Here is a 72,089-nt window from a genome sequence, read left to right as displayed (position 1 = left end):
AAAGGTATTCCTATTTTCTAAATATACATCAATAAAGAGTTTATTTCAAACAAGTGCTTAATAGGAATAAAAAAAATAAAGAATCTGGTATTTTTCCTCAACATGTTGAGATTCTGCATTTAAGACAACAATTAGATGACTTTCAATACTATTGATATTATGAAGTTTCATCTACATCTGCTGAGATTTCTCTTTAACTTCAGCCATCAGTTTCTTGCCTGTTGTCTTAGTATTAAGAACCTGTCTTTCATACATTCAGACTGAAGTGAGTCACTGTCTTCATCTGGTTGACTTCAGCTCAGCAAGTACACTTGAGCATCAGCTATGCTCTGAGGTCTGTGCCGAAAATAAGGGCTTTGAGTCTAGTCTTTCCTCAGTTCTGCATTGGAGTGATAAACTTCTGTTCATGCCTGGTGAAAGTGCAATTAAAAAAACAAAACTGGCAGAAAAAGAGAATGGCTATCATATGATCACCCTTGTATGTGGAATTGAAAAAGAAATGATACAAATGAACTTCATTTGCAAAGCAGAAACAGACTTATAGAACAAACTTAGAGTTACCAGGGGGAAAGGATGGGGAAGTGATAAGGAGTTTGGGATGGACATGTACACATTGCTATATTTAAAATGGATAACCAACAAGGATCTGCTGTATTGCACAGGGAACTCTGCTCAAGGTTATGTGGCTGTGTGGATGGGAGGCGGGTTTTAGGGAGACTTGATATGCATATGCGTGTGGCTGAATCCCTGTTCACTCGAAACTGTGACAACATTATTAATCAGCTATATCCCAATACAAAATAAAAAGTTAAACAAATAAAATGGATAACCAACAAGGACAGCACTGTTCAACACAAGGACCTCTGTTCAATGTGGCAGCCTGGATGGGAGGGGAGCTAGGGGGAGAACGGATATGCACATGTGGATGGCTGAGTCACTGCTGTGTGCCTGAAACTATCACAACATTGTTAATCAGTTACACTCCAATATAAAAGAAAAAATTTTTTTAAAAATTTAATTAAAAAAAACCTCTGAGAACATAGGGAAAGGACCAAATGTCTCTGCCTCTGTTTAAGCTGGGCTTAAAAGAGTGAATAAAGTTTTACCAACTCATTTGCCCGTTCCTCTCACTGCCCTCCCCCTTTTCTTTTTCCTCGCTGTGAGATTTCATGAAGGAATATAAGATTATGCGCTTCCCGGCTTACATTGTCTCGCGACTTCCCGTGGCACTTAGAGTAAGATCCAGTGTCCTCTCCGTGGCATGCAAGGCCCTCCACCATCTGGCTTTGGCTGTTTGCTCCAGCCTCATCTTCCCTGGGTGCCTGCTCTGTCCCAGCCAGGCTATTCTATCAGTGGAATCCCAAACCTGCAGCAGACTCTGGCAGCTACCTTACCACCGCTGGAAATCCCTCCCGATCACTACATTTTCAGATTCCTTTTCCATTTTAAATAATAGCGAAGAATCTGGTTGAGTTTTCTTTGTACAAATACGTATACCAATTTAAATTTTGGTATAATTTTACCAACATAATGATCAGATTTTAAAAGACGGCCAAATCTAATATAAATAAATAAATAAATAAATAAATAAAAAGATATAGGAAGTGTTCATGGTGTCTATTCCTTGGAGCCCTTGGCCAGTGCTGTTGGTCTTTGTGGCACTAAATTCACAAATGTAAGAAAAATTAAAAACAAATTACCTTCTCCTCTTTTTATGTTTTCAACATTACCCTTGTCTTTGAGTGTTCCCCAATGGGGGTGCATAGGGTCAGTTGGCACATAACTAGCGAGGTTTTAGCACTATTTCAGTTTTGTTGCAATCTTCCCTTTATGGGAAGGCTAACATTCCAATATTATTAAAAATGCAAACCAATAAGACATGAAATGGCTTGCTTATTGCTAACATTTATGCAAAACCACTTAAAATGTTAAAAAATATTAATCTCCTACCCTATGTAGCAATTAATGCTGCACAGATGATGACAATTGTTTTTTCCAGTGGAAAATCACCAGCAATCCACATTCTCTTCTTCTGCTTAATTAACACAACTATATATATCCGTCAAAGTCACAGGAAACGGGTGTAATTGCTTTTGTAAATTCAACCAGTCTCCAGTGAAGAACTGATTGGTAAATTAAATGCAAATAATTTGGAGCTTAAAAAAAATCAAGAATATAGACATTCTTGCCCTGTAGTATGAGGTGATACAAAGGTCAGGGAAAGAAAAGAAAAAGTAAAAATTCCTGGACCTGTCCTTGATTCTCTGTTGCGATATTAGGTACATTTTAAAGACCATTTGTCAACCAGACATCATGTTATATAGAACAGTTATACTTTATAAGCAGCCACTACATTGTTGTGAACATAGATGTGTGCTGAATTCATTTGGAATCAAAGATTGTGTGTGCGTGTATGTGTAAAGTAGCCCTAAAGTTTTTGAAAAGCAGAAGAAAATAAACACTGCAGAAACAATGTGGAAAATAATTTTTAAAAGTTTTACTTGTATTTTTATCTAGAGAAGATTAAAGACAGGACCATGAGGAAGTGGGAAAGGAGATGGGCAGAAAAACAGAGATCAGAGATGAGATGCACACACACATAATCCATCCTCATTATTTATGGATTCTGTATTTGTAAATTTGCCTACTTACTAAAATTTATTTGTAACTCCAAAATCAACATTCTGGGCAATTTTATGATCATTTTCAAGTATATACGTAAGAACAGTGAAAAATTTGAGTTGCTGGACACTCACATTCCCAGAAAAGGCTAAACAGGTGATGTTCTGCCTTCTTATTTCAGTTGTCATATTGTAAACAAGTATCCTATTTGTGGTATATTTAGTGGTATATTTTTGTTCTTTTTGTTTGTGATTAACTATTTAAAATGGCCCACAGGCATAGCACTGGAGTGCTGTCTAGTGTTCCTAAGAGCAGGAAGGGGGTGATGTGCCTTACAGAGAAAATATGAATATGAGATATTCCACTTAAGCATGAGTTATAAGCTGTAGGTTATGAATTCAATGTTAATGAATCAACAGTCTGTATTGAATCAAGCATCTATAAAGATTAACACACATAAGATAGATTATGTGTTGATCAATTGACAAAAGTATTGCAACCAGAGGCTCCCAGGAACTGAGCCCTGTGTATCTCTTAGTAGCAATGACTCAGTATTTCCTAGTTCAGTTCTGCAGTGGCTTTATAAACATAACTATTGTGAATAATAAGAATCAACTATGTGTGTGTGTGTGTGTGTACAGTTGATTCTTATTCTCAGTGGTAATATTTGCATATATAGAGAGAAACAGAGACAGAGAGAAAAGGTGAATGAAAGAGTTATGTCTTAGATCAAGTGTGGATAGCTTATCTGGAGGCCAAATTAAAGTGCATAAATAAAAAGTAACATGATTAAATGAACAGGTAGGTGTTTAATTCACAGTGGAAAAAGACTGAGTTAATCACAGGCTGTACAACAAAGACAGAACTTTGACCATATGCCTGTTTAACTCTTTTATTATGCAGAAAGGGGATGTGGAGACAGGCATGGTGGCCAAAAGTAAGACTCTGGGGAGCTCTCCTGGTGGTCCAGTGGTTAAGACTCTGTTTCCACTGCAGGGGCCTGGGATTAAACCCTGGTTGAGGAGCTAAGATCCTGCACTTCTGGTGGTACACACCCCTCCCCCCCAAGAAAGTAAAACTCTGGCATCCCATTCAAATCTCAGTTCTCACTGTCTTAACTTCTGGGTTATCTTCTGGGTTCTCTTAACTTCTCATTTCATTATCTGTGAGGTGTGTATAATAATATGCTTCACAGGCTTGTAGTAATTAAATATGATAAGAAATCAAAGATTGTAGATGAGTGTGTCATACATTAAAACATTCAGTTAATGATGTAATTATGAGTATGCAGAGTCCAGGCTTGCATTTACTTAGAATCTTGCTGGTGGAAACTAGTAGTCATGTCCTCTTGTCCCCAGCTTAACGTTTTTTCCACTGCGCCATTCTGGGGCCATTGAGAGACCGTTTGCGCTGCCTGACCTCTAGATGCTATCACGATGGTTGGCATGGCGAGGTCTGTGTTCCCAGGGTATGCTTTTTTTTCCCTTTATTTTTTATTAGTTGGAAACTAATTACTTTACAATATTGTAGTGGTTTCTGCCATACATTGACATGAATCAGCCATGGATTTGCATGTGTTCCCCATCCCGATCCCCGCTCCTGCCTCCCTCCCCATCCCATCCCTCTGGATCATCCCAGTGCACCAGCCCTGAGCACCTGTCTCATGCATTCAACCCCCAGGGTGTGCTTTCATAGCACAGAATACAGTGTTGAAGAAAAAGCAATGTAAGCAGCAGATAAGAGGAAGAGTGATGTCTACCTCAGTTTACTGCTAGAAGAACATCACTTCCAAAGAAGAGAAGTAAGAAATCATGCCAAGTTTTACTCATCTACTCCACAATCACCTGTATTCATAAAACAGAACAGACTTTATTCCTACCAGGAGAATAAAGCAAATCAGTGTAAAAAGAAAAAGGTTTGACTTTTTTGATGAAAAAAAAGAAAAGATTAGCTACATCTTCAAGGCTCAGTTTCTTTATATACACATGGAAATAGTAATAACAACTCTATAAAATAATGTTAAAATCCCTAGAAAATATTTATGATTGAATATCCTACCAAAGCTAGAGATAGAAGTCTATTCAAAGTAAAATTATTTACGATGTAAGACAACTTACTTGGTCTCAATTTTCACTACTAGGGAAGCCTTAGAATGAAATAAAATTGCAGTGCATTACCTTTCATGTCATATCTACATTTACCTGCATAGGAATTCTGTTCAAGATGCTATTAATACTAATAGAAGGATCTATTGCTTCACATGTCAGAGGGAACAATTCAGGATACAACTATTATTTTAATATCCTCAGCCAATCCTTTTTATCAGCTTGAATGACTGGTACAGAACTGGTAAATGAAATCTACAGATTTTATAACTTTAAAGTTCCAATTAGAACAGATAGCATTCAAGAGTACTTCAAAGAACGTTGCTTTTATTTTTTTTCCCTCTCTCTCTCAAAAGGATTCTGGCAAAGGTTCATATTTTCATCTAGAAAAGCTCACCATTTAATATAAATATATATTTTATATTTAATAAATATATTTTAAACCCATTAGTTAGCTGCCCACATTTGTGTTAAATACAAACTGTTTCATACAATTCTTTCTAAAGCTAATGATGTGTCTGTAATATACTTCATCATAGTAGATTCATTGAAAAGATGTGACTTATTTTACATTCTAGATCAAACAATGGTACATTTTAGCCATTTCTGTTGCCTTTGATGTAGGTATAGTTCCATCAATAGAATATATTTATTCTTTAGGAGTTGACTAACAAATAGCACTTTAGTTGAATAGTATTTCTTGGTGTTAATTTTAAAAAGTATTCCATCAAGTAAAATACCATTGTTGTTGTTGCATTGCTGTTTTTTAGTTTCATACTATACAAACTGGTGCATATCATGAAAGGAAACAGACCTATACTTCAGTAAGTTGTCCCAAATAAATACTATTTATTATATATTTGAAGGTTCCATTGTAGCTAATGAACTCTGAGCCATAAAACTTCACCTCACTGAATTTCAAAAATATTATAAATAGTTAAGGGGATTCTAAATAAATTGTTAGATTTACTAAATCTAAATGTTTATTTTTATCCATTTCTAGAGTAAGATGAAGGCATTTCTCACCGTCAGAGTGGAGGGTTAATGTATGAGAAGACCATTAAACTCCCATCATTTAAAGATGATAACTGCCTCATCTGTCTACATAATGTTTCAAAGCTATTTTTAAGCCATTTAAGCTTTTCAATTTACCCTAAACATCCACCAAGAGATTTTCTATTAAATTTAGTGCAATATTTTAAATGATCAGCACAACTCGATTTTAAATAAATTTTAGAGTAAAAGTAATTTCTAAGACATAACTTACATAATTTTCCTCAATGCATCATTGGTTCTGAATAGTGGCTTTCAAGTTTAAATCATTAAAAATCTTTTAGAATCCCCAGGCAGCTACACTTTGTATATAAATATGGTGTAAATTCAAAGGAGTTAATTGGTGCTAAAAAGGACAAAATAAGTTTGGTATACTCACATGTTTCTGGTTGCTGCAAATAATTTAAACTAGCAGGTATTTCACAGTATTGTATAAAAAACAAGTAAAACACTCAAAAATTTTCCGGTAAGAATTAGGATTATTCCTGTATCCTGATATAACTTTTGATCTGCTAAGAATATTACTGGCTAGGATATTATGTGAACTGGTGCATCCTTGGGACGTGGGATTTTGTGACTGGGAACTTGGGAATTTCACCTGGAAAGAGCAGATGAGAATTGGGAATGAGTGGCCAACTCCATGAAGACAGAGAGCTGAGGCAGTGCACAAAGGAGCTATTGACGGCTTTTGTCTGTGGCAGACAGAAGCCTGAGGGCAGGGTGACTGCTCTCTTATAGTGTCATGAATGTCACATGATAGAAAGTTTTATGTTTGTTTCTGACATTAGGCAAACAAAAACCTTTTGAATGCTGAATTAGGCTCTTGTTTTGAGCCTGCAAGCTGCTACTCATTCCTATTGATGAGGACTGATCTGATTGCAGCCCTTTTATTTTTATGGTGTTAACTGTGCTTGCAAATGTGGGTAGAAGGCCTGAGACCAGACCACCGACCTTATCCTCCCAGAGTTCACATAGCTTTTGGATTTTTCCTTTTTCGGGGGGATGGGGAGTGTCTTAGGAGCTTACCAATTTCTTTGCTTAAATGAACAATATGAGTTAGTCCTTCTGAAACCAGTTTAGCAAAAGACTCTTTTTTTTCTTTTCCCTCTGGAGAAGGACACAACACTATCACCACGATTCAGCTTTGCTCATCGGGGTCTGTGCAAATTGTGAGGGAAAGAGTGCTTTGAGGGAGCCCTTCCCGGTCCCTTTGGTCCCTGTGATCTGTACTCACTTGAGGTTTTGAGGTGCAAAATTTGATGACTTGGCAGGAAAAGATAAATCCGTTTTTTAAAGGCATGGTGAGGATTGTATTCTTGTTGACGGAGTTACAGATTGGAAAAACTGAATCCATTTTTAAAACCCTTGATTATGGCAGACTTTTAAATATATACATTCACTTTGAATTAAAAGAATCCAGAGAAATGAGAATAATTTCTGCTTTCTGTAGCTAGACTTTGAAGTGGAGAAATGTGGAACTAAAAGCAACTAGCATAACCTGTTTTAATCAAAAGGAGTCTAGTAAGAAACAATCAATTAAAGAACAGTCTGATTCTCTGCGACATCAATGTATGAAAATCTGTTAGACGCCAGATTGTGTCTCAAGACACATATGATGAACTGAACAAAATGACCTGCTAATAGCTTTTACGGGTAATAAATGCATCATGTTATTGGTAATTCTGCAGATGGTAAATCAAGCTAATATCGAAGCTGAAACAAGCTACTTGTTAAATATAGTTCAAAATGATCTTCTCTGTTCATCATCTGATCTTCTGTTATTCAAAAACTGTATTGCACAGAAAAGAAAGATGATTACTCCTTATATTCCTAAGCATCTCAAAGTGCATAAACATTCCCATTCTGCCATGAAGGCATTTAAAATGTTAAATCCTTTGGAGAAAGCATGCCTGAAATAAATGTAAGCTGAGAAACACTATGTTTATTTAGATTATGAGCAGGAACAAAAAACATAAAAACGTAAAACCTGTGCTGAAATTGAAGTGTGACTTTATTGTATATAATGCACATTAGATGATATTTCCAATCAGCACGTGGAACACTGACCTGGCAAATTTGAACATTTGAGCCCAACACATATTAACAAATGATGGGGGGAATGGACAGGGCATTCATATTATAGACTCTTGAATTGTCTCATTTGCCTAAAGAACACTTTAGCTTCAATTTTGTTGTTGCTGTTATTGTTGTTATAAGAGCTAAAGTATGTAGCAACACAATTCTGAAAAGGATGGGAAGCTTAGGAAAAGGGGAGCCAGACAATCGTCTGAGAAGCCACTCCTATAGGGAAAAAAATAGGGGGAAAAAAAAAACCAAGGCTGTGACTGACCATGATATACTAAGAGAAAATCAATCAATTGGAAGGAAAAGTTAACTTTGTAGATTGATAGGTCAGGTATTTCCTTCCCAGAATGGGCTCTTTCATATCTTTGAGATGGTTATTTTTAACCTTAAATCATTTTGTTTGCCCATCTATATGTCATGTAAGTAAACTTGCTTATTTGCACTAACTGGGGATAAGATCAGTTCTAGGTATTAAGTGGATTATTTTTCAGATATACATATAGAAAAACTCTAATAAGATTTGTTTTTAAATAAATGTAATTTAAGATGTATTTATGTGTTTCTTACATATACTTATATATGTGTATACATGTATACACATATACACACACATGTACACACACTAAAATTTTATGAGCTGCAAATTACATTGCAATTTTAGGAAACCACAATAACTTGTTTCTTAAGTAAAAGAAAAATATTTTATTTTTCTCTAAGGCAGTTATATGTGTCCAATGAAATCATATTCTAGTATCAGATAGACTCAACAATCGAGAGTCTTTACAAATCAGACAGATTTTAGTTTTGGATTTACTTATTACCTGGAATATCTTGAGAAAAAAAATCAGTGCCTAAAATTTCCAGTTTTTTAGCAGTAATTGATATTATCCTAAAATGTTAGCTCTTTATCAGCTCTCTGATATAACTTTGAGGACAGTGACAGCAATCCTATCTTTTAGCAATTAAAAAAAAGGGGGGTAAAATATCACCTTGCTGGAGGAACAGATGTTTGCAATCCATTAACATCCATTAATTCACTGTAGAATCAGAAATTTATAATAAAACTAATCCTAGGCCAAATTATGGAGCTGGGGATTATTACAGTCAGCAGTCCTCTAAATTCCCCTAAGTAGTCCTTTTCACAAACACTCCCTGACGCTTTCCTAGTTCCCCACCTCTGTCTTCCCCATTTGTTCAGTTAACTAAATCACTATAATAAAGACATGAATATGATAATATCTCTGCATTTTCTAGGCTGTTTTCACCATAAAGTAATGGAAAATACAACTAAAAGTCGTCTAATCAACAAGGACATATACTATTTCATATACCAAAATGTCTAAAGGTAGGTCACTTCCAAGGTTCATTGGTCGTCTCAGCACTAGCATCTAAGATCTGTTTTGTGTCATTCACCAAAATAAGTTTAATGCTAAAATCAAATTATAAAATGTTTTATTTATACATATTTGATATCTTGCTATATAATTAAGAAAATCGTATTTCAATCAAATTGTGCTTAGTTGCTCAGTCACTTCTGACTCTTTACAACCCAATGGACTGTAGCTCGCCAGGCTCCTCTGTCCATGGGGATTCTCCAGGCAAGAATACTGGAGTAGGTTGCCATGTCCTCCTCCAGGAGATCTTCCTGACACAGGGATGGAACCAGGTCTCCCACGTTGTAGGCAGATTCTTTACCATCTGAGCCACCAAGGATGCCCCAATCAAATATGCAAGGATGTAATTCTTTCTCACTTTTCTCTGGTCTAAACGCTTCTCACTGTCAAGAAATATTCCAAGATAGAAGGTGGAGAGTAGCAGATTTAACACGTGTTAACTGGTGAATCTATGATGCTAAATAGTAATCCTACATAGTCTTGCTGTGTTGAAACACAGTCGAGGTGCTGACAGAACTGGGGAACTGTGGGGTGAGAGGCAGCCCCAGAACTTGAGGAACTCTGACATTTCTCCCTACAAAGTGCATCCAGTAAAGGATATTTTGAGAGAATAGTCCTACAGTCAACACTAACAAGAAAGAGAAAGTCAAGAAGTAGTGACAATGTGGACAGAGTATGGGGTTCTTATTAGCAAGATCTGGCACAAGTAAGTGTTTGGAAATCTTAGTTAGAGAAATGCATGGAAAATGTCATGCAGTATGTGTTGGACTCCTCACATGGGCAATCTACTTTCCTGGATCATGGGGCACAATTAAATACTCCAGAGTATAACATTCATATGGCATCAAAAAAGACCCCAAAGAGGTTTTTGCCAAAGCAATTTTGAGAAGGAGGAACAAAGCTATCGGTATCAGGCTTCCTGATTTCAAACCATATTGCAAAGCTCTGATAGTTAGAAGAGTATGAAACTGGAATAAAAACAGACACATAGATCAATGGAACAGAATAGACAGCCCAGAAATAAACTCACACTACATGCTCAATTAATTTTTGACAAAAGCACCAAGAATATAAAATGAAGAAAGGATAATCTCTTCAATAAATGGTATTGGGAAAACTGAATATCCACATGCAAAAGAATGAAGCTGGACCCTTAGCTTACACTGTACACAAAAATCAAGTCAAAATGGATTAAAGACTTGGACATGAGGTCAGAATCCATAAAACCATAAAATATTCCAAATTGTACAAGGAATTCATACAACTCAATAGCAAAAACAAACAAGCAAGCAAAAAACCCCACAAACAATTCAGTTTAAAAATGGGCGAGGACTTAAATTGGGCAGTTTTCCAAAGAAGATATTCAAAAGGCCAGCAGGGTTTCTGGTGACTTTTTCAGTGAGGTAACTGTAGTCATGAAATTAAAAGATGCTTGCTCCTTGGAAGAAAAGCTATGACCAACCTAGACAGCATATTATAAAGCAGAGACGTTACTTTGCCAACAAAGGTCCATCTAGTCCAAGCTATGGTTTTTCCAGTAGTCATGTGTGGATGTGGGAGTTGAACCATAAAGAAAGCTGAGCGCCAAAGAATTGATGATTTTGAACTGTGGTGTTGGAGAAGACTCTTGAGAGTCCCTTGGACTGCAAGATCAAACCAGTCAATGCTAAAGAAAATCCTAAAGGAAATCATTGGAAGGACTGATGCTGAAGCTGAAGCTACAATACTTTGGCCACCTGATTTGAAGAAATGACTCTTTGGAAAAGAACCTGATGCTGGGAAAGATTGAAGGCAGGAGCAGAAGGGGCCGACAGAGGATGAGATGGTTGGATGGCATCACTGACTCGATGGGCATGAGTTTGAGCAAGCTCCTGGAGCTGGTGATGGACAGGGAGGCCTGGCGTGCTGTCGTTCATGGGGTCGCAAAGGGTTAGACATGACTGAGCAACTGAACTGAACTGAAGTGAGGGAGATCCTGGCCCAGCTGAGGACATCAGATTTCATTGTCCTCTCAACTCTTTGTCCCCTCACTCAAGCCTCTTAATAAAGTGATTTGATCCCAAAACAAACAAAACAAAAAAATGGATGGGCAACTGGTACATGAGAAATTGCTTGACATCAGTATCCATCAGGGAAATGCAGATAAAAGCTGCAATGAGATATCACCTCACACCTGTTAGGATGTCTAGTATCAAAATGACAAGAGATAAATGCTGGTGATGATATGCGGGAAAGGGAACCCTTGTGCACTGTTAGTTGGAATGTAAATTTGTGCAGCTACTGTGAAAAGCAGAATGTAGGTTCCTCCAGAAATTAAAGATAGAGCTACCATATGATCCAGCAGTCCCACTTCTGGGTATGTGTGTACTCAGTTGCTCAGTCATGTGACTGACTCTTTGTGGCCCCATGACCTGTAACCCACCAGGCTCCTATGTCCATGGAATTTTCCAGACAAGAATACTGGAGTGGGTTGCATTCCCTACTCCAGGGAATCTTCCCAACCCAGGGATCAAATCCGCATCTCTTGCATCTCCTGTATTGGCAGGCCGATCCTTTACCACTAGCCTTTCTGGGTATATATCCTGGGAATCCTTTCTGGGTATATATCCAAAGGAAATAAAGTAAATATCTGAAGAGATATCTTTACTCCCATATTCATTGCACCATTATTCACTATAACCAAGGTACTGAAACAACACCCATGGACAGATGAATAGAAAAAGAAAATGTGGTATTATATGTGTGCATATATAATAGAATATTATTCCAGTTTAAAAAAAGGAGATTCTGTTATTTGTGATAACATGGATGAACTGAACCTCTAGGGTGTCATGCTAAATGAAATAAGCCAGACAGAAAAAGACAAATACTTCATTCTATCATTTAAATGGGTAATTTAAAAGAAAAAAAGAGGCAGAAAGAAAGACTGAAAAAAAAAAAAAAGTAAGGGAGAGAGGGAAGGAGGGAGGGAGGAAGGAAGAGGCAAATTCATAGAAACAAAGAGCAGGATAATGGATGGTTGCCAAGGGATGGTAGCGTGGGGAATGCAAAGTTGTTGGTAAAAGGTACAAACTCTCAGTTATAAGTTGAATAAAAGTCTGAGAATCTAACGTATAGCATGGTGATTACCGTTAATAACACTGAATGGTATATCTGAAATCCCCTGAAAGAAGAGTTTAAGTTTTCTCAACAGATTAAGATAATAAATACATGAGGTGATGAATATGTTGTTTGTATGAGATTTCTTTCACAACGCATACATATATAGTATAGTCATATTACATGCTTTGAATATATTGCAAGATTAGTTGTTAATTTAACCTCAGAAAAGCTACAAAAAATTACCCCATAGTAAACCATACCTAGAATGAGCTCTCTTGACAAGCTCTGTCAAGAAATGTAGATATTCAATGGGTTATTCTTCTGATTAAGAAAATAATAGAAATATTTATTCTTATCTGTGTTTCTGACAATTAGCGTTTTACTGTGGTCAACCAATTATTTGGTGCTATGTGTCTATTCATTCCTCTCAGTTCAGCTCAGTTCAGTTCAGTCACTCAGTTATTTCCAACTCTTTGCGACTGCATGAATCACACCACACCAGGCCTCCCTGTCCATCACAAACTCCCAGGAGTTTACTCAAACTCTTGTCCATTGAGTTGGTGATGCCATCCAGCCATCTCATCCTCTGTCGTCCCCTTCTCCTCCTGCCCCCAATCCCTCCCAGCATCAGGGTCTTTTCCAATGAGTCAACTCTTAGCATGAGGTGGCCAAAGTATTGGAGTTTCAGCTTCAGCATCAGTCCTTCCAAAGAACACCCAGGACTGATCTGCTTTAGGATGGACTGATTGGATCTCCTTGCAGTCCAAGGGACTCTCAAGAATCTTCTCCAACACCACAGTTCAAAAGCATCAATTCTTTGGCACTCAGCTTTCTTCACAGTCCAACTCTCACATCCATACATGGCCACTGGAAAAAACATAGCCTTGACTAAACGGACCTTTGTTGGCAAAGTAATGTCTCTGCTTTTTGATATGCTATCTAGGTTGGTCATAACTTTCCTTCCAAGGAGTAAGCATCTTTTAATTTCATGGCTGTAATCACCATCTGCAATGATTTTGGAGCCCCCCAAAATTAAGTCTGACACAGTTTCCACTGTTTCCCCATCTATTTCCCATGAGGTGATGGGACCAGATGCCATGATCTTAGTTTTCTGAATGTTGAGTTTTAAGTCAGTTTTTTCACTCTCCTCCTTCATTTCATCAAGAGGCTTTTTAGTTCCTCTTCACTTTCTGCCATAAGGGTGGTGTCATCTGCATATCTGAGATTATTGACATTTCTCCCGGCAATCTTGATTCCAGCTTGAGCTTCATCTAGCCCAGTGTTTCTCATGATGTACTCTGCATATAAGTTAAATAAGCAGGGTGACAATATACAGCCTTTTCCTATTTGGAACCAGTCTGTTGATCCATGTCCAGTTCTCACTGTTGCTTCCTGACATGCATATAGGTTTCTCAAGAGGCAGGTGAGATGGTCTGGTATGCCCATCTCTTTCAGAATTTTCCACAGTTTATTGTGATCCACACAGTCAAAGGCTTTGGCATAGTCAATAAAGCAGAAATATATGTTTTTCTGGAACTCTCTTGCTTTTTCGATGATCCAGCGAATGTTGGCAATTTGATCTCTGGTTCCTTTGCCTTTTCTAAAACCAGCTTAAACATCTGGAAGTGCATGAAGTACATATTGCTGAAGCCTGGCTTGGAGAATTTTGAGCATTACTTTACTAGCCTGTGAGATGAGTGCAATTGTGCGGTAGTTTGAGCATTCTTTGGGATTGGAATGAAAACTGACCTTTTCCAGTCCTGTGGCCACTGCTGAGTTTTCCCAATTTGCTGGCATATTGAGTGCAACACTTTCACAGCATCATCCTTTAGGTTTTGAAATAGCTCAACTGGAATTCCATCACCTCTACTAGCTTTGTTCGTAGTGATGCTTCCTAAGGCCCACTTGACTTCACATTCTAGGATGTCTCCTCTAGTCAACCACAAAAAATATGCATAAATATATATTCTATGTTGAAAAATTATATCATCTGCTAAAAACAATTCTCTGAGATACATCAAGAAAAGAAAAACATGAACTGAAAGACATTAATAAATGTTTTAAGACAACAACTTAACGGGATGAGTTGATTGATAAACCATTGTGCTTAGTCACTCAGTCGTGTCTGACTCTTTGCGACTCCATGGACCATAGCCTGCCAGGCTCCTCTGTCCATGGGATTCTCCAGGTAAGAATACTGGAGTGGGTTGCCATAGCCTCCTCCAGAGTGTCTTCCCAACCCAGGGATGGAACACAGGTCTCCCGCATTGCAGGCGGATTCTTTACCATCTGAGCCACCAGGGAAGCCAAACCATTGGGTCGTGTATAAAGGTGACAGATGGAGAAAAGTAAATATGATGAGATGAACAAAGAAAATTTGGCATAGAGAATTTTGTTAGCAGGCTCTCATTTTAAGACTTCGGTAAGAGCTTAGTAGCCTTGGGACTTCCCTCCCTGGTGTTCTGGTGGCTGAGAATCCACCTGACCACTCGGGATACGGGTTTGATCCCTGGTCCAGGAAGATCTCACGTTAGGGGCAACTAGGCCTGAGCGCTACAATGACTGAATCCACGTGCTGCACCTACTGAAGCCTGTGTGCCTAAAGCCTGTGCTCCACAACAGGAGAAGCCACGGCAATTAAAAGCCTCACTGCAACTAAAGAGAAGCCCCCACTCCCCACAACTAAAGAAAACCCTTGTGCAGCAACGAAGACCCAACACAGCCAAAAATAAATCAATATTTAAAGGAAAGAATAACTGAAAAGCTTACTGTCCTTGACCTGCATTATTTTTCTTTTATTTACATGTCTAGTGCTGTGGACTGGAAAGGAATCCTCTCCAGGGGCCAAAGAACTGCTGTGGTTCATGGTAGACAGGGATTCTGCTTCCGGCTCCTTTGTTCATATTGGAAATATTCCAAAGCTGATTCAGATTTCTCTTGAAAATGCAACAAAGCTAAATGTTTCAAACATCATAGTGCTATTGCTGTTTTTGGTAACAGTACTAATAATTGTGCAGGATCCCTTGGACAGAGGAGCCTGGTGGGCTACAGTCCATGGGGTCTCAGAGTCGGACATGGCTAGTCTGCACACATACAATGCCACTGTTTTTAGTTTCCTCTCCTTACAATGCAATTTGTTAAAAGCCAGAATTCAACCTGGGATGTGTTCATGGCTTTAGTTTTTCCAGTAGGAGTTTGTTGATGACAAACAGAAGGATGTCAATATACACTGGTCTCATTTCTAAGAACAATTCAGGTTATGGAGTCTGAGGGCTGTTATGTGGGAGGCTCCATGTTATTAGTAAACTTTTTATCACTGGGGTAAAAGTAATTATGAGGCATCTTACTAATCCTTCTGGCATTTATGAGATATTTGTTATGAGTTATTAGCAATGAACAATGAAAAAATGAGCTTTTGGCAAAAACATGAAAAAGTTTCCAACTTTTGTCTCTTTCTTCTAACATTGTGAGGTTTTGCTGTTACTGACTGATGTGGAGGTAACCTATTTACACTGAATCAGACTTGTTGACATTTAAGTGTTAAAAAAAAACACTATCTACACAGTAGAAGAATATAGGAATGACATTCACGGATATTTCCAGCTGTCAACAAGTCAGGTTTTCTTACTAACTGTGAGCCCTTGAAGTATTATGTTCTTTGGATAGAGTGAGAAATACTGTTACTGCAGGGTTTTATTTTGTATCCATATACTTGTCCATACTAATTAGCAAAATATCAGAAGTCTTACCACTCCTTCCATCTTTGATGTCATAATTCTCCTTTTAAACAATAGCAGAAAAGAACTTTCATGAATTTTTTAGAAAAATGGAATAAATTGATCATTCACCTAAAGCCAAGGAAGGACACCAGCATCCTATAAGAAAGAATTTAAATAAAGATCTATTCTTAGTAACAAATACCAGGAATGGTAAAATATTCTTAAATATAACCATGGGAACAAAAGATTAAACAGGAGTATCACATTCCTTTTATCTTTGTGAAGAGAATGTAGTTTCTTATACGGTCTTAGCTTCACCACTTACTAATTGTATAACCTTGGCAAATTACTTGGTTTTCATGTTGCCTCAGTTTTTGCATCTGTGAAATGAGGGTTATAAAAACACCTACTCAGTGATTGCTGTGGGGATTAAATGCATTAGTCAGTAAAGCACTGAGAACAATGTCTGGTGCATACTAATCACAATTTTGCTTACTACTCCAACTTTTCCTTCCATGTCCTGGCCTCACCCTTCTAGATGCTTCATATAATTTTGAAAGGTGTCATGTGCATACAAGTGCAAGCTCAGTCATGTCTGTCTCTTTGCAACTCTGGACTGTAGCCCTCCAGGCTCCTGTGTCTATGGGATTTCCCAGGCAAGAATACTGGAGTGGGTTGCCATTTCTTCCTCCAGGGGATCTTCCTGACTTGGGGATTAAACCAGCCTCTCCTGTGTCTCCTGCATTTGCAGGCAGATTCCTTACCACTGAGAGACCTGGGAAGCCCGAAGGTGTCATCTTCCAAATGTTTGAAGAAGTTAATCAATTGTGTGTCACCCTGGAAACTTGAAAGAGATAGGTTTAACACTAGAGATATGATAATTATTTTATGCAGGATTTAGCATTTTGAGGATACACATGATTGGAGGATTTCTGAGTAATGCCCCACACTCCAAAACTCTCTTTCTTTCTATTTAATTTTTTAATTTATTTTTAATTGGAGAATAATTGTTTTACAATGTTTTATTAGTTTCTGCTACACAACTGCATGAATCAACCATAAATGTGTGTGTGTGTGTGTATATATATGTGTGTGTGTGTGTGTGTGTGTGTGTGTGTGTGTGTGTGTGTGTGTGTGTGTGTGTGTGTGTGTATTCCCTCTCTCCGGAGCCTCTCTTCCACCCCATCTCTTTTACTTTCTATTGGAGTATGAGTTACCTATGCACATGCTAACATATGCATGGTGCAATAAATTTCTCTGCAACTTAAAACACCATTTAAAAAAAATCTTTCAATTCCTATGGGCATAGATCACCTGGGTGTTTCTAGCTCAAGCTCTCTGATGAATCTGCAGCCTGTCAGCAGGGTTGTGGTCTCATCTGAAGGCATGACCAGGAAGGGACCGTGTTCTTAGATCACTTATATGATCAGATACAGTTTCTCAAGGCAATCCTGTGGAAAGACCTATGTGTTAAGTATCCAAGGTTTTCTGAAAACCACATTCACTTCATAGATTAAAGAATTTCCAATTGAATATTAGACTTTTTTGTTCCTTCAGGTTATTCTATGACTAAAGTTTGTCCTGTGATAATTCACATTGACTGGGATCAAGAAAGAAGTGACTGGTTGGTCCATCTTCATGTTTCCTCTCATCTTTCCTCCTCCTCATATGCTTCCCTCTAGCATCAAATTTATCTCAGTATGCACAGCAACTAAACAACCTTTAGAGACTGTTTCCACTCTGATCATTGCATAACCCAATTCATTAATATGCTGTGTAAGATCAGAATATCTCCTATTTAATAGACCTCTACCCCACTGGAAAACAATTATTGTTTTAAATAGAACCTATTTTTCCTTCCATTAAGTACAAGATTTACTTAAGGTTTTTGAGTTGTTAGTTTTTACCTTTGGGATTTCTGTGATCTTAAAGCTGAGAATGTTGGGTATGAGTTGATTCAATTTTTATTGTTATAAAGTTTTAATTACACTGCTGCCAACCATATGCCTATTTATAATGTTGTGGAGCTACAAACATAAGGTTTCCTAAGTTTTTATTTTTTCAAAATGTTCTTGTCAGTTTCATGTCTCCAAAATGCTTGAAATGTGAACAGCTGAATTTATATCAGATACTTGATTTTGAAGACAAGAACAATGAACAAGGATTAGAGAGAATGTCTTGATATTTTGTCACATTCTCCAGGCTCATTTAATTATACATCTATAGGTATAACCTCAGCCTTTGTTGTGCTATTTATCCTAATCTTTATCCTTTGTGGCCAAAGTTGTGTTTTATCAACTCTTCTCTTTTAATGCATTTGTTAAGTTTAAAATATATATTATCTTTTTCAGTACCATAATTGCAAATTACAGTAAGAGAGTTTAATTCATTCTCCACCTTAAATTCAGTATTTTTTTCTGTTTGAGAATGTTATTTGTTCCCGATCCTTGTATAGTATTAAAAGAAAGTTAATGATAAATTGGTCTCCCAACATCACACTCCTCTGTTCCTCTCAAATCTTTTGGCTGTAGCAATTGGAGTGGGGATCTTTATTGCTTTAGGAATCTACCATGAGTTCAAAGTCTCAGGTAAAGAGAATTAGCAACTCTAGTACTTGATTGAAGAGATAGTATGGACCACACCTTGGTGAGTTTTATCTGGGTTCTCTTGGATTCACAAGGGTTCTTACTCTTCAGAAAGTGTTTGATGGTATAGGTTCTGCTTTGATCTGAAAGGACCAACTTGCAGTGGCACACACATCTAAATATGAAAGATACTTCCAAAAGTAACTGTGTGTTGCATTTTCCTTCTCAGCTTTTCTTTCTTTTTAAATGTATTTTTAATGGGAGGATAATTGCTTTACCAAATGTTATATTGGTTTCTGCCATCCAACAATGTGAATCAGCCATAAACATACATATGTCCATTCCCTTTTGAACCTCTTTCCCCCACTCCATCTCCCCTTAGATTGTCACAGAGCACCTGGCTGAGCTTCCACTCAACTAGCTCAACTTCACACTAGCTATTTTGCATATGGCAATGTTTATGTTTCAATGCCAATCTCTCAGTGAATCCCGCCCTCTTCTCCCCTTGCTGTGTCCACAAGTCTGTTCTTTGTGTTTACATCTCTATCCTGCCCTACAAATGTGTTCATCAGTACCATTTTTTATATATGCATTAAATATACAATACTTGTATACTTCTCTTTCTGACTTTTAACTCTGTATAACAGATTCTAGGTTCATCCACCTCACTAGAACAGGCTCAAATGCCTTCCTTTTTATGGCTGAGTAATATTCTATTGTTTATATGAACTGCAGCTGCCTTATCCATTCATCTGTTGATGGACATTTAGGCTGCTTCCATGTCCTAGCTACTGTAAATAGTGCTGCAATGAACGTTGGGTTACATGTGTCCTTTAGAATTGTGGCTTCCTCAGGATGCATGCCCAGTAGTGGGATTTTGGGGTCATATAATAAAGAAAATATTTCTTTTTTTTGGGAATTTTAAATCACAATATTCACAGAAACATATAGGCAAAAAATAAAATATTTTAAAACAATCATACAATAGAAGAACAGAAGGGATAAACCAAACAAATGTATTATTTAGCAACAGAAAAATTAACATTAACATGTAAGATAGGAATAAAGCAGTTTACAAAAATTAAGCATGGTATTACCAAGAAGAATGCTATAAACTTTCAGTTTCTTGATCATATTTTCACAACAAAATAAAATTAAATATCCTAAGTATTTTAAATAACATTAATCACTACACTGCTTTTCTAAGTACTTTTCTGAGCCTAGAGATTAAAGTAAACTTTTATTTTCAGCTTTTCTAATTATCCATACTATTACTTTTTAACCTTATAAAGTCAAATAGATTTTTATAATTCTTTAGAAAGTAACAGTAATGACCTAAATTCAATTTCCATTTTTGACATTATATTTAACTAACATACTTTTAAATTCAAAAGGAAAAAAATAATAGAAAAGGGCAGGGTAATATATTAAATTACCTGAGAGGAAAAAAAAATGGGAGGGGGGAATTCATGTTCACACTAACTTTTGAAATTCAGGGCAAAAGTGATGGCCTGAGCTCTTTGCTAGATAGTGTCTTCTTCAGAAAATGTGAACAGTGCTCCATTTTAAAGTAACTTTCTCTTTTGACAGTCACTGAACTGTACACTTAGACAGAAACCTTTAAGTGCCATCATCTATACATTCATCTATTGAGAAAGTCCTAGGTTTTATAAGAAAAAAAAAAGATTATTATTGATAACTTTCATTCTATTTGAACACAGAACATGAAGTAGGATTTTTGTTTTTTCCTTTCTCTACTTATTGATTTGTTCCCCCACTAGAAATACCTCACTTAGTGTTCCTAGTGAGGTTTGCTAGCAATGTTTCTTGAGATGAAACTTCTATTGCATTTTTGTATTTCTTACTCATGGTCACAGGAAAACGGAGAATAAATATGCTAACCTAGCTGAAAAACATGGGTTCAGCTTCAAGAAGTAACCTACCCAAACTCACTGCCCAGAGATTAGTTGTTCAGACTTTCAGCTCCCAGGTGACTTGGGTATACAGAGGCCAATGTCATGAGCTGATTACATGAACACATATTAACTTAGAGAATTACTAGCAGACACCAGAAGAGTTCACAGATTTGAAGCAAGAGGACCTTTGTGACTGTAATGGAGGATGGGCCGCTGCCAGGACCCTCCTGTCAGCTGTCTCCCATTCTTTCTGTTTCTGCCTATCTCTGGGTGCTAGTGTCATGGTCACTGGCATCTCTGGAGTCATGTCCTAATAGTTCTCTAATCTGAGAGGAAGATTTTTCCTGCCATCTCCAACATGCAACCTTCAGAAGACACAAAATAACAATATAACCAATAGTTTATTTTAGGGCACTATGTGTGCTAAGAACTTTACAAAGTTCCTAAGAGCTAGTTAATTAAAAAAATTATTTATTTATGGCTATTCAGTTCAGTTCAGTTCAGTTCAGATGCTCAGTCGTGTCTGACTCTTTGTGACCCCATGAATTGCAGCACACCAGTCCTCCCTGTCCATCACCAACTCCCAGAGTCTACTCAAACTCATGTCCATCGAGTCAATGATGCCATCCAGCCATCTCATCCTCTTGTCGTCCCCTTCTCCTCCTGCCCCCAATCCCTTCCACCATCAGGGTCTTTTCCAATGAGTCAACTCTTTGCATGAGGTGGCCAAAGTATTGGAATTTCAGCTTCAGTATCAGTCCTTCCAGTGAACATTGGAAGGATCATCAGTACTGACTGATCTCCTTTAGGATGGACTGGTTGGATGTCCTTGCAGTCCAAGGGACTCTCAAGAGTCTTCTCCAACACCACCGTTCAAAAGCATAAACACTTTGGTGCTCAACTTTCTTCACAGTCCAATTCTCACATCCATACATGACCACTAGAAAAACCATAGCCTTGACCAGATGGACCTTTGTTGGCAAAGTAATGTCTCTGCTTTTTAATACGCTGTCTAGGTAGGTCATAACTTTCCTTCCAGGAGTAAGCGTCCTTTAATTTCATGGCTGCAATCACCATCTGCAGTGATTCTGGAGCCCCCAAAAATAAAGTCAGCCACTGTTTCCACTATTTCCACTGTCTATTTCCCATGAAGTGATGGGACCAGATGCCATGATCTTAGTTTTCTGAATGTTGAGCTTTAAGCCAATTTTTTCACTCTCCTCTTTCACTTTCATCAGGAGGCTCTTTAGTTCTTCTTCACTTTCTGCCATAAGGGTGGTGTCATTTATGGCTATACTACCCTGTGTCTTTATTGCTGCTCACAGGGTTTCTCTAGTTGCGGCAAGCAGGGGCTATTGTTGCAGTGTGTGGTCTTGTGTGGTGGCTTCCCTTGTTGCAGAGCAAGAGCTGTAGAACTGCTCAGTAGTTGTAGCGCACGGGTTCAGCTGCCTTGTGGCACATGGAATCTTCTCAGAGCAGCGATTGAACTTGTGTCCCATGCATTGCAAGTCAGATTCTTAACCACTAGACTACCAGGGGAATCCAGAGCTAGTTATTTTTATCTCCATTATTTTTTAACAAAAAAAGAAAACAGGCTTAGAGAGGCCAGGGAACTGGTTCAAGATCCAATAGTTCAAGATGGTTGTGCTGTCTTTCCAACTAAGAAAGAGTGAAAAAATACACCCTCCCTCTAATAATTGCTCCATATATACTATTAACTATTGGCCTAGCTTGGGACTCATGCTCATCAGTGAGACAACTAGTATGGCTAAGTCTAGTGCTCAGACCCACAGTCAAGGGACTGAATTCTGCTACAAAAAGAGTTGACCATCTCAAGACTTTCTGAGATTATACCTGCAGTGAATAGAGGAGCTGACTAGGAACCTAGCACTTCCAGGGTCCAGACTCTTCCCTCATCTATTCGTATTGCTATCTCATTTTACAAATGCGAGAATCAACACAGTGAAGTCAAAACATCTTCAAAATTAACATGGCAAGAGGTCGGGGGGAAAGAAAGCTTGATGCTACTTTTCTCTGCCATTCGATCTAGTGTTTTGTCCATCCAACTATTCAGCTCCAAAGCAGTAGGTTATGGAGTGTTCTCATTATACTCAATTCCGAAGAGTGTTGGTCCAAAGCCCTGTGCAATGTAGAGAGATGGAAAAGTATTAGGTACAGCAGCAAAGTCAACTGTGTATTTAGTTTCATATTGGCTTAGTAGGGTTGCCATAACAAACTATCACAAATTGAGTGTCTTAAACAATAGAAATTTATTGTCTCATTTTTCTGAGCTTAAGGAGTCAGCAGGGTTGGTTTCTTCTGCAGGCTGTAAGGGAGACTGTTCTATGCCTCTTCTGTAGCTTCTAGTGATTTGATGGTCGTCTTGGGCATTCTTTGGTTTGTAGATACATTGCCCTCATCTCTGCCTTCATGTTCACAAGATGTTTTCTCTCTGTGGGTGTATCATTGTGTGCATGTACGTGTCCCAATCATATTGATTGGGAGGTGTCCACACTATCCTAGTATGACCTCAACTTAATCAGTTATAACAACTACAACCCTATTTTTAGAAAGGTCACATTTTGAGGTCCTGTGGGGGCTAAGACTTCAACATAGGAATTTTGCATGAGACATATTTCAACCCATAACAGTTTCTCTGGTAAGAAAGAAACTAAAAGAAACAAACATAGCTCTCCTATTAATGCTAAGGAAGACTTTTAATCTAAGCTAAAGAAGGAAGTAGTTAGAAAACTAGCCTCATTGGACAGTCTGGAGGAAAGTTAGAAAAATGGGATGTGATGATAGAAGAAAGGGATAGTCAATAAAGAGGGTATGAAGTAACGAAAGCACACTAAGTTGGCCAGGACAGTCGTTAGAAAAGCTTAGAATCAACTTCATGGTAATTGGGTTCTGATCCAAGACACCATTGAGACTATAGAAAGTAGGTGGTTTAGCCAAAGCCAACAGGTATAAAAAGTCAACTTTGGCCTCATTATTGAAAATTAATCATTGAAGTAGGTGGTAAAAACACTAGGAGAATGAGAAAAATCCAGAGATCAAAGATTAGAATGCAGAGTCATTCTTGAATTCATCAAAAGGGTTAGCATCATTATGAATAACATCTTTGGAGCTACTTTTGTTCAACAAACCACTTCTGAATATTTAAAATGCAATTAGTGATTCAGTTTTTTGATATACATTTCCTAGAAGCCAATTGGATATAATAAGCTCTGCCTAAAAACATTTTCTTTAGAATTTACAACTAATGATGATCCATATAAAATAAACTGAAGCCTCATTACTCGTGGGGTTCTTAAATGAACTAATATATGCAGCATGCTTAGAATAGTGTCTGGCACATAGCATGATACGTGTTTACTAGTATTATTAGATGACTTTTAGTCCCTCATAGGACATGGGAAATAGAATAAGGTGTAAAAAGATTAGAGGAGATTTGCTTAAGTTCTTGCCACATTAATGAGTTTACTTTCAGATGCTTCTCTGTCACTTAAATAGTGTAGTGATGAACAAATCTCCATTTTCATGTATAAAAAATAACAAAAGCAGTCCTTATGCTCTCCATTCATCCAATCATTCAACATAAAATTGGAAAATTAAGTGCTTAGCATTTTTAGCTGTCTAAAACTCTTTAGCAGTGGATCACTTAAAGTCATCAAAAAACACAAAAAATATATAGTGGCAAAAAATATTGGTTTGAAATAAATGTTTCAGGGTGTGAAAAGCAAATATTGATAATTTTAATTGATATTAATTTTGCATAGATAATTGTGCACCTTGGTCAATTACCATGAGAAAGCATATTAAGTAATTGTGTAATACCTAAGCTTCAGCCAACATACTATTGTAATATAATATATATTACATATGTAATTTCTTAGGGCTGTAGTGTAATCCATAAAGAGGTTGCAATGAAGCATAAAGCATATTTCATGTTATTGCTATTAATCACTTTTAGCATTATTATGTAATGACTTTACTGAAAGTTTATACCAAGCTTCAGGTAATCATTTGTATAATTTTAGTATAAATCTGTTTTCATGTTCTTTGTCCATCTTAGATGTTCAGTGAATATTGTTAATATTGCTATGTTTATGTTTATGTAGTTGTAGATCTGTACAGTTTAACCAATTAATATGTATATTTTAAAGCCATCGTTTAAAGCCTGTGTATCAAGGCATCTGATACTTATAAAGTCATACAGACAACAATACTAAATCTATGTTACATTTCTCTGCCTCCTCATGCTTAATTTTATATGGTGGCCTCTATAAGTGTGCAGAACTAATATTGAGATCTTGCAGTAGATTTCCACTTGGCTGTACGCTGGAATTATCTGGGATGCTTAAATTATTCTGCAATGATCAGGGTCCATCACAGATCAAATTAAGTCACAGTATCTGACAAACAGCCCTGTGCACGGGCATATTTAGCAGTTTGTGTGTGATTCTAATGTATAACTAGGTTGGAATTCACGTAAACAATATCCTGCTTTTAAGAGTAAATATGTGTCAAATGAGGGCTTCCCAAGTCATTCAGTGATGAAGAACCTGCCTGCTAATGCAGGAGATGCAGGAGATGTGAGTTTGATCCCTGGGTCTGAAAGATCCCCTGGAGGAGGAAACGGCAACCCATTCCAGTATTCTTGCCATGAAAAATTCCAGAGGAGCCTGTTGGGGTATAGTCCACGGGGTTGGAAAGAGTTGAACATGACTGAGTGATTAACACGTCACTTCAACCAGTATTCACATGGGTATTAGGAACTGATGAGTTAATAATATCTAGGCAAAATCAGTTAAAGTAAACATTGCTTTGAAAATACCTTTAATTATCTGTAAAATAGAATGCACATGGCTTTGTGTATATATAAAATAGTTATGCGGATTATTTCTAAGGAATATATGGATATTTCAGAATTATTTTCAATGCTCTCAAGACTGAGAGTATAGCAGGGACTCCATGCACTTATAGAGTGAAAAAGCTGGTAGAATCTCCTATACATTTAAAAATTATTTTCCTTCTTCTATCCTCAGCATAACTTTTAAAATTAATGTGAAAAACATGAGTTTATGAGAAAACTGCATAGCATTCTAACTTCCTTAATAGCTCTGTGTAAACACGGAAGCAAAGTGGACTGAAAACTAACTACCATAATACTCTTACTGAAAAAAAAAATATAGACGCATGATCTCATTTTCCTTGCTTTCCTAAGTTAGCACTTAACGGTATCAACAAAACCTGTTTCACCAAAGTATATACTTAGAATGTTAAATGGCCAAGAAGAAGGCTTGTACTTAGTTAAAATTCTGGATGACGTTTTTAGTCAATATATTTTTTTTTCTAGCATATTGAAAACAAAGCTTTTCTTGGTTGCCAAGGTCCATCTGCTTCAGTTCATTAATAGAAACTGTTCCTAACAGCGTAAAGCAAATAGGACCATGAAGTAGAAATGCAAACAGCCCCTTAATTCTAAGTTAGAACCACTTCATGCTCTCTGACTAGATAGGAAGAACTCTATTAAATATCTCTTTTAACCTCCAATGAGTGAACAAATTTAATATCCCTTAGGTTTAAAGCAGCTTTACTTCAAAAAAAAAGTGGTCTTCCACATCGATTCCTGGGAAAAGAAAACCCCCAAATCCCTCTTGTAACTCTTTCAGAATGTTTGAAATTTAATGGTAGGCAAATCATTTACTTTCAAAAAATGCAAATAGATTTAAAATGCTACTTCAGAACCCTAAATTTTTGCTATAATAAGTTGGTTCAGACTCTGAGGAGGAAGGGAGCCATGAATTTCTATTTCCCTACTTAATTGGATAAAAAAACCTAGGTAAAGCACTAGTAAAAGAACTGGAGACTCTCTTTAGTACTTTTTGAGGCTTTTTCTTTTTTCTTTCAAGTTCTGAGAACTTGGTATCCTTGAGACCTACCCTGATATTTTTTTCTGTTTCCATCATCAAAAGTCCCAGTGACCTCCGAACATCTAAGAAAAAGGTAATCTCGACTCTGTCTTCTCAACTCTGGGAATATTATTCTTCTCCCTTCATTTACGCCAACCTTTCAGGGGCAGGTCCCAAACTTCATTGTTCAATTGATTTTGCACTTCTAAGATGAATCTTTTCTGTCTCTGCTCATCCTTCTTTTCACCCTAGTCAGTTTCATTTCCAAAGACAATCCTTGAAAGGAGATGGGAGTTGTTGAGAATGGGGAGAAGGAGGAATTGTATTGTGGAAAGAGTTTGAGCTTTGGAATTAAATTGTCCTGGATTTGAACTCCCACTCCTAAAACACTGTTTAACCAGGAGACTTTGGACAAATCACTTACCCTCTGAGTGTCACAGTATTCTGGGCAATATAATAAAAAAGAAGTAATGGTGATCTCATTGCTTCTCCCAGAGGAGCAGTGAGAATAAAATCCTAGGCATCTTTTTCATTTCATCTTAAATAAATCTGAGGTCCTTCCCTCTAGTAGTTCCCTTCACTTTACCTCAAAATTTACTTAACTTTAACCTCCATCAAGTCTTAGCCCAGGATCCTTTCCAACATTCTGTTTTCTACAATATGTTTTTCCTCTTGAGAAGCATGCTCCAAGAACAAACTCTTGAAATACTGTTCTCATTAGAGGGTATTTAAGCTTTACTCTAGGATATTTCACAAAAGAGAACACATAAATTTGCTAGTTTCAACTCAAGAGTAGAGATTTTAACAAGATTTTTCAAGAAGTGTTATGAAAAACTGGTTAAGTATAGTCTCTGAAGATTATTTGATTAGGAAAGGTGATATAATTCCTTAATTACTACTCCAAGTTCTACAACTGTAAAATGGGGATTAAGCAGTATCTAAAACAAAGTTGTTGGAAGTCTAAAAAATAGTTCTATGTAAAGTACTGTAATAGTCTTTGGTGGGTTAAGTTTTACTGTTTTTACTTAGTATAACTTAATGTGAGATAAATTAATTTGAGTCTAGAACTAGATTTGATAAGTTAGAAATTCTATGTCACATAAATATACTCAGTTTGGTTAAAAATGCATCTTTTTTTTTTTTTAGTATTAGCAACAAACAATTGGAAATGAATGTAAAAATAAGATTTCATTTTAAATAGTACCCAGCTACCTAAAATACAGTGGAATAACACTAACAAAAGACATGTAAGAAACCACTGTTAGGAAAGCTTTAAATTACTGCAGAGAGAGGCTAAATAAGACCAAGTAAATGGAGATGGATTGGAAGACTGAATATTACCAAGAGGGTGATTGACTCAACACAACCCCAATAAAATATGTAAAAATTGACAAATGATTTAAAAATTTATATAGAAATGAAAATTATCCCAAACAACTAATAATGTTTAGAAGGAAAAAGAACAAGAATGAAGGACTAACACTGCTTGACTTTAAAACTTTTAAAGCTACAATAATCAAGGTAGTTTCTGATTTGCTAACAGATGAGCATGTTGATCAAAGGGACTCAGTAAGTAATCTGAAAATAAACCTACACATGTATGGTCAATTGATTGTCAATAAAGTTGCCTAGGCAATTCCAGAGAGAAAGACGAGTCTTCTTTACAAATAGCTCTGGTAAATCTAAAGATAACACCAAAACCCATAAAATCTTTTAGGAGAAAACAAAAGAAAAGGACTTTATGACCTTGGATTAAGCAAGGATTTCTTGTTTAGGGCACAAAAAATAAAATAATTAAATTTTATCAATGCTAAAATGGCCTTTTATTTCTCTACAAATAAAACATGAAAGGACACGAAAACTGGGAGAACATTTGCAACAAAAATATTAGAGAAAGGATTTGTATCCAAATTATACAAAATACTCTTACAACTCGATGATAAGATAAATAACCCAACAAAAATCAATGGGCAAGACATTTGATCATATATTTCATCAGTAAAGGTATGTGATGGAAAATAAGTACAGACATACTTAGCAGTATTATTCATCAGGTAATGCAACTTAAAGCTGCAACCAAGTTACCCTTTCAAGAATGTTGCTAGAATAAAGAAGACTAACCATGACAGACATGGTAAAAATGTGGAAAAATGGAAATTTTGATACCCTGCTGGTGGAAATGTAAAATAGAAAAACCACATTGGAGAATAGTTTGGCAGTTTCTTAGAAATAATACCACAAATTTAGTCACTTCATTCCTAGGTTTTTACGTAAAGGATTAGAAACATACCCATGCAAAAGCTTGTACACAGATGTTCATAGCAGTTTCAAACGTAATAGCCAAAAACTGAAAATAAACCAAAAGTAGAGCAATAGGTGAATGGGTCAATAGATGGTGTTATAACAATACAACAAGATGCTCTTCACTAGTAAAAAGAAACAAATACAGATGCGTGTGACACCATGGATGAACCCAAAGAATCATTATGCCAGGTGAAGGAATTCAGACCCAAAATGCACAGGTAAACTAATCTAGAGTAATAGAAAGAGATTAGAGGTTGTTTGGGGACAGAAGTATAGAGAAAGATGGATTGCAAAGGAAGCATAAAGAAACCTTGTGACATAGTGGAAACATTCAGCATTTTGATTGCTGTGGTAGTTTCATGGGCCAAACTCATCTAACTGAACACTTTTAATATATGTTATTTATTGTATATAAATTATAGCTCAACAAAGTTGCTAAAAATTAAAAAGGAATTCTAATTAACATTTTTTCCCCCATTTTTATGACTTACTAAACTAATATTGTAGTAGATGTTTAAAAAGAGACTTCCAAGGCAAAATATGAGGTGAGGGATAATTATTTCCTATCCTTGAACATTTTGTGTGTGTATGTGTGTGTGTGTGCGCACGCACGCGTGCTTGATGAAGGTGGGGATGGTGGTAGAGGTGGGGATAGGATAGAGGGAGGAGGAGAATCTTAAATATCCTGACAGATAGAAATTGAGCTTCTAGTTGTAAAATATTCTTTATTTAATCCAGGTAAGTTCAAGGACACTGAGATAAATCCTTGCACACAAAATGGTGGAAGAGACTGTGGAAGAGAGAAAAGGTCCCACAGGCTCTTTTTTAGGAGAAGATAGTTTTAGGGGAAAGGATTTTCTTTTTTGAATTTCTAAAATTTTGCTTTTCAAGAAAGCCCAAATGTTTTCCATAAAGATTCCTTTGGTAAGTATTAAAATATGTGGGAACAAAGAGACTTTTGGGGACAGAGAATAAGCTTAGAGAAACACTCTCTTCGAATCTGAAAATGATAAAATCTGACCCCACCGTTTCCCTGTTAGGAGAGTTGTTACTCATTACCTGGTGCAGTCTCTCCCACCCTGACTCTTCAACCTGAGAAAATAACTTCTTCCTAGGTGCAGAATTACTGCAATGTTTCTTCATCAACATCCACCTTCAGGTTTCTTTACACAGACCCTTTAGTACTGGGCAGAGAGTTTAGTTTAATTCTTCCTATAAGTTCTTTTTTTTCTTCTCTTTTTATTGAAGCATAATTGACTTACAATATTATGTTAATTTCAGGCATACAGCATAGTGATTCAGTTTTTGCAGATTATACTCCATTATGGGTTATTACAAGATAATAATTCCCTATGCTATGCCATATATCTTGTTGCATGTGTATAGTAGTCTGTATCTATTAAAACCCACAAGTTTTCACTAGTCTATGTGTTATCATGGTCCATACTGAATGGCTTGGAACATCTTTCCTCATCCTCAATAGCTATGTTATTTCTACCTGACCAGATAAAGCCCACTTCTCTTTGAAATCTCAAGTCTACCCACTTTCTTGACCCTTCCACTTCTTTCATGGGACGTATATTTCTGCAGTAGCCTTTTCCCATGCTGGTGTGTTCATACTTACAGCATAAGCTTTGAATAGTCCATTATTTTAGTTTCTCTGGTTAGATTGTAATCTTGAAACAGGAAGCATGCCAAATAATTATCTAGCTCCTCCTTTCTGCTGGCCTAATATTCAACACACAGTATGTGCTCAATAAATATTCATTGATTAATGTATTGTAGGCCCATAACTGAGGAAGTAATAGAGCTGTGTATGAGTGAATTTTCAGAAATAATAATAACAATGCTGCATATTGTAGCATGTGGCAGTTGAGTGCATGAGTTTTGGGGTCATACAAGCATAGGTTTAGTTAAAATACCAACACTGCACCTTTCTGGGTCAAGTCACTTAAACTCTTGAGTCTCAAATTTTCTCATATACAAAAAAAGAATAATAATAATGTCTTCATAAAAGTATTATACAGGTGAAATGAAATGTTTATTAAAGTAATTAATATGAAACATTTAAAAATTTCAATAATGGTAGCTTTGTATAATCTTTAATATTTCAGCATGGTTTTAGAACACAATCCCTAAAATAAACCACAAGACCTCAATAATATAGAGGAAGTCAATATTTTCACTTATTTTCCTGGGCTCCAAAATCACTGCAGATGGTGACTGTAGCCATGAAATTAAAAGACACTTGCTCCTTGGAAGAAAAGCTATGACCAACCTAAAGAGTCTTCTCCAACACCACAGTTCAAAAGCATCAATTCTTTGGCACTCAGCTATCTTTATAGTCCAACTCTCACATCCATACATGACTACTGGAAACACCATAGCTTTGACTAGATGAACCTTTGTTCTCAAAGAATTGATGCTTTTGAATTGTGGTGTTGTAGACAACTCTTGAGAGTCAATCCTAAAGGAAATCAGTCCTGAATATTCATTGGAAGGACTGATGCTGAAGCTAAAGCTCCAATACTTTGGCTACCTGATGGCAAAGAACTGACTCATTGGAAAAGACCCTGATCGTGGGAAAGATTGAAAGCAAGAGGAGAAGGGGTAAACAAGAGGATGAGATTGTTGTATGGCAGCCTTGACTTGATGGACATGAGTTTGTGCAAGCTCCAGGAGTTGGTGATGGACAAGGAAACCTGGCATTCTGGAGTCCATGGGGTCACAAAGAGTTGGACATGACTGAGTGACTGAACTCAACTGACTGATGCAGGAATTGAGATAAGCAGATATTGTAATCTGTCTAATGACAAACTCTTTGTACATGAAAAAGAGAAGACCAAAACTCAAATTTTGTGACTCTATTCGTCCTGAATTAGCTATGAATGAAGATTTTTGTGGTAGAATGCAAGAATTGATAATAAACAGTAATAACTTTGTGATTATCACTGCATTTTTTTTTTTGGCAGTGTTCCACAGCATCTCAGTTCCTGGACCAGGTATCAAACCCAGGTCCCTGCAGTGGAAGCATAGAGTCTCAACCACTGTACCACCAGGGAAGTCCCTTATCATTGCATTTAAATTAATAAAGATGAAACAATAAATTCATGTCTTTGGTGCTATGACCTAGAACAAGTATTGATGCATCCAGAATCATTAAATTAATTTATCCATAATGTAGAAGTACCAAACCAAAGAAAAAATATGTGACCAGTCAGAAACAGTTGAAAGGCAAAAAAGAATACAGTGTGGTTGACTCCCCAACATCTATTTCATCTGTTTCATCCCAGATTTTAATATCATGTAATCTATACTTGTCTATTTATAAATTAACTTGTGATCCTATAATTCTATGCAAACAGAAGCTGACTAGAAAGGCCTCTGGGAAATTTTGTTTTTCTCCTAAGGATGCCAAAGAGAAAGTAATCTCTATGTCTTTTCTTTCTCTGATTCTTCTTATGCCTATATGTGCCTCTTTAGAATTGCTGCAGCCATCTTGCCAGTAATAAAAGGAAGGTGATACCTTCAAAAATGGAAAAGCAGAAAGATGATAATGTCTTTGGGCATATCACTTCACTTTCTTGGAACCCACTGGGTTTCTAGTAAAATGAAGATATTCATGTCCATAATGTTTAAGACAATTTTAATATGGGTTTCTGCTGCTTGCAGTTGAGAAAATTTTAATGTAACAATGAATCTCAGAAAACTTTGGGGAGAGGAGAATAGGAAAGGAGAGTGTTGTTTCTGTATTGGAGATTGAAAAAAAAGTCACAAAGATTGTACCTAATAACAGCTTTTAATCCAAAGATCCATTTATCCTTGCAAGCTGTATTCTGTAGCATCTCTAAATGTGACAAGGATTGACAATTGCTTGTCAATTCGCTTAAAGTGTGCATGACATTTTCAAGGAGAAGAAATAAAGTAATTGCCCAAATCAGTGGGCTTTTTGGAGTCATCTTTTAAGCTGATGGACCCCCTTTCACTAGGTGAAAATAAAATATATGGGTGGAGGCAGGAAGGGAAATTTCAAAATGCATGAAAAAATGTCAAATGTAATCTATCTTATTTGATGTAATAACCCATGGGAATTTCTCGGTAGGTGCTTGATTGGATGACAATAAGACCAGAAACTTCAAAGCCAAATTCCAGGATGAGTTTGTGTCCTGCCACTTAGGAAGATGCTTCCCTGTTGGCTCAGCTGGTAAAGAATCCATCTACAATGTGGGAGACCTGGGTTCGATCCAAGGGTTGGGAGGACCCTCTTGAGAAGGGAATGGCTACCCACTCCAGTATTCTGGCCTGGAGAATTCCAAGGACTGTATTGTCCATGCGGTCGCAAAGAGTCGGGCACGACTGAGTGACTTTCACACTCCTTAGGAAGACTTACCACAGTGGGATTTTGAAGCTAGTGGTTTGATTTTGCCTAAATCACATAATCTCTTTGCTCCAATTCCCTCTGGCCATGAAACAAAAGTACAGATTCCTGTTCTAGATATCTGAGTGATAGTGTAGCAACAATAATGACATTATATATTCTCCCAGCACTCAAAAATGACTTGCCCACAGTAGGCACTTGATAATTAATTGAAAAATAGTGCAAAGTAGTTTGGATTTAGGGTCTAAACAGAAAGGGTCTAAACAGACTAGATTGCTGACTGGGTAAATCTACATGGAAAGGTACTTTATTTTGCCTGATATCAATTATGGTTTCAAATGCTTGCCTGGGAAACAATTCATTGGTCTGGTTTCTGAAACATACCAGAATATAATTGTCTTAAGTTTTCGATATTTTAAGGCTTACAACAGATATATTTAATTGGGAATATTCCTTGTAACAAAATATTTCATTTTTGTTAGTGCTCTTATATAAAGTTATTTTTTTTTTTTAAGAGATACATAGACTTGCTTTACTCCATAGCCAGCAAGTAGAGCCTTTCAAGTTAGAGGCTTTCATGAAGATGATCATTTCATCTTTTAGGATGAGGCCATAAAGCTTTTCAACACCCAGCATGAATGGGCAGCTTCACACCATCCAGGGTGAGGTGACATTTCTTTAGGAGCACCCTCAACTCTTTATATCAATAAATATTTACTTTGGGACTTGTTTTTTAAAGAGAGAAATCTTGCAAACTACCATCCACAATTCATGAGCTTGAATGCCAGTGGTTTTAGAGTCAAGTAACAAAAGAGAATTGGGGATTTCCTTGTTCATGGAACAAATTTTTGTGATACCCCTGAAATCTTTCTCTGACCCCCAGAGTGTCTTGGAGGCTCTTTCAAGAGAGTAAGCCTATGCTATCCAAAAGTCTACAAGCAATAAATGCTGGAGAAGGTGTGGAGAAAAGTGAACCCTCTTACACTGTTGGTGGGAATGCAAACTAGTACAGCCGCTATGGAGAACAATGTGGAGATTTCTTAAAAAACTGGAAATAGAACTGCCATATGACCCAGCAATCCCACTTCTGGGCATACACACCAAGGAAACCAGATCTGAAAGAGACAAGTGCACCCCAGTGTTCACCGCAGCACTGTTTATAATACCAGCACATGGAAGCAACCTAGATGCCCATCAGCAGACAAATGGATAAGAAAGCTGTGGTACATATACACCATGGAATATTACTCAGCCATTAAAAAGAATTCATTTGAATCAGTTCTAATGAGATGGATGAAACTGGAGCCCATTATACAGAGTGAAGTAAGCCAGAAAGATAAACACCAATACAGTATACTAGCGCATATATATGGAATTTAAAAAGATGGTAATGATAACCCTATATGCAAAACAGAAAAAGAGACACAGATGTACAGAACAGACTTTCGAACCCTGTGGGAGAAGGAGAGTGCGGGATATTCTAAGAGAATAGCATTGAAACAAGTATACTATCAAGGGTGAAACAGATCGCCAGCCCAGGTTGGATGCAGGAGACAAGTGCTCAGGGCTGGTGCACTGGGAAGACCCAGAGGGATGGGATGGGGAGGGAAGTGTGGGGGGGATTGCGATGGGGAATACATGTAAATCCATGGCTAATTCATGTCAATGTATGGCAAAAACCACTACAATATTGTAAAGTAATTAGCTTCCAACTAATAAAAATAAATGGGAAAAAAATAAAAAAAATTTAAAAAAAAGAGAGTAAGCCTATTGTCTTTTTCTCGGGAGGCAGAAAAAAGAACCAGATACCCATTAACTGTGTACATAACTTTTCAAATAATTTTTCTGTCTCAGTCCCAAATGCTGCCTATTTCCAGAAGTTCCATTATTCAGGGATTCCTTAGTATTTCTAGGGTTCTCTGATGGAGATTAACATGTGTTTGCGATACTTCAATCAATACAACAAATTTATTCAACAAATATGTATCAATATTGTCATGTGCCAGGCAGGGATTAGGCACTTGGGATATAATAGTAAAGAAAACAAAACTCCCTCTTCTCAAAGAGTTTACAGAATGTAAGAAATAGTCAATAAACAAGACACATACTAACCGAATAAATTGTTTAATATTCTGGGGACCACTAAGTGGCATGAAAAAAAGTTAGGGTAAAGGACCAACCTAGACAGCATATTAAAAAAGCAGAGATTACTTTGCTCACAAAGGTCCGTCTAGCCAAAGTTATGGCTTTTCCAGTAGTCATGTATGGATGTGAGAGTTAGACCATAAAGAAAGCTGAACACTGAAGAACTGATTCTTTTGAACTGTGGTGTTGGAGAAGACCCTTGAGGGTCCCTTGGACTGCAAGGAGGTCCAACCAGTCTATCCTAAAGGAAATCAGTCCTGAATATTCATTGGAAGGACTGATGCTGAATCTCCAATATTTTAGCCACCTAAAGCAAAGAACTGACTCATTGGAAAAGACCCTGATGCTGACTGAGCAAGATTGAAGGCAGGAGGAGAAGGGGACAACAGAGGATGAGATGGTTGGATGGCATCACCAGCTCAATGGACATGCATTTGAGCAAGCTCCGGGAGTTGGTGATGAACAGAGAGGCCTGGTGAGCCGCAGTCCATGGGGTCACAATGAGTTGGACATGACTGAGCAACTGAACTAAACTGGCTGAAAGGACCCGGGGGTGTCAGGAGATAAAGGGCAAGTAGGTAACAATTTTTTAAAAAGGTAGTCATACGTCTGCTGATGGGCATCTGGGTTGCTTCCATGTCCTGGCTATTATAAACAGTGCTGCGATGAACATTGGGGTGCACGTGTCTCTTTCAGATCTGGTTTCCTTGGTGTGTATGCCCAGAAGTGGGATTGCTGGGTCATATGGCAGACGAATGGATGAGGAAGCTGTGGTACATATACACCATGGAATATTACTCAGCCATTAAAAAGAATTCATTTGAATCAGTTCTAATGAGATGGATGAAACTGGAGCCCATTATACAGAGCGAAGTAAGCCAGAAAGATAAAGACCATTACAGTATACTAACACATATATATGGACTTTAGAAAGATGATAACGATAACCCTATATGCAAAACAGAAAAAGAGACTCAGATGTATAGAACAGACTTGTGGACTCTGGGAGAAGGCGAGGGTGGGATGTTTCAAAAGAACAGCACTGAAACATGTATATTATCTAGGGTGAAACAGATAACCTGCCCAGGTTGGGTACATGAGACAAGTGCTCGGGCCTGGTGCACTGGGAAGACCCAGAGGGATCGGGTGGAGAGGGAGGTGGGAGGGGGGACTGGGATGGGGAATACATGTAAATCCATGGCTAATTCATTTCAATGTATAGCAAAAACTACTGTAATGATGTAAAGTAATTAGCCTCCAACTAATAAAAAAAAAATAAAAAGGTAGTCATAATTTTAGTGAGAGTGTGAATTTTGATTAAGATTTGATAGAAGCAAAAAAGTTATCTGAGGAAATACCTAGGGCAATGTGTGGCCAAAAGAGGGGAATTCCAGCGCCTATGTTCTGAGGTGAGAATGTAGTGTTTGATGACCAGCAAAGAGGACAGTGTGGCCAGAGTAGAATGAGTGAAGAGAAGACTGCGGGGGTGATGAGGAAGGCAGAGAGGTGGCAGGGTTGGGAGCTGGAGGCATGCTCGGCTTATATTGTCAACAATGGCTTTTATTCCAAAGGAAATAGCATGCCAGCACAGGATGTTAAAAAGCAGAGACATGGCTTTGTTGACAAAGGTCCATCTAGTCAAAGCTATGATTTTTCCATTAGCCATGTATGGATGTGAGAGTTGGACCATAAACAACGCTGAGAGCTGAAGAATTGATGCTTTTGAAATGTGGTGTTGGAGAAGACTCTTTACAGTCCCTTGGACAGCAGGGAGATCAAAGCAGTCAATCCTAAAGGAAAACAACCCTGAATATTCATTGGTAGGACTGATGTGTGAGGCTACAATAACTTGGCTCCCTGATGCAAAGAGCTGACTCACTGGAAAAGACCCTCATGCTGGGAAAAATTGAGGACAGGAGGAGAAGGGAAAAATGGAGGACAAGATGGCTGGATATCAACATCATCTCAATGAACATGAGTTTGAGCCAACTCTAGGAAAAAGTGAAGAACAGGGAAGACAAGAGTTTTGCAGTCCATGGGGTTGCAAAGAGTTGGATACCACTGAGCAACAAACACAACAGGGTGTTAATCAGAGAAATGACGTGACCTGATTCAGATTTTAGGAATATCACTGGTGCTGGATTGTGAATACATTGAGTGAGGAGCCAGTATAGAAACAAAATACTTAGTTAAGAATTGTTTCATTTATTCAAGCAAGAAATAATAGTAGGTGTACTTGTTTTCCTGGGGCTGCCATAACACATGACTACAAACTAGGTTGCTTAAACAAAAATTTATTCTCTCATGGTCTGAAAACTAGAGGGTGAAATCAAGCTATCAGTCAGCAGAGCCATGCTCCCTCTGAGGGCCCTAGGGAAAAATTCTTTCTTGCATCTTCCAGCTTCCAACAATCTTTGTTTGCCAGCAGTCCTTGGCATTCCTTGTCTTGTGGCATCACAAGTCCAATCTCTGCCTTTGTCTTTACTTAGTTGTCTTCCTTCTACATGTGTCTGTATCTCCATTTTTTTTTTCCTTAAAAAGACACCAGTCTAATCCAGCATGTTGCTACAAAAAAATCCAGTATGACCTCATTTTAATTTTATCACATCTATAAAGACTTCATTTCCAAATAAGGTCACATGTATAGGTATCAGAGTTTAGGGCTTCAAGGTATCTTTTGGGGATGCACAATTTAACATATATTTGGGGGACACATGACAATGGGTAGTACTCAGAGAGATGGTCTGAAGTGACGAGATTCGGCGTATTTGAAGGTAGAGCCAGCAGAATTGTCTGAGGACACAGAAGAAACGAAATTGCTTAGTCATGTGCAACTCTTTGCAATCCTGTGGATTGTAGCCTACCAGGATCCTTCGTATGTGGAATTTTCCAAGCAAGAGTACTGGAGTGGGTTGCCGTTTCCTTCACCAGGGGATCTTCCTGACCCGGGGATTGAACCCAGATCTCCCACATTGCAGGCAGACACTTTACCCTCTGAGCCACCAGAGAAACCCGAGGGATGGAACAGATGCTGGATATTAAAAAAAGAAAGGCTCCAACGTTGGCTGACACCTGAAATTTTAATTTTCCCTAGTTTGTTAATTCAGTTACCACTCATGCATCTGTTTTTGTTTGTTTGTTTGTTTTTTAAGCTTTCTAAACTTTGTTGCTGTTTGATCCTTTCCAGTATTTTTTCTCAGGGGTTTATAGCTTTAAAAAGATCACTAGTTAGGAATTTTAGTGGAAAGGAGTTGCAGGAACCACATATATATAGCCTGCAATATTTGTCCAGAAGTTCTCTCCAGGGGTAAATCCAAACTTTGTGGGGGCTGAAGCTTAGACATTTTCAGGGCCCACTTTAAAAAAAATAAACAAATACAAAATTAGATACCATAGCAGTGTTGCCCTTAAACCAGGATAAGAGGGGTCTCATGGACATGAGTTTGAGAAAACTCTGGGAGATGGTGAAGGACAGGGAAGCCTGGCATGCTGCAGTCCATGGGGCTGCAGAGTCAGACATGACAGCGACTGAACAACAGCAAAAATTATATAACAGGGAAAAAGTTGATAATGTGGCATCATTATCAATAAAATAAACATCTGAAACACTTGATTGTTACGCATAGTGCTTTTGAAAAAAAAGAAAAGAATTAAGGCAATAAATCCTATAACATGAATTTTATACATCTTTATGTTTCTATTGGAGAAGGAAATGGCAACCCACTCCAGTATTCTTGCCTGGAGAATTCCATGGACAGAGGAGCCTGGAGGGCTATAGTCCATGGGGTCGCAAAAAGTTGGACATGACTGAGTGATTAACACAAACACACACATCATTTCTTTAGTAGAATACTCAGCCATGATTCATGTCAGTGTATGACAAAAACCACTACAATATTGTAAAGTAATCAGCCTCCAACTAATAAAAATAAATGGAAAAAAAAAAGAATACTCAGCCATGTACAATAGTTAATTTCAGTTATTGAAAGTTGATTGCTTTACAGTCACCTAAAAACAGTATGATTTTTACATTTTTTGTTAATTTGTCATTATGGAGGTAGAGTCGTCAAGTTTGGAGAATATATTTTTTTATAGTCATTTGAATGTTTAAAACTTAGATAATTAGAATATGGTATAGGTGCATTTTTGTTGCACATTTCCCTAGTTCTCAAGAAAGTTAAGAGTGATGGAAAAATGAAAAAATGACTTAAAATGAGAAAGAAAATTTAGGACAATTTACAAATTAAAAAAATGGTCATATACACATTTCCACAATTCCAGAAAAATAATCACAATATTCTTTTTTACACTGATTTATTGAGTGACCATGAAGGACAGGGAAGCTTGGCTTGGTGCAGTCCATGCAATCTCAAAGAGTTGGACATGACTTAGTGACTGAACAACAACAACAGCTATGTTTTTTCCTTTATTTCTTGAATAAATACTCTTTGATTGCCTCTTCATTTGACAAAAACTTTTATACTTTTTTTTTCCATTTATTTTTATTAGTTGGAGGCTAATTACTTTACATCATTACAGTAGTTTTTGTCATACATTGAAATGAATTAGCCATGGATTTACATGTATTCCCCATCCCAGTCCCCCCTCCCACCTCCCTCTCCACTCGATCCCTCTGGGTCTTCCCAGTGCACCAGGCCCGAGCACACAGCATTGAAACATGTATATTATCTAGGGTGAAACAGATCACCAGCCCAGGTTGGGTGCATGAGCAAAAAACTTTTATACTTTAATAGAGAAACTATTAGTGTTATTTAGTGTTTCTTATAGCATGAACATTTAAAAATTTTTCATAATATTAATAGTTTGGAAAATATTTTGTCTTCACAAGTTATTATTTGTAATATTCTGGAAACAAGAAGACTTGTTATCAAGTATTTTTCATATGTGAATTTTTATACTCTCTCTGTTGTCACTGCTATAGTTCGTGTCCTATAAACAAAAGAATTCTGATAAATTCTATTTTGTGTGGTTCCCACCAAAAGAAGTGGGATGAGTTCTATAGAGGTTGTGTTTAGAACCCAACATGATATGTCATCAAATCTGTTCCTGACAGGAGATAGCTTTTATATTTACTGCGTGTTGATGAGATTCTAATTCTTCAGTGACAAATTTATAAATCTTATGACTATAACAGTTTTGCATAAGGACACTTTCCGATCATAACACAGCCTCTGGCATTGCATTTGCTGTCACAACACCAGGTGCACTGGCCCATGGACCATAGAAGGACACCCAGAGGCCATGCCTACATTGAAATGGACACCAACAACTTACCTCCACCACAGACATACATGCCTAAAATTATATATATATATATATATATATATATATATATATATTCAGTTTCAGTTCAGTCTCTCAGTCATGTCTGAATCTTTGTGACCCCATGAACTGCAGCATGCCAGGCTTCCCTGTCCACCATCGACTCCCGACGCTTCCTCAAATTCATATCCATTGAGTTGGTGATGCTGTCCAATCAACTTATCCTCTGTCATCCGCATCTCCTCCTGCCTTCAGTCTTTCCCAGCATCAGGGTCTTTTCCAATAAGTCAGTTCTTCACATTAGGCGGCCAAAGTATTGGAGTTTCAGCTTCAGCATCAGTCCTTCCAATGAAAGTCAGGACTGATTTCCTTTAGGATTAACTGGTTTGATTTCCTTGCAGTCCAAGGGACTCTCAAGAGTCTTCTCTAACACCACAGTTCAAAAGCATCAATTCTTTGGCACTCAACTTTCTTTATATTCCAACTCTCACATCCATACATGATTACTGGAAAGACCATAGCTTTGACTAGATGGACCTTTGTTGGCAGAGAAATGTCTCTGCCTTTTAATTAGCTGTCTAGGTTGGTCATAGCTAGACACAAGGACACTTTCCAATCATAATACAACCTCTGGCATTACATTTGCTGTCACGACACTAGGTGCACTGGTCCATGGACCATAGGAGGACACCTAGAGGCCATGCCTGTGTTGAAATGGACACCAACAAAAACTTACCTCCACCATAGACATGCCTGATAATTATATATATTTTATGTATATATACATATATATTCCAGTAAGCTCAAACTAAGTGTATCTCCAAGTCACCCTCTTTTAATCCAGGGTCATCAAATGCCCATTGCTTTTTCAGTCTCACCCAGATACCCAATTGAGACTGGAGAGAAATCTGACTTGTAAACAATTGTAGTTACATGCCTTAGTTTTTCAAGTTCAGAGATAATATGTGACCATATGCACACACTGCTAGGCTCCTCTATCTGGGTCTTGGTAGAAAGTGAAAGTGTTAGTTACTCAGTTGTGTCTGACTCTTGATTCTGTGGAGTGTGACCCACTAGGCTCCTCTGTCCATGGGATTCTCCAGGCAAGAATACTGGAGTGGGTAGCCATTCCCTTCTCCAGGGGATCTTCACCTCCCAGGGGTTAAAGCCAGGTCTCCTGTATCACAGGCAGACTCTTTACCATCTGAGCCACCAGGGAAGCCCAGGCACTTGTGCAAAGGGAAGGCTCTGCCACTTAAGCTTCATTAGTTTCACAGTTTCCTCTCTGCTTCCTGTATAAAGTTCGCTTCTGTTGCCATTGATTGCTCCAAAAGCTTGGCTGGCCAAAACTTGGGGGAGGGAGGGCTCTTCAACTTCAGATGTTTTCAATCACTTTATATTGGATAATGAATATAGTGTAGACTGCACAGACTTCAGATTTGCTTGCAAAATTCAGTCCTAGGACTTTTATAATAAAATTAAGATCAGGTAGTAGATAACCAACTTTTGTTTCTCAGAAACTAAAAAAGCAAATGTAGAATTGAGCCGCACATACTGCAGCACACAGCGACGAATGAACTGAAATGAAAGCACAATCTGGAAGAATAACTTCAAAACAATGCAGCAGGATGAGAGCCCTGCGGATACTGTTTTTGATTCCCTCCAAACGCGGTGCTCACATGTGTCCGTGTGAGGCCACGGCGTACTCCTGGGCGATGTGTGGGTCAAGGGGTGCTGGCTCTGGGTTCTCACTCAGCAACATGGAGAAATCAATTTCAGTCCTCCAAGGAGGATACACTGCAACTAAAGGTCGCCAAACATAGCCAATTCTCTTGAGACCCTTGAGTCTTAAGAGAAGATTTCCCCAAATTACCACACCTCAAATTTTGGTTCTTTGGGTGAAAGCATATAGTGCATTTCATATTTCTACCCATTTTTACCTGTGTAGATGGGAGGAAAGGGGAGAGGCATGTACATACAAATATGGATAATTATCTGAATAATCTGGTTCAAAAACGTCTGCTTTGACTACGCGTCCCAGGAGTTATAATCAAGCCAATAAAGACACTGATTGCCATACTCATCCATGAAAGTAGAAGTGACTTGACTTGTATTTTGGGGGGAAATTCATTTCTTTTGGGGATCTTCCCAGGTGACTCAGTGGTAAAGAATCCACTTAATAATGCAGGAGACATGGGAGACTAGGGTTCGATCCCTGGGCTGGGAATTTCCCCTGGAGGAGGAAATGGCAACTCACTCCAATATTCTTTCCTAGAAAATCCCATGGACAGAAGAGCCTGGTGGGCTACTTCCATGGGTTGCAAAGAGTTGGATATGACTGAACATGCAAGCACAGGCAGACTTTGTTTTGAACAATGCCTGTGCAAATTAAGTATTTTAGTAGGAGTTTAGAATGATCAATGAAGGAGTAGTAAAGTTAGAAGCATAAAACACACATAAGTGTCTCAAAGCAGACCTCTCCTCCTTTGTTTTCTGGCCTAGTTTAATTCATTTAATTCCCATGACCCTCAATTTTCTCATTTGTAAAAGGAATGAAAATGTCAAGCCTACCAATATGGATTGGTTATGAATATCAAACTCATAACCAATTAAAAAAAGGATTATTATGAGTATCAAATAAGGAAACTTTATGTAGAAATGCTTTTTTAGAAGGTAATGTTACAAACATAAGACATCACTGTGCTTTTTGAACATCTGAAACTAATGCCTTAAAGAAACAGGTTTTTGGATTGAGGTGGGGGTAATGTACAGAAAAGAAGAGAAGTGAAGGGATGAATTGAGAAGAAAGTAAGCTTAGACTGGATGGTAGAAAGTGTGAGGGCATCACAGAGACGCTGCGGGAGTTTTGAATAAGAGCACGGGACAGCCAAACAGAATGGTGTGGGAGGATCACGAAAGGGGATTTTACCTACTGTGAAGAACAATTTTACAAATTCTGAGTGGAAAACATCCAGGGATATAATATGCTTAATGGATACAGTACAATATTGCTTAGAGATTCCCTTGCAAGTCATTAGATGATGCATTGACTTTTTCAAGTTGCTATCCCTTTAAAGTGGTATAGCTCTAACTAGCAAATCATCATTCCCCCAAAATTATTTATTAAGAACTCATTGTCCACAGTGCTATTGTGTGAAATCCAATGGGCTAGGAAACCTATTTCAGTTTTCTGTATAGATCCAGCTATTAAGAGGCTACAGGAAATAGAAGGGGTTTATTATCAGATTTGTAGACATAATAAAGTTAGTGCTCAAACTCTGCCTAGTTGCTTCATCTTAAACTCAGCACTTTGGTAGTTCAGTTAAAAAAAAATAACAGAAACAAAAAAATTTAGTTTGACTGTAATGGAGGATATTCACAAGAGTTCTAGTGAAACCACACTTAGATTCCAAACTTTGAGAATATTCTGCTTCTTTTAAATTGGCTGAAACACTCACATATTGAAGAGCTTGATGTTGATCCTACTGATCTTGAGACTCCTACTATGAGAGACTTTAACTGGCTGAAAGCAAACATGACATGAAACCTGAACATGAGAAATAGGGAAAGGAGTACATCAAGGTTGTACATTGTCACCCTGATTATTTAGCTTATATGCAGAGTGTATCATGCAAAATGCTGGGCTGAATGAAGCACAAGCTGGACTCAAGATTGCTGAGAGAAATATCAATAACCTCAGATATGCAGATGACACTACCCTTATGGCAGAAAGCGAAGAAGAACTAAAGAGCATCTTGAAGAAAGTGATGGAGGAGAGTGAAAAACCTGGCTTAAAACTCAACATTCAGAAAACTAAGATCATGGCACACGGTGCCATCACTTCATGCCAAATAGATGGGGAAACAGTGGAAACAGTGAGAGAGTTTATTTTTGGGGGCTCCAAAATCACTGCAGATGGTGACTGCAGCCATGAAATTAAAAGATGAGTGCTCCTTGGAAGAAAAGTTCTGGCCAGCCTAGATGGCATATGAAAAAGCAGAGACATTACTTTCCTGACTAAGGTCTGTCTAGTCAAAGCTATGGTTATCAGTTCAGCTCAGTTCAATTCAGTCACTCAGTCATGTCTGACTCATTGTGACCCTGCGGACTGCAGCACATCAGGCCTACCTGTCCATCACCAACTCCCGGAGTTTATGCAAACTCATTGAGTCAGTGATGCCATCCAACCATCTCAACCTCTGTCATCCCCTTCTCCTTCCACCTTCAATGGTTTTTCCAGTAGTCATGCATGGATATGAGAGTTGGAATATAAAGAAAGCTGAGCACTGAAGAATTGATGCTTCTGAATTGTGGTGTTGGAGAAGACTCTTGAGAGTCCCTTGGACTACAAGGAGGTCAAACCTGTCCATCCTAAAGGACATCAGTCCTGAATATTCATTGGAATTACTGATGCTGAAACTGAAACTCCAATACTTTGGCCACCTGATGCAAAGAACCGACTTATTGGAAAAGACTCTGATGCTGGGAAAGATTGAAGGCAGGAGAAAAAGGGGATGACAGAGGATGAGATGGTTGGATGGCATCACCAACTCAATGGACATGAGTTTGAGCAAACTTTGGGAGTTGGTGATGGACAGGGAGGCCTGGAGTGCTGCAGTCCATGGGGTCGCAAAGAGTTGGACCTAACTGAGTGACTGAAATGAACTGACTCTGGTTCAAAACATGCCAGATTAAGGTCTTTCAGCACTCTTGCTTTACTAAGACCAGGTTGTTTGGTGACATTACATTGAGAAGACCTTCTTTTCTGCACTATGAGTTCATGCTTGGGAATTTCAGTTTCACATACTAAATAGCACGTAAGAGTTTGCCTGCTCTTGGGAAAACTCACATGGACCTGGCAGGTTTCCTGCAGTGACAGAGAGGGGCCAATAAGGGCAGCAAAAAGGAGCATCCCAGGAGCAGGTGGGCCACAAAGCATTTCTTTGTTGTTGTTCAGTCGCTCAGTGGTGTCCGACTCTTTGTGACCCCATGGACTGTAGCCCACCAGGCTCCTCTGTCCATGGGATTTCCCAGGCAAGAATACTGGAGTGGGTTGCCATTTCCTTTTCCAGGGGATCTTCCCGACCAAGGGATCAAACTCATGCCTCTTGTGTCTTCTGCATTGACAGTTGGGTTCTTTAGCAGCTGAGCCACTGGGGAAGCCCCACAAGCATTTCTATCTGTGACATTTATCACCCAAGAAAGGCAAAATAACAGCAGAAAACTGGGAGAATTACATGTGTCAGGCAGTAAGGAGAGCACTGAGAGATACAGAACAGAGAAGCAATTGTGAACAAGAGCCTGTTGTTGTATGAAATAAATGCCAGAGGGAGTTTGAAAATTAATGTGAACAAACTGATGGGCAAATAGAAATAAAAATCTGAGACTGCTCATGGAATCGTGGGGTAAGGAGCAACATGTGGCATAATATGACCAGCAGACAATTCTGTTTGCTAGACTCCCAGCTTTTAAAAAACTGAAGTGTCAGTTATCATATTTTGGGATTATATAAGTCTCTATTTTAAAAAACTTTATTTTATACTTGTACACAGCATGTATAAAAACCTGTCTAATAAAGTCATTGAATAGTAATTGTAGCTGATACCTATTTATTGTGTGCCAGGAAATATGCTAAGTATCAACAGAATAAAGGCAATTGTGTGTTTAGAGTTATTCTTCATTGTTATTATTACTTAGGCTAAGTTTTGAAAGCTCAGCAATGGATATTGTTAGTTTCCTATTCAGCATTTATCCTCATTTCCTCTTTTTAATAAAACCCTATTTTTCCTATTTTTATTTTAATTAAAAATTTTTATAATCATTCATCCTTCTTCCTTCAGTTTGTGGATCAGTATACCTTCAAGCCTAGAAGTGAACCCTCACTCATTTATTCATGCCTGTGTAGACCAATTTGATACACTAGCTCAAAAGTCCTAGTTGGTTCTGGGTTTGACATGACATACAACTCTAGCCAATGAGAATGAAGAGACGTGCTCCGGGGAATTATTTTAAAGCTCCACTTAACTCTTCCATGAGGACTCTGAGGAGTAACCACTTTCCAGAAATCAAAGCCTAGTTGTAAGGAATTGGGATTCAATCCGAGACCTGAATTTCACTTTTAGTCAAATCATGCTCTCCCTCAAAAGATGTAAGCATATTAATTCCTAGAACCTGTGAGTACATTACCTAATATGGCATATGGTATATGCCACCTTACTTGAGGATGTGACTAAGTTAAAGATCTTGAGATGGGGAGATTATCTTGGATTATCCAGGTGGGCCCTACAAGGCTTGTAAGAAGAAGACAGCAGGGTCAGAGCAAGAGAAGGAGCTGAGGTAACAGAAGTATATCAAAGTGATGCAGCCTTGAGCCAAGGAATGCAGTCATGCTCTAGAAGTTGTTAAAGTTTCCACCATGAGCAGAGCCTCACTTAGAGCCTCTAGAAGTAACTCAGCTCTACTGACACCTTAATTTTAACCATGTTTATGACCCATCTTGGATTTCTGGCCCCCAGAATGGTAGGGTAATAAATTTCTGTTGTTTTAAATCATTAAGTTTGTGGTAAATTGTTACAATAGCAATAAAAAACTAACACATCACACAAGCATAGTTTGAGATTTCATATATATCAGAAATATGATCAATTTTTTAAGAAGAAATGAAGTAGATATAAATTTTCAAATTTAACTAACCTACAACTCTGTTTGTACAAGCATTACAAATATGTTCAAGTGAAAACAGAAATTACTTCTATGGTATTTAGGTAATTTGACTCCTTTGTTAGTAATGAAACCTGTATAGTATTTGGATATTTTTGTTAAGTGTCTACAATTATTTGTATGTCTTCATTTTGGCTTAAATATTATATGATGTCCTGAATGACTGTATACTGCTTATCTCAGAACAGATATGCCACCATCATGAAAAATATTTACGTCGGAAGAACATGTTGGTTTACTTCTTAGATTAGTTCAGTCTACCTTGGTTTTTTGGGGGGGGGGGTATTAAATCTTTTATTGATTACACATGATAATGGATGATACACAAGCTTCATTCCCATCTATAACTTTTATCTGGTACCATAATTCAATTTAGATATATTGCATAGGATGTGCCAACAATCATTAATAACCAAAAAAAAAAAACCTCCATGACTTTGCATGGATGACCCTTTTAATGGTGAACTCCAGGTCACAACACAGTAACTGTCAGTTCAACTACACCAAGGTTCTGAAGACAACAGCTTCTCCACCAAGCAGGTTGTAAGTAAATTTCAAATGGAACCTGGCATCACCCTGAAGGAATTCTAACTTCACACTGTTGGGGTAGTTTACCAAAATGGCTTCAGAGTAGACTAACTTTACACAGCACATTAAAAAAAAAAATAAAAAGACATTTATTCAGCGTCATGATCAGACTATTACATTTAGCAATCAACAGCATGGGTGCAAAAAAAAAAAAAATCTACATTAAAACCCTTTGTTGGAATGCTTTACACTTTCCACAGAACAGAAACTAAAATAACCTGTTATACAATTAGTCACAAGTACAGTCCTCCAGTTTTTTGCCCATACACATGAGTATTATCTAAAACATGTCTTCTTTGTAGCAGCTAGGCCCTGCCACCACTGTGCTTGGCTGAGTTCACAAATCTGTTGTAACCTGTAGCTTCCCTGTCACTTCTCTGGCTCTCCTCTCCTGCTAAGCTTTGTTTCCTGGCAGCAATTAAAACCTTCTGCCACTGCCATAGCTACTGCTGCTGCTGGAACCACCATAGCCACCTTGGTTTCACGGTTTGTTAAAGTATTGGCCTTCACCACCATAGGGGCCAGAACTTCTGCCTCCGAAGTTTCCTCCTTTCATGGGTCCAAAATTTGAAGATTGATTGTTGTAATTGCCAAAATCATTGTAGCTTCCGCTACCTCCAAAATTGCTTCCGTCATTACCAAATCCATTATATCCATCCCCACTGCCACCATATCCGCCACCAAAGCCACCTCGACCACTGAAGTTTCCTCCACGACCAAAGTTGTCATTCCCACCAAAACCACCTCCACGACCGCCACCAAAGTTTCCAGAACCACTTCGACCTCTCTGGCTGGATGAAGCACTAGCCATCTCTTGCTTAGACAGGGCTTTTCTCACTTCACAGTTGTGGCCATTCACAGTGTGGTATTTCTGAATGACAATCTTGTCTACAGAGTCATGGTCATCAAAGGTTACAAAAGCAAAGCCTCTCTTTTTGCCACTGCCTCGGTCAGGCATGATTTCAATTACTTCAATTTTTCTATACTGTTCAAAATAATCTCTCAGGTGATGTTCTTCAGTGTCTTCTTTAATGCCACCAACAAAAATCTTTTTCACAGTTAAGTGGGCCCCAGGTCTTTGAGAATCTTCTCTTGACACGGCCCTCTTTGGTTCCACAACTCTTCCGTCCACCTTGTGTGGCCTTGCATTCATGGCCGCATCCACCTCCTCCACCGTGGTGTATGTGACAAACCCGAAGCCTCTGGAGCGCTTGGTGTTTGGATCCCTCGTTACCACACAGTCTGTGAGCGTTCTCCATTATTCAAAATGGCTCCTCAGACTCTCATCAGTTGTTTCAAAGCTCAATCCTCCGATGAAGAGCTTCCGGGCTCTTTGGGAGACTCTGATTTAGACATGATGGCAGTGGAGGCGGGGAAGTCTTCAATGATGCTTTCTCGGTGGCGTCCACGGGCAGAAATCTACCTTGTTTTAAAGTATAAATAGAAGAGAGTTTCCTGAGGAATTCAAGCATTTCACAAAACAGTAACAAAAGTTATCTGCCACAAATGATATTTTTTCCTATGGAAATTATATTGCTCTTTCAAATGACAGCCATCCTGTTATCTTGGCTAAGCTTTGCGCAATGGATTTTGGAATCATTTTCATGGAGATGGTTACTAAGAGTTGTGTCTAGTGACCTTGAATTGATTTAGATATTGAAAAGACCATCAGTTCACTATGCATAATCTGCCAAAGGCACCCACTTTTTCCATGGAAATGGGAATATTCAAAAAGCCTGCATATATCATGGATATTGATTTTTGCAGGCCCAAAAAAGAAAGAGAAATATATACATTTCTGTGGAAGGCCTTCTTTAAAGCATTCTACTCCAACTATAGCCACAATAGCCCAGAGGAGGCACTTAATTCCAACTCAAAAATGACAGTGTAATATTCTTTCTGATGCAAGGTTTACCATGGATCCGCAATTAAGCTTATACTGTATGTTGATAAGAACTTCATAGATGTTGTTGTCATGTCTTATACAGGAAGATAACAGCCAATAGAAATCACCAGATTTCTCACCTCCCATCTGTCACTTCCTCATTCCTTGATGCCTCAGAGGTAAAGAATCCTCCTGTAATGTAAGACATGCAAGAGATGCAGGTTTGATCCCTGGGTCAAGAAAATCCACTAGAGGGAGAAATGGCAACCCACTGCAGCATTTTTGTCTGAAAAATCCCATGGACAGAGGAGACTGGTGGACTACAGTCCAAGGAGTCACAAAGAGTCAGACATAACTGAGCACATCTATCATAGAAATTAGCCTTGAGTAAACAGAATTGGGAAGATTTTTCAGAAACTTCTCTAATGGTCATAGTTACCAATATGGAACATTTAAGGGGCATAAATCCTGCTTCCCTTACCATCTACCTATATGTGTGTGCTTCTGCTAAGTTGCTTAAGTCATGTCCAACTCTTTGCAACCTTATGGACTATAGCCCACCAGGTTTCTCTGTCCTTGAGATTTTCCAGGCAAGAATACTGAATTGGGTTACCATTTCCTTCATCAATGTACCTATACAACTTTAGACAGTACAATTTATTTTCCCATTTTTAAGAAATGAAACCATTAGCGTATCTAACTCATAGGAATGATGTCAGCATGAGAAAATCCATTTCTAGAATCTGATGTTTATTAAATATTCAATAAAAATTCCTATTTTTGTCTTCACCCAGTTTTAGCTGAGAATTTACATGTCAAATAAAAGTGTATTCTGGCTATTGCATGATCTGTGTTTACTATTTTATTATTTATACAGCAGGAGTTATTCCTTGTTAGGTACTGCGGGACTGGATTAAGGTGAGTGTCTATTAATCTAATTGAGATCGTGAGGCCCTTTCCATCATATAATGCTGTCTGCCTCTTTTGAACTCATTTGAACCACAAGGTGAAAGACGCAGTAATTCTTTTAGGGCCACCAAAATGATGAAGTGGGGATATACCTGTTAATTCTATATCTACTTGAAAAACACATAATTCATAAAAGCTCTAACAATGAGGTGCCCACTCTGCTGTGCTTAAGAGTTTAAGTCAGGAAGTGCAGGAAGGAATATGATATAAGCTGAGGGAAATGGTGCTGAGGAGTCAGAGTGCTCGTATTCATTTTGGCTTCCTCAGTGTCACAAACAGAAACATGTATTTGTAAGAAGGAATGTATAATTAGTTAGGGAATTGCTACTTGTAACTAAATTCTGTCCTGGAGACAATTAAGTTTCTTGTCCATAATCATCCAAAGAGCTATAGGTTTACACAGAAATGCTCTGATATAATTTATGCCCTTAAGGAGGCTGTAGGGAAAAAGACACAATTTGAACATAAATACATGTAAAAGAGGAGATGGATGATAAAATGCAATAGAGTGTTATGCCTAGTTATAGTATAGCATAATGTTAAAGTATACATTGATGAAGGAAAAGTCTCATAGGACCACAGAAGGTAGCCCCACTAAAAAACACACCGAAGCAGGAGACACAAGTTCCATCCCTGGGTTAGGAAGATTTCCTGGAGGAGAAAATGGCAACCCACTCCAGTATTCTTGCCTGGGAAATCCCACGGACAGAGATGCCTGGTGGGCTACAGCCCATGGGGTCACAAAAGAGTTGGGCAAGACTGAGTGACTAAAAACAACAACAAAAGGAGAAGCAGCCTCTTATTCTTAGAAGGGTTTCTTTCTGGATCCAGGCTTGAGGCCTTGGGAGTGGCTATGTCTGGGAACAGAAGCACCTGTGAGGAAGATCATGATAGAGCAAATACAGAGAATAGTGCCAGCTACCATGTTCTCCACCTAACTTCTAGGTCAGAACCTACCAAGGTTCCAGAAATTCCCTCTGAGGTCTCTGCAGGAGACCCTGGTCACTCTTCAAGTTAAAAACTTCATTTTGCTTCTGGGCTGTCAGCGTATCTTGTCCAGGCTCCATCTTATCCTTCTCTTGCCCTCGTGCTCTCCTTAAGGTTCTGGAACAAGCAATGCATCCCTGGAACACATCTGAGACAATATACTTGGATGTCTTTTGGACATTCACAGTACCAAGATATGTTTGGAAAATATGGACAGAGAAATAGCTCCAGACTGCTCTTCCTGGCTACATGTTTAAAGACTGGAGTCAGTTTATTTGGTCACCAACATTTTCAGCATGTCCATTATTCAGGCTTCTGGAGAACGTTCAGCAGTAGAAAAATGACTCTTAATGGCTTGTGATCTAAGGGAGGAGAGATACAGGTCTGCACAAAGAAATATCAGAAATGACAAAAGAAATAAAATTCTAAGTGGATGTTAAAATAGGATGCTTTGTGTCTGAGCTGAGGTCCCAGAGGCCAACTATACAATAAGTGCTAAGAAGCCACATGTCTGGAGGTGGAGTTACCATGAAGTTAAAGAAACTTGAGCTTCGGGGTGTCTCAGGAGCACCTCCCAAGACCCTATATTTAAACATATACTAAAACTTTGTACTTTTCCTTTCAAGAGGGCTCCTAGAATTGTTTAAGCTTAGGCAGTGCAAATTTTGGATCATTTACTGCAGACCAGGGGTTTTCACACAGGAGTTTAAATGTATTTTACCAACACTTTCCAAGAGGTATGTAGCATAGATCATTTTAAGAGTATCAGTCTCCATATCTTCAGCTTCTGTATGTGTTATTTTAGTGGATTGATTTTACCTAAAAATACACTGTGGCCCAAGTGTCATGCTGGTTTTTCTTTTCCATTTTCTCCTTTGCAATCCTCATTCTCCTTCTTTACTAAAGAAACTCATAACTGGTTCTGAATCTTAATGTGGTGACATTTTTTCCCTCTGGGTTTAAAAATATTCAGGTTCCAAACAAAGAAATTTCATAAAATACTGCTCTCGGAGAAGATCCTCTAATCTAGATGTTTCCTAACATCATTACCTGCCAGTTTCTATTAGGAGTGACACATGACACAAGAAGTGGAGTATTTTGGTCATGTTGGCAGGCTCCAAATTTAGGTAATTATTTTCATTTAGATTCATTGCCCCTTCCATCCACTGAATATTGATAAAGAATAGGAAGACTACGAAGAATCCAATAAGGAAAAACAAAAAAAGTGGAAGTGAAGTGCCTTATTTCATCTATACAACAATCTCTTTGACTTGTCTGTCTGTCTGTCTATCTTTATTAATCTCCTATCACTGTTATTAAAAAACTGCTATAAACATGGTGACTTAAAATAAATGAAATTTCTTCTCTCACAGTTCTGAAGGAAGGCAGAAGTCTAAAATTAAGGTGTTGGCATGGCTTTACTACCTTCAGCGACTCTAGGAGAGAATCAATTCCTTTTCTCTTTCAGCTTCTGGTGGCTGTCTGCAATGACCTCCTTGTCTTTTCTATGTGGATTTCCTTCGTGTATTCCTTATAAGGTGGTTCCCTGGTGACTCAGTAGTAAAGAATCTGCCTGCCAATGCATGTGATTCAGGTTTTATCCCTGAATCAAGAAGATCCTCTGGAGAAGGTGCCCCATGCCAGTATTCTTGCCTGGGAAGTCCCATGGACAGAGGAGCCTGGTGGACTATAGTCCATAGGGTCACACAGAGTTGTACATGACTCAGTAACTGAACGATAACAACAATGCTTGTCATTGGATTTAGGGTCTTCCTGGATAATTGATGATAATTTTCTCATTTCAAAATCTTTAACTGTATTGCTTCTTCCAAGACCCCGTTTCCCAATAAAGTTACATTTACAGGCTCCAGAGTTTTGACATAGGTATCTTTAGGGGTCTACCATTCACGTCACTATATTATCTAGTTATCTACTATCTGTCATTCATTTATATCTATCTACCTACCTACCTACCCATCATCTATCTTAGAATTCAAAAAAAAAGATGGTTTTCACAGTGGCACAAATTAGCACATTTATTTGAAATAAAAAAAATGAATTCAGATATTTTAATAGGAAGTCAGTCTGATTTATTTGAAAATACTCACTTTGCCATTAGTTTTAAAACAATTATTTTCCAACGGGACAATAAGTAAAATCAACAGGTACATGGTTTTGATAAAAATGTGTAAAAAATATTAAAATACTTTTCCACCAAAATTAATTATTTTGGGAATGTAATAAACTGTATTTTTCTTTTTTCTAACTGTTGCTGAGTATCTGAAATTAAACCAGATGCCTCTAAGTGGAAGAAGAATGGGATGACTGTCATTTAATAAATTCTGGTTTACTTATTAGAAATAAGGAAATGAATTACTCCAACAATGGAATAATTCACCCTTTGAAGAAACAGATGATTTCTTTTATTGTATTTTTTGAATAAAATTGAAGAAGGAACTAATCAAATTGTAATTCAGAATAGATTTGTTATGCTTGCCATAAGACTTCTGGCTTTTAATTTAAGAGTTGTAAGAATTGAAAACATTACTATTGTAAAAGTCTTTGCATTACCATCATCTTGCTTATGTGAATAGGTTTTCTTATTTTTATATGTATAATATATAGATAGATTTGATGCTAAATCCTGTGTCATTCCAGCTGAAATATTCACCCAGGGACCCATGAATTATCTGAAAATAATAGCCAAATATTCTCATCAAACTATTTCTTCCAATAAAATTATAATTTTATCTTTGAAATTTATTTAACAAAATTTGTAATATATCCAAGTTATTTTGATCAATTACATAGTAACAGTAATGGCAATGAGGGCTCAATCAGAATAATTTTTAAAAATATTTGGAAACTTTTGATCACAAAAGTTAAATTTGTTTATTTATATATATATTTTAGACCCATAGAAGTACACTGGAGTGACTGCAAAAATAATTTGAAATATAGCAGTATAATACACTAGTCAAAATTCTTGTGGAGGGAATTAAGATGGGACTTTAAATTCAAAGAGTAAAAAGAGTGATGTAAATTTTCTAACTGTTAGAGAAGAATTTGTTCATGTATTTTAAAAGGATTGTGATGGGTATCAAATTGCTGTGACAGATTTCATGGGATGCATTAAAAGAGTAATGAAACAGGTTTTGTTCTAATGCCAGTAATTACATTCTTTGTAGCTATTTAAATATAGGATAAAAATTTAATTATCAACCTAAAAATAGGCATGAAGTTACCTAATTTAAAAATTTAGGGTTACATGAAAGAAAACAAAAGGCACTGTTTTAGACTATCTAAACACATCTTTCCATGCAAAGAGAATGTTAAAATCATTCCTTCTGCTATTAGGCTGTCATCAGCCAGAAAAGAGAGGACCCTTTAGAGCTGAGAAGAAAAGCTTCTATGCTGAGCTCCCATCCCTGTCCCTGAGGGTGAGAGATAGGAGGGGCTTTTTCCTCACCTTGAGCAAAGACAGAGTGGCTTCAAAGAGACAGCTCAGCGAGCTAAATACGGGGATCCAGGACTTCAGTCTGAATGGGTTGGGGCAAAGTGTGAGGCCGTAAAACTGGAGCAGCTCTTTTTGGAGACAAAATCTGGTGGGAGGGCTGAGTTGGGAGTAAGTCATACTTCCAGGAACAATGAGACATGTTTTGTGGGCACTTACTATGAACTTTGGTTTTAACCACTCCCACCACAATGGTAGACCCCAAAGGCCTGTGATTTCTGCCTTTTTTGTTTCATTCTGGTATCCCAGACACTTGAAGCAGACCTTTGCACATAGCAGTTGCTCAATAAACGGGATGAAGAAATTAATGGAATCCTAACCCTTTCTAAGGGCTTCCTATGTGTTGCAGTGATAAAGACTCTGCCTGCCAGTGCAGGAGACACAAGAGACATGGGTTGTGAAGATCTCCTGGAGGAGGAAATGGCAATCCACTCCAGTATTCTTGCTTGGAAAATTCTATGACAGAGGAGATTCGCAGGCTACAGCCCATGGAGACACAAAGATTTGGATGTGACTGAGCACACACACAAACACACACACACACGCACACACACATGACCCATTCTAAGCTTCAGGCTAATCTAATCTAGTCTAGTCTAATGTAAGCATCAGTCTAACACAGACCTTTCTAAGCACCAGCTGTGGTTTTTCCAGTAGTCATGTATGTATGTTTGATGTGAGAGTTGGACCATAAAGAAAGCTGAGTGCAAAAGAATTGATGTTTTTGAGCTGTGGCATTGGAGAAGACCATTTAGAGTTCCTCGGACTGCAAGGAGATCAGACCAATCTTAAAGGAAATCAGCCCCAAATATTCATTGAAAGGACTGATGCTGAAGCTGAAGCTCCAATACTTTAGCCACCTGATGTGAAGAACTGATTCATTGGTAAAGACCCCAATGCTGGGAAAGATTGAAGGCAGGAGGAGAAGGGGACAACAGAAGATGAGATGGGTGGATGGCATCACTGACTCAATGGACATGAGTTTGAGCAAACTCTAGGAGTTGGTGATGGACAGGGAAGCCTGGTGTGCTGCAGTCCATGGGGTAGCAAAGAGTCAGATACGACTGAGCAACTGAACTGAAGCATCAGTCTACCTATTCAGCCCTCTCTTTAAGAACCAGGTCAGCCCTAAATCTTCCCAGCCTGCTTCTATTGAATGTCCTCAGGTCACCAGGGGTGAAATTTTCTCCAATCAGAAATCTTGGAGCCCTGATCCTCAGCCCTGGTCTTTTGGCTGCCAGTATCTCTGGCCCAGAGGCTGCCAAAATCCTGTGCTGGCTCTCTCCATTGGAATTGTGCTCATACCCCCTCCCCTGAGCCCAAGCTCCCATTCTACAGGTGATGCTGGGTCCTAAAAGGAAGAGGTACTTGGTTTGAAATTAGGAAGAGGGGCAGCAGCTCCCTCAGTCAGTTCAGTTGCTCAGTCATGTCCGACTCTTTGCGACCCCATGAATCGCAGCACGCCAGGCCTCCCTGTCCATCACCAACTCCCGGAGTCTACCCAAACCCATGCCCACTGAGTCCGTGATGCCATCCAGCCATCTCATCCTCTGTCGTCCTCTTCTCCTCTTGCCCCCAATCCCTCCCAGCATCAGGGTCTTTTTCAATGAGTCAACTCTTCGCATGAGGTGGCCAAAGTACTGGAGTTTCAGCTTCAACATCAGTCCTTCCAATGAACACCCAGGCAGCTCCCTAGACCATAATATTTTTTAATAAGAATACTATCTGGATAAAGTTATGATCATGGTGATTTTTACTACTTTCTAAAAGGAGGGATTGAGGTAGTTCAGTGGTAAAGAATTCTCCTGCCAATGCAGGAGATGAGAGAGATGCAGATTGATCTCTGGGTCAGGAAGATCCCCTAGAGGAGGAAAAGGCAATCCACTCCAGTATTCTTGCCTGGGAAATCCCATGGACAGAGGATCCTGGCAGGCTACAGTCCATGGGGTCACACAGGGTTGGAAACAACTGAGCACTCACACACACATCACTAAGAGAGGGACTGAAATTTGTTTAAGGATAATAAAAAACTATCACCTATTGGTGAATGTGTGTAGCTGGAAAACGCTGTAGGGAAAAATATGGCTTCAGAAAAGAAAATCAGTGAATCATACACAGGTCAGATATGTTAATGGTGTAATTGAAAAAAGCATAGCATGTGTAGAAACATTTCTATGAGGACCTCAACATTGTGTTTTCTTGCCTTTTCTTACCTTAACATCTATCCATTCGTGTGATCATGCAGTTGAGTGTGAGAGGTATAGCACCTTTGTTAAGAATGGGGCTGGAGAGTCAGTTGGCCAAGTTCAACCTCTGCTTTTGGTGCTCATTGGTTATGTTACCTTGGGCAAGCTGCTTAAATCCTCTCTACCTCAGTTTTCCCATCCATAAAATCAGCATGATCATAATATCTGCGTAATGGAGCTATTCTGAGGATTAGATGACATAACACTCATAGTGCACAGAGAGTCATGCAGATTCATACTGAGAGTCTAATTATTATGTTAGTTGGGCACACAACTCATATAATATTAGACTATTATCAATAGCTATATATCAAAGGCTAATACTGCATATTTAGAAATTGTGCAATGTCTTCCCAGTATGACAATTTCATTGAAAAATAGCATTGATTTCCTTAAAAACATTTATTCTCATAAGCCTGTGAATTCAAATACTCAGTTTTTAAAGTACCATTTATATTTAATATGTTTTAGATTAAAATCTATGCATTATACATTTTATACAAAATAGGAAGTGGCTAAATCTAGAAGTTTGGTTCAAAAAGGGCAATATTTTAGTACATTCTAGGGTGAAAAAGACCCACTCCAGTGTTCTTGCCTGGGGAACCCCGGGGATGGGGGAGCCTGGTGGGCTGCCGTCTATGGGGTCTCACAGAGTCAGACACGACTGAAGCGACTTAGCAGCATCAGCAGCAGGGTGAAAAAGGTAGAAATGTGACTATTATAAATAATACTAGTGCATATATTTGATGCCTTTTTATTTAATTGAACTAATTAAATATTTTAGATTTTAATGAAAAATAGAGAAAGAAAACTGAGCACCAAAGAATTGATGCTTTTGAATTGTGGTGTTGGAAAAGACTCTTGAGCATCCCTTGGACTGTAAGGAGATCAAACTCCTTATTTGTTAATTTAGTTAATCCTAAAGGAAATCAGTCCTGAATATTCATCCGAAGGACTGAAGCTGAAGCTGAAGCTCCAATACTCCGCCTGATGCGAAGAACTGACTCATTGGAAAAGACCCTGATACTCTAAAAGATTGAAGGCAGGAGAAGGAGACGACAGAAAATGAGATGGTTGGCTGGCATCACCGACTCAATGGACTTGAGTTTGAGTAAGCTCCGGGAGTTGGTGATGGACAGGGAGGCCTGGTGTGCTGCAGTCTGTGGGGTCACAAAGAGCCCGACATGATTGAGAGACAGAACTAAACTGAACTGAATGAAGAATAATCCATTTTGTCCAATGTAGTACTGCTTATTTTATTTACTTCATTGTCTTAAACATAGCATTTTAGTACTTTTGTAATTCATATAAAGCAAAAAGAATGATGAATGGTAAAATTGAAACTTTTTCTGGAGAAATTGAAACTTTTTCTGGACCAGTGAGTAGCTTTTCTGGTGACAGTTTATGTAGCAGTGGTAGAAATCCTTCTATTGGGAGAAATCTTAAGGACCGAGAATGGGACTTAAAGGGCCTTCTGGAACTTGACTGGTTTGGCATGAAAAGGAGGTTAGGGAGAAAAGTAGATGATTAAAAAATCTGCCTCAGAAGAGAGGCATCTATATTACAAGTCTGGTCTTGTAATGTCTGGTCTGACATCTGACTTGTCTGCCCAACTTTTCAGTTGGCTTTGGCGGTCAAACCAATGGTTCCTCCAGTCTCTCAGTAACACAAGTTCTCTACCCTCAATAGACCCTTCTAGCTGTTTGCTGCTCTGCCATTTGAGAACCGTGTCTCAGTGAGGCTACCACTTCTTCCGAATCTAACAGTTTTCCTGGAAAACACAAAAAAACTATGTTGTACTTCATGCGTTCAGATTCAGAAACCTAACAGATGCCTTACAATACCAAGAAAAACATGTGAAACATGAAGCTAGCATTGTCATGACACAGGCAAATTGAATTGTTTGGCTGAGTTTTATGTTTCACTTGCCTTTTCAAAGCACTGCTTTCCCAAACCTCTGATCTTTGATTTGTTGGGAAGTTATCTATAAGTTTCTATTTTATAAGAGAGGAACGTTTTTCTTCTCTGCTTATTTTTGTGACAAAACTTACTAAGCCCTTCATCAGTCTTTCCTGAGTCTCCTGGTTGCAATGTTCATTGTTTAAAAAGCAGGCAGCCTTCTGAAGCTGCTTCTTGGAGTGGATTCTGCACATCCCTGTCTTCCCTGTATAGTCCCTTAAGCTCTCTTGCAGAAGAGGATCCCAGCTTTGCATTCAAAGGCAGATCAGCTCTGCTCAGCCCAACACAAGGACACCCATCATGAAAAGGACCAATCAAAGCAGGTCTCCCCAAATGGAAATTGGGTATGTCTCTTAAAAAATGAAGTTATTCTGTGAACCTCTCCCTCTCTCTTCCTTCTAGGCCAGAAACTTCACATACACCCACACACACCCTCCCCCAAATATATTTTTGCTTTCATTACTACATTTGAGAAGAACTGCTGTGTCTGCTTTGATGCATCCAGGGACTGAATGTAAACAACATGGTACAACTCTAGGAACTGCCATCATAAAATATTTTAAGAGGCAGAATAGAGTAAAATAAAATAAAAATGTCTTTTTATGTGATATCTCAGAGTAATTCAGGATTTATGGTACCTTAACCTTTAGAATCCAAAATATTAAGCTATGTTTCTTAGAGATAATAACTTGGTTGTCCCTCACTTATGTGTCTTAGATAAAAGCCTACTGCCACAGAATCCATGAATGCTCAAATACCCTTGCGGGCCTTTAGTAGTAAATCTTATGGAATAGCTTATGGCCAATGTAATGGCCCACAGTAGCCTGCGAATATCATGAATTCTAATAATACTTACATCAGTAGAAACATGAAGTAATGTCTCCATTGTAATTAAATGATGTATTTAGAGCAGTGGACTAAATGGTCCCCTAGTGTGTTGGTGATATATTCTAATAGTCTTCTCTTTACAGCCCCACACGGTAATATTCATGCTTTATTCTGGAGGGCTTTGCTTCTGACTGAACATTTGAATTGCAACATTAAGTGGTAAAGTGGATTATAGTGAGATCCCATGAATATGGATCCTGATCAAGAAACTAAGTGCTTAAAAAAATAAAATGTTACTATTTAAATAAAGTGATTACAAAAACATTTTTATATGGAGGAATGTCAGGCATATATGCCAACTCCCCCTCCCTCTTTATTCTACATCGCAGAAACAGAACATATTTGCCACAATTAAAAATTTAGTAGGATGAAACAGCGGAACTTAAATCACTGTAATTTCTGCTGCGCTTATTGAATCTAATTTGGGCTGTTTGAGGTACAAATTAGTTTTGATAATAATTACATTATTCCATTTTTTAAACATGCTGGTTCTAAAGATTATAGCCAAATACAGAGCCCACATGTAGGAAGAGGGTACTTTTACCAGTGCTGAAAAGAAATTATCTTGCAGCTGATTAGTTAAAAGTGTCACATTTTGAATTTTCATTCTTTACTTTTCCCTCGTATCCATCACTAAAGCAGTAGCTTGAGGCAGTAAGAGCCTAGGGCAAGCTGACGGTGTTTCAGTCTATCTAGTCTAGCAGTAAAGAATAAGTCAAAGAACAGTCTATCCTTGTATTCGGTAATTGAATTAGACAGTGTGCCAATATATTACAGGCAATTATACAAGAATAAAACAGCTATATATTTATTTGATGAACTTAAATATTTGTAAGATATTTTCCATTATTCATTGAATACTCTATTTCTTAGAATTTTTAAACACTTTTTCTATGAACAAGGAAAATTCTCCAGCCCCATTGATAATTCTTACTGTATATTTGTTCAATGAATGTGGATTTCTAATGATGAAGCAGTTTATGTACAGCTGGCTTTTCTATTTGACTAAGTTAATATTGACATGTGGGTTTGCATGCTAGGTATGTGTGTGTGTGTGTGTGTGTGTGTGTGTGTGTGTTATGTATTTTAGTGTGCAACTTAGGGCATTATAGATTTAAATTCACTGAGCACTTGGGAAAGTTCCATGCATGTCAGTGAAATTAGTATTTGATGGTATTTGTTGGTCAGTTGTTTTATATTTAAAAATGATTTGGCTTGCCTTATTTCCTAAATGTGCCTTCACTGTGTATTGAAAATTGGCATCTTTTCCACAAATCCAGGAGCTTAAGCAAAATCCCATTGTTTTCACCACAGAACTTTGCTTTAGAGGGGATAATTGGTCATTTGGGGTAAGTTTACATTAACTCTTCTTTTATTTTGTATTGCTTAAAAAGACACACTTTTTACGCTCTAAGAGTTTTGCAAAAAGTGAAAAAAAAAAAACAAAACCCTGCCCATTTAGGTAGAGGTAAAAAAACTAACTCCTCTAAAAAGAAAGAATGGCAAATGCATTGGAACTTGGAGGCACTGGTCAAATGCAGCACTCTAGCTAAGTGAAGAGCTCTTTATCTGACCAGTTTAGACATGGCTTTGGATGGCAAGCTAATTCTTTGAGCACCACCCTTGAAAATCATGCTAATGAGCCTCTTCACTTCATCAAGTAGGATTGTGGACCTTTTTGTCTGCATCATTAAGGCCCCAAATTGCTCCATTAGCAGGGCCTCAAACTGCCCCTCAGGGTCAATATTTAATGCAGGTGAACTTAGGTTAACTACCCTCAGAACCCTCTGGACAACAAACAACGTGGAGTACCTGTTACAGGGAGATTCATTTCTCCCCAAGTTTCCTTTGTGAAATATGGCTTTCCATGTTCAACTTCTGTTTTAAATTCATTTTGGGAAAAAGACACATTAGGTTTATTTTCTGTTGCTGATTCCAAGAGAGTGAGTTTTGAAATAGAAGATAGAAATTCCTCCTTCAGTTGATTGCATCAGTGTCTCATAAGCTTTAATTTTTCCACCTGTAAAGTGTGTATGATAATACTTTCCCTTGGGTACCTTCTGAGGAATCTGCTGCCTTTAAACAAAGATGCTGGAACCGGTAAAAAATAGCAAGAATAATACCAACAGTTAGCAAGCTCTTATAGAATTTTGTTCTGCAAGATTTTAGCAACTTTAATGGCTATCTTTATTAATTATTGAGCTAAAAATACATGTAAAGTTAGAAATATAAGTAGTAATCAGGATGTGTGCAAAATTAAAATTCAGGATAGGATTCTGTGCTTATAACACTGAGATAATTTGTAGGACTGGAATACTGCACACATTTAAACACATAAATGTAAGATTTTTCTTACTCATTAAAATTTGAAGTAGGAGAGAAAGGCAAAATGATTCTTCTTGTATCTCTGTTGTCCATTTGGTTTACTGCAAGCTGGTTAATACTCAGTTGCTGCTAGATATCTCTGGAGACTCTCAGTGTTGGGGAGTGGGGGGTGCAAATAGAAATTACCTCCCTGAGCATGCCCAGCAGGAGCTACTGGTGATCTCAAGACGTGAAATCTTTCATATGTAGCAACTTCAAGATGAGAGCCATGGTTAGTTTCCAGCAAGAATGTGAAACAGAAGCCTTGAGATTATATTCCACATCTAAGCAGAGATAATGTTGATGTCTCCTGTGTTCAGGTTAATTTCCATGCATTTAGGGCTCCTGAAATTCTCATCACCTCTGTGGCTGGTCCCTGCAAAGTCACTTTTGCTGCTGAATGGGGGCCCCAATTAAAAAGTGCTTGCTGGTGTCCTTCCAGCAATATCTCGTGAGTTTGAACAATTTTAGTGAAATAAATGTAACAAGGAAAAATGAATTCTCTTTAGCCTCTATTCAGCCAAAATTAGCCTCCGTGGATTCTGGCTCACAAAAGCACCACGGGCCTCTGGCTGTGCTCTGTAGCTGTGAAATAGAATCAAGATTCCATTAGGCATCCCAAGCTGCCTCCTTCTCCAGGGCAGACAATAAAAATGACAACAGGGGATTGTCCCTCAGCTAGTCTAACAAGGGGGTGGGTTCTTTTCTAAATTACTAGATGTCTGTTTAGCTGAGGAAGAAATTTAAAGGGGCCATGGGCCAAAAATTTTTTCTTTTCAGTTCTTTGGCTTACCTATTAGTTTCTAAGGTCATTTTCAGAAATACCTTGGATTCTACCTCTGTTTGTGCTTAGAGGCTATAGATTCCTCCTCCCTCCTTCTTAAAAATGTGTGTGTTCAGACAATAATAAGTGACCATACATAATCCAGAGAGTAGAATTTCTGTAAGAGATATCAGAAGTTTCAGCAATGGCACGTGGTTTGTTGATTTGCCAGATTTTTGTTTTCTTGCATGTGAGAGAGATATGTCTCTAACCTAGACAATTCTAGATTGGAGATAGAGTTTCTGCTTTCAGAGTTTATTTATGAATAAGAATCCTTAATGGATAAATTTATCTGGACAGCCTTGTCCTCACATGAACATGAAAGAAACGGGGCTTAATCATCTTGGCCTTGCAATACCATCATATGCTCCTATGGTCCTCAAGGGGTCAGACCTTCAGGATGTCTACACCGGAGGAGCCCCCAATATGTTATGACCTTGCAAAAATTACTATTACCATGAAGTCCCAATCAATTTCTCTCCTATATCACAAGTGCAAAAGTCTAAGAACATGTTCTTCCCCTATCCAAGGATAAATCTGATATAACTTATTCAGACCTCTCATAAATTTGATTGAACATTCTTTCTCTTTCTAATTGGCCCAGTAAATAGAGTTTTGTATTTCCCTTGACAGGTGCCATAGAATGAAATTTAATACAGCTTGTCAATGAGTATCAGAAAGTTAAAGAGTTCATCAACCATTCATAGTAATTGTACTGTAGTCGTATAGAGTTATAAATGTATATTTCATGACCACTTCTCCTTGGCTTCAATCAAAATTACTGGCAAGAAGTAATATTATATAATCCATGGTGTCAATTACTAATGGTAGTGGCAAGTAAATCATAATGTTTTCATTATAGAATTGCTAATACTTAGAGGTTGTAATATTCCATACATAAAGTCTTTAATAAGCAATTATTTATGTGCTCACTTACTGGATGTTGCTGAACCAAGGTGTTTCTTCAACATTAATTGGAAATTCTATTCAATAATTCTTTCTGTAAAGTCATTCATTGATATTATAGTTCTCTAAAGTTGCTTAAAAGAATATGTCACATACTTATTATGGCATTTTAACAAAAACTTGAAATAAATGGCAATGCAAATATTAAAATATAAATTTCTTCTTGTAAAGTTTGATAACTGATTCTAAGATAAGAAAAGCAACTAGATATATCTTGCTTTTGGATGTCATAGCTGAGATCTGAAGCTAATGAATTCATGGTTAGAATATTTGAGTGTGAAATTGACTTTGCCATTTATAACTTAGTGTATGGCCTCAGGAAATATTCTGAAAATCTTTGAGATTTAATACCCTTATCTGTAAAATGACATATTTTACTATCAAATATTTTATCAATCATTTTGTAAGTTAACATATTTTGTTAAACATGATTATAATAAAAAGGACAAACTAATCAAATCATAACCTTATTAACATCTGAGATTTCAGTTCAGTTCAGTCACTCAGTCATATCCGACTATTTGTGACCTCATGAACTGCTGCACGCCAGGCTTCCCTGTCCATCACCAGCTCCCCAAGCTTGTTCAAACTCATGTCCATCGTTTTGGTGATGCCATCCAAACATCTCATCCTCTGTTGTCTCCTTCACCTCCTGCCTTCAGTCTTGCCTATAATCAGGATCTTTTCCAATAAGTCAGTTCTTCGCATCAGGTGGTCAAAGTATTGGAGCTTCAGTTTCAGCATCAGTCTTTCAAATGAATATTCAGGACTGATTTCCTTCAGGATGGACTGGTTGGATCTCCTTGCAGTCCAAGGGACTCTCAAGAGTCTTCTCTAATACCACATTTCAAAAGCATCAATTCTTCAGTGCTCAGCTTTCTTTATAGTCCAACTCTCACATCCATACATGACTACTGGAGAAACCATAGCTTTGACTAAACAGACCTTTGTTAACAATGTCTCTGCTTTTTAATATGCTATCTAGGTTGGTCATATCTTTTCTTCCAAGGAGCAAGTGTCTTTTAATTTCATGGCTGCAGTCACCATCTGCAGTGATTTTGGAGCTCCCAAAATAAAGTCTGTCACAGTTTTCACTGTTTCCCCATCTATTTGCCATGAAGTGATGGGACCGGATGCCATGATCTTAGTTTTCTGAATGTTGAGTTTTAAGCCAAATTTTTCACTCTTCTCTTTCATTTTCATCAAGATGCTCTTTAGTTCTTCTCTTTCTGCCCTAAGGGTGGTGTCATCTGTGTATCTGAGGTTACTGATATTTCTCCTGGCAGGCAATCTTGATTCCAGCTTGTGCTTCATCAAACTTGGCATTTCACATGAAATACTCTGCATATAAGTTAAATAAGCAGGGTGACAATATGCAGCCTTGATGTACTCCTTTCCCAATTTGGAACCAGAGGTGAGTTAAAAAGAGTAGGTTAACTATAAGTTTTAAAACAATTGTTAAGTACAGCACCTAAGAAATTATAGTTGTTATTACCTTTCCTTAGGATATTTTGGTCTGATAAACTTTTTTGTTTTTAAGAGTGGCTGTATCTTTTTGATGCAAAATGAATTTGGACATTTCTAGAGTGCATTAGGTCAACAGATTATTTGTTTTGTAATACCTTACAAGATTATTCTGAAGCTAAAGTTAAAGGAAAGATTTTTTTTTGTTTATTTATTAGTGTGTATTTTTTATTGTATGTCTCCTACAAAGTTGGGACTTCTTTACATTTGACTACTAAAGTTTCTGATAATTATAAAAATTTACCAAGAAATCTGAAATGTTTTTGTAAATGTGACACTTCTGTAGCTATTATGCAAGATTTTATGAAACAGGAGGCATTGAGGTTTAGGTGTACTTTTAGATTATAGAGTACAACACTTTAAAAAATTTGTTTAAGTACAGAACTAGCTATTCTAATAAAATTTTAAAAAGTAATCAGAGCCTTACCATTCGGATTAAAGAAAACTCTATCTAACAGGCCGTATCCCACAAAACACCTGCAAGAAATCCCTAGGATTTAGGGTAGCACAATTTTTAAAAAAAATCTTAGTTTAAATAGATCTAAGGCTACTACTGGTTCATATGGCACAGTTCTGCAAATTAGAAGAAAGTGTTTTCTTTAGGTGGATGTGGCACTGTAGATGCATGGCATGCCAAGATGTTAGCACCTTAAAGAACTAGCAGAAGATGCTCATATTTTGGTGTGGCACCTCTACCTGTTGTGTCTAAACTCTAGCCACAATTCACAATCAGCACCCTTTGGCTATTTCTCTGGCTCTAGGGTACACTTATTCACAGCACAGTCTGCTTTGGGGAGAGATCACCCAGGGAAAAGGATAAATATGGTCACAAGTCGGTGTGGGCAGGAAATTCTGAGGTTCTGTGTATGGTTTTGTTGGGGAAAGAGCAGGCCTGAGAGCCACATCTATTTAGTCCTGAAGACTCCTTTCAATGTGGAGAATCAGAGTGGGGCTCTTGAGAGCATTGGGCCAAAGGCAGATGTCCCTGGGCCTCCATCTAAAGATGCACTTACATTGAATACTGCAACCAATGGACTGCCCAAGCCTGAGAAGTGAGCAGATGATGGAATGTGAAGAGAGAGAGGGTGCTGTTGACATGAACACCTTAGTGGAGTAGGACCTCTGCCTTGGGTGGCCATCCAGGCTGTGGCACAGAGCAGCAGAGGACTAATTCCTTCCCCTGTCACCCCCTATCAGTGCTCACCACTGGCAAACCCTGCTAGAAGCCAGAGGACAGGGGGAAAGTCTGATGTAGTCAATACAGGTCAGCCTCTGAGACGAAGGACAGGATAGAGAGATTGGATAGGGAACCTGGAGGGGAAGCAGAAGACATCCAACAGGCCTTCCCAACAGAGAAGTAACCCAATTTATGAAGTGTGTCTTCATCAGTGTGTAGGATGACTGAAGGTTAGAGAGCCTGCATAGACTGTATCAAAGTAATAAAAAATTATTAGCTATATAGTATAACTTGTTTATCCTCCTGTATGTTACCTATTGATTCTTCACAATAATATAATATGATGAATAAATGCTATAATATTCTAAACCCCCCCTTTTTTCTAATAGTGGAAAACCAAGAGTCAAGGATTTAATTGACTTGTCTGAGACCATTTTAGCATTTCTGACTCTTTGCTTGTTTCTCTGAGCAATGCTGTGGTCAACTGTATCTTTGGTGTTGGTTGTGGGGAGTGTCAGAGGATGGCTGAATAGGAGAGCTTGCAAGATATAGTAATTCTTAGCTTTCTTTTATCTTCAGCAAACTCGAGGGCTGAAAGAGGAATGTCGTGGTGAAAAGCATTATCAATATATTTTCTAGCCATTTAAGTAGTAGAGATTATTCATACCCTAATTTTAAATATTCTGTTATGCTCTTCTGAAATCACAAATTAAAAATTCAAAAACTACATGTCACATGAATTTTATAAATATTTTTTAGAAGACTCAACAAGATGACCTTCTTAATTATAAAAGTTCATTAAACATTTGGTCCTACTTAAAAGTCAAAGAAATATGTAAGAATGAGCAAGCTTCAGGTCATAAATATATGGGTGTATGACAAAAACCACTGCAATGATGTAAAGTAATTAGCCTCCAACTAATAAAAATAAGTGGAAAAAAAATAAATAAATATATGGGAACCTGTTACTAAACAGTATCACTGTATGGAAGAGGATAATAAGTATTCTGGGGGTGGGGGTAATTTTTAAAAATGCTCTGTGAATCACATAGATTTGGAAATGTTACATGGTAGCTCATCAAAGTCTCTGAAAAACTCTCCAGTAATGAAACTAATACAATTTGCTTAACCTGTAGAAGAGACACACCATTGACCACTAACAAAATAGAGAGGGAGTTGCAACTCAGCTCTCTTTCAAGGCTTTGATATATATTCATCTCCTTGATATTTTGATGGTTTAATCTGGAGAAACAGTACTTACTTGAAGCATTTTTTTAGAGGTCAGGATGTCTTTCTAGTCCTGCTGATATGAAATGTGATGTTTAAGGAATATGATGCTGAAATGTTTTAGTGAGTTAATTTTCTCAGAAGGAGTAATGGAGTTTGTCTTCTAAGATGTCAAAGGACTATATAACCCTCAATATCACATTTTGATTTCATTGTTAGAGAATTTGTTCAAATTCAGTAATTATATATAAAAATTTTCCTTCATGTAAAGTAATATCTAAGGCTGTACTGTCCTCTTTAATGATATTATAGTTATTTTAATAACTCAAAGCATTTCCTCTTCTTATATTGTTTAGCTAAAAATACTCATTCACATTATTATAGAAGTTAATGGAATTTCTAAAATGGCCTTTACAAATGAAAATAATTTGTTTTTATGCTAAATATCAAAGCTATTAATTCTGTCTTCCCAGAATTCTTTTACTTTCCACACTTCTTCTGGTCTTAGACTCTGCTCCCCAATACACACACATATATGCTTGACCCCAAGACTGGCCCAAGGAGTGCCTCTTAAGGCTTCAAGAGGTTTTTCCAGGGTAAAAATATAACCGGGGAGCTTGGAAAGGGAGCATTCTGGTTTTCCCTGGTAGTAGAGGTATTGGCATGCGGATCCTGTGCTTCTGCTGGTTACGGTACTACCCAAGGCAGAATTATGGCAGCAAAAGAGAATCAGGATGAAGGACAATGAGAAAAAGAAGGGCAATGCCAAAGAATGTTGACACTACCGTACAATCATCCTCATTTCACATGCTAGTAAGATGATGTTCAAAACCCTTCAGTGTGGGTTTCAGGAGTATGGGAGCCAAGAACTTCCAGGTGTGCAAACTGGGTTTTAAAGAAGCAGGGGAACCAGAGATTAAACGTCCAAATTCAGTTGGATCATAGAGAAAGCAAGGGAATTCCAGAAGAATATCTACTTCTGGTTCATTGACTAACTAAAACCTTTGACTGTGTGGATCACAAGAAACAGTGGAAAATTCTTCAAGAGATGGGAGTACCAGTCCACTATACCAGTCTCCTGAGAAACTTGTATGCAGGTCAAGAAGCAACAGTTAGAAGCAAATATGGAACAACTAACTGGTTCAAAATTGGAAAAGGAGTACATTAAGGCTGTATATTGTCACCCTGCTAATTTAATTTCTATGCAGAGTATATCATGAGAAATGCTGGGCTGAATGAATCACAAGCTGGAATCAAGATTGCTGGGAGAATAGGGTGTGGAGAAGAGAACCCTCTTACACTGTTGGTAGAAATGCAAATTGATACAGACACTATGGTGACTAGTATGGATATTTCTTTTTCTTTTTCTTTTTTTTTGTTTCATTGTCTTTCTTTTATTGATTCCTAGTTGGATTCCATTACAATCATCAAACATAAATGATGGGTTTTTTTTTTTTAGTTTTATTTATTTATTTTTTCTTTTATTTTTATTAGTTGGAGGCTAATTACTTTACAATATTGTAGTGGTTTTTGCCATACATTGACATGGATCAGCCATGGATTTACATGTGTTCCCCATCCCGATCCCCCCTCCCACCTCCCTCCCCAAACCATCCCTCTGGGTCTTCCCAGTGCACCAGCCCTGAGCACTTGTCTCATGCATCCAACCTGGGCTGGTGATCTGTTTCACCCTTGATAGTATACTTGTTTCAATGCTGTTCTCTCAGAACATCCAACCCTCGCCTTCTCCCACAGGGTCCCAAAGTCTGTTCTATACATCTGTGTCTCTTTTTCTGTTTTGCATGTTGGGTCATCGTTACCATCTTTTTAAATTCCATATATATGCGTTAGTATACTGTATTGGTGTTTATCTTTCTGGCTTACTTCACTCTGTATAATGGGCTCCAGTTTCATCCATCTCATTAGAACTGATTCAAATGAACTCTTTTTAATGGCTGAGTAATATTCCATTGTGTATATGTACCATAGCTTCCTTATCCATTCATCTGCTGATGGGCATATAGGTTGCTTCCATGTCCTGGCAATTATAAACAGTGCTGTGATGAACACTGGGGTGCACATGTCTCTTTCAGATCTAGTTTCCTCAGTGTGTATGCCCAGGAGTGGGATTACTGGGTCATATGGCAGTTCTATTTCCAGTTTTTTAAGGAATCTCCACACTGTTCTCCATAGTGACTGTACTAGTTTGCATTCCCACCAACAGTGTAAGAGGGTTCCCTTTTCTCCACACCCTCTCCAGCATTTATTGCTTGTACACTTTTGGATAGCAGCCATCCTGACTGGCATGTAATGGTACCTAGTTGTGGTTTTGATTTGCATTTCTCTGATAATGAGTGACGTTGAGCATCTTTTCATGTGTTTGTTAGCCATCTGTATGTCTTCTTTGGAGAAATGTCTGTTTAATTCTTTGGCCCACTTTTTGATTGGGTCATTTATTTTTCTGGAATTGAGCTGCAGGAGCTGCTTGTATATTTTTGAGATTAATCCTTTGTCTGTTGCTTCGTTTACTATCATTTTCTCCCAATCTGAGGGCTGTCTTTTCACCTTGCTTATAGTTTCCTTTGTTGTGCAAAAGCTTTTAAGTTTCATTAGGTCCCATTTGTTCATTTTTGCTTTTGTTTCTAATATTCTGGGATGTGGGTCATAGAGGATCCTGCTGTGATTTATGTTGGAGAGTGTTTTGCCTATGTTCTCCTCTAGGAGTTTTATAGTTTCTGGTCTTACATTTAGATCTTTAATTCATTTTGAGTTTATTTTTGTGTATGGTGTTAGAAGGTGTACTAGTTTCATTCTTTGGATATTTCTTAAGAGATACATGTACCCCAATGTTCATTGCAACACTATTGACAATATATAGGACATGGAGCAACCTAGTTGTCCATTGACAGATGAATGAATAAGGAAGTTGTGGTACATATTCACAATGGAATATTACTCAGCTATAAAAAGGAACACATTTGATTCAGTTCTAATGAGGTAAATGATTTTAGAGCCTATTATACAGAGTGAAGTAAGTCAGAAAGAGAAAAGCAAATATGGTATATTAATGCACATATATGGAATATAGAAAGATGGTACTGATGAGCCTACTTGCAGGGCAGCAATGGAGACATAGAGGGGGACGGAGAGGGTGGTATGATATGAGAGAATAGCATTGAAATATATACATTATCATATGTAAAACAGATAGCCAGTGGAAGTTTGATGTATGACACAGGGAACCCAAAGTCACTGCTCTGTGACAAGCTGGAGGGGTGGAATGGGGGGGGAGGTGGGTGGGGGCTCAAGAGGGTGGGGACATATGTATACCTAATGCTGGTTCATGTTGATGTATGGCAAAAATCATCACAATGTTGCAAGTATCTTCTAATTCAAGAAAAGAAGACTGCTGGGAGAAATACCAACAGCCTCACACATGCAGATGATACCACCCTAACCACAGAAAGCAAAGAACTAAAGAGCCTCTTGATGAAGGTGAAAGAGGAGAGTGAAAAAAGCTGGCTTGAAACTTAACATTCGAAACACTAAGATCATGGCATCTGGTCCCATCACCTCATGGCAAATAGAATGGGAAAAAGCAGTGACAGATTTTATTTTGGGGGACTCCAAAATCACTGTGGAC

General features: G+C 37.9%; 1 pseudogene; it reads right to left on the bottom strand.

Moving 5' to 3' along the window:
- Positions 1-47,643: 47,643 nt before the first annotated feature.
- Positions 47,644-49,288, bottom strand: LOC110143697 (heterogeneous nuclear ribonucleoprotein A1-like; annotated as a pseudogene).
- Between the last annotated feature and the right edge of the window lie 22,801 nt (positions 49,289-72,089).

Source organism: Odocoileus virginianus, chromosome 13 (genome assembly GCF_023699985.2).
Source record: "Odocoileus virginianus isolate 20LAN1187 ecotype Illinois chromosome 13, Ovbor_1.2, whole genome shotgun sequence".
Classification (NCBI taxonomy): Eukaryota; Metazoa; Chordata; class Mammalia; order Artiodactyla; family Cervidae; genus Odocoileus; species Odocoileus virginianus.
The sequence above is the reverse complement of the archived record's forward strand: the minus strand, read 5'-3'. Positions and strand labels throughout refer to the sequence as shown.